General features: G+C 57.1%; 4 protein-coding genes across 4 annotated transcripts; all 4 read right to left on the bottom strand.

Moving 5' to 3' along the window:
* Nucleotides 1–8,233: 8,233 nt before the first annotated feature.
* On the bottom strand, nt 8,234–11,193 carry LOC308611277 (forkhead box protein J1-like; the record flags this gene model as incomplete). The annotated part of the gene is made up of 2 exons (XM_081260122.1): nt 8,234–9,001; nt 10,696–11,193. 2 exons carry the CDS (start codon nt 11,191–11,193, stop codon nt 8,234–8,236), a joined length of 1,266 nt encoding a protein of 421 aa, XP_081116248.1.
* Nucleotides 11,194–23,455: 12,262 nt separating this feature from the next.
* LOC308611279 (forkhead box protein J1-like) lies at nt 23,456–26,415 on the bottom strand (the record flags this gene model as incomplete). Its single annotated transcript, XM_081260124.1, has 2 exons — nt 23,456–24,223; nt 25,918–26,415. The coding sequence occupies 2 exons, from the start codon at nt 26,413–26,415 to the stop codon at nt 23,456–23,458; spliced, it is 1,266 nt and encodes a 421-aa protein (XP_081116250.1).
* A 12,263-nt stretch (nt 26,416–38,678) lies between these two features.
* LOC308611278 (forkhead box protein J1-like) lies at nt 38,679–41,638 on the bottom strand (the record flags this gene model as incomplete). The annotated part of the gene is made up of 2 exons (XM_081260123.1): nt 38,679–39,446; nt 41,141–41,638. 2 exons carry the CDS (start codon nt 41,636–41,638, stop codon nt 38,679–38,681), a joined length of 1,266 nt encoding a protein of 421 aa, XP_081116249.1.
* Nucleotides 41,639–53,901: 12,263 nt separating this feature from the next.
* Nucleotides 53,902–56,861, bottom strand: LOC308611276 (forkhead box protein J1-like; the record flags this gene model as incomplete). The annotated part of the gene is made up of 2 exons (XM_081260121.1): nt 53,902–54,669; nt 56,364–56,861. The coding sequence occupies 2 exons, from the start codon at nt 56,859–56,861 to the stop codon at nt 53,902–53,904; spliced, it is 1,266 nt and encodes a 421-aa protein (XP_081116247.1).
* Nucleotides 56,862–69,125: the final 12,264 nt, after the last annotated feature.

The raw sequence follows: 69,125 nt of genomic DNA, 5'->3' as shown, positions 1-69,125 counted from the left end.
AGAAACAAATGGACAGACAGAAGCCAGGTAAAGAGTAGGAAGGCAGGAAGTGAAGTGTACCCTGGACCTCAGCCGCTCTGGTCCAGGCCTGGCTGGGTCAACACTAAGTGGATAGGCTGGCAAGCCCCTGGGAAGGCCGTGGGAGGTGTCTCTGGGGATTACGGCTTCCTCCACCACAAGCCTGCATGGGACCAGAGGGGTGAGGACCTGGGTCTTTTGCAATCTGATGGAGAGTGGCAACCACAGGAGTTTGTGTCCCTCCAGCACCTGTAGCCACGTTGCCAAGGGAGTAAAGCACTGGACCCACGATGGGACGTGGCTGTCCTGAAGCTTAAACATGTCCAGGGCATGTTTAAGAGATTACAAACCATGCAACATGAAGGCAGTCTCTGCCGTGAACCCAGAAGGGGCAATTTCGACCTAGTCCACCGGGCAAGATGTGGCTTTAGAGCCATGGTTGGTGAAGCCCTTGGTGAGCATGGAGCAGGGGAACATCAGTGCCCAGAGTGTGACTGACAGGTGGGCTCCTCCTGAGAACTCATCCCGGATTCAGTTTAGTGTCATGAGAAGGAATAAGGGGCACGTTGATGGCCCTGATTGAATTTACAGAGTTAGGGCTCCAGGGAGAAGAGTCACCCTCGACCCCTGATCGTTCCTTTGGGATCCAAATCTAGGGAGCACAAGGCAACTGGTGGTCGCCCAGGGCTCACTGGGTCACAGAGCTAGTCTATAAAATGCAGGCTTTGAAATTCCTCTCTGATCCTAACTAACCACTCTCCTCTGAGGGGCTACAGGTTCCCTTTTCAAGGGCTCAGGCTCGCTTTGCAAGACCTTATCACAGAAGCTGTGTCTGCCTTAAACTGCCTGTTGATGGAAACAAGACCAGGCCCCCTGCCATGGGATCTGCAAGATCATGATGGAGGGGGCACGGTCAGGCCAAATTGGAAGGCTTTGGAGGTATTTTTGCGCCTTTCTCCATGCCCAAATAGTTTCGCTTAGAGCAGATTCACTCTTTGCCCAAGGACTCTCCCGAGGCCGCCTCACTTCCTTTCAGCAACTGGCTCCCAGCACCTTAGCAAAGCCCATGCCTTCTTGCAGGAACTGCAGGGCAGGAGATGGGTGTCCCAGGATGAGAGCAGGGGAGCGTCTCCCACCAAGTTCATGTTCAGCAGACTGCCACTCACCGGGTAAGCAGACCGCACAGCACAGCTTATTGTCCAGTGCTTTCATGCTGGCGATGTCAAAGTTATTATTATTGTCACACTCCGTACCTAGAAATGCGAATGTCCTCTGGCCTGTAATGGAGTTAAGGCAGTTAGAGAGGACCAGGCTGTGTTTTCCTCTGCTTTGCTGTCCTTAAAATAAAAATCTTAAGGATGGAGACAAAAAACATCAAATCATATGTTAAAAAGAAGACAATAATTAAGTGGGTAGAGTGGACAATAAAGGAAACTGTGTGGGTACGTTTGTGTTCTCGCTCTGTTCTGCTCTGTTTCCTTAACTGGCCCCTTTCCAGCCTTCGTTCCTGGGAAATCAGACCCTGGGGAGGTCTGTGGGATTCGGACACGCAGACCCGGGCCCACAGCAGAGCTAAGCCAGGCTGGAAGAGCTAGGAGAGCCTCGGGGGAAGTGACCCCGGACTCCGGCCTGTGTCTGTCGGTGCACGTGGGGTGTGTTTATGACCACAAGGCTCTGCGAAATGACTAATACATAAAATGACAATTAAAGCTCTTTGGTCCCGTAATTTTGCACCTCAAATCAAAGAATCGCATTGTTCTCAAAATTATGATTTATTTTCTTTGAGACTTAATTTGCTATTCTGAGGATGTTTTAAGGGGCTGACCAGAAACCTACAGTCGTGTAAGATGGGAAGGGGACAGTTTTAGATGTTATTTTTTCAAGCTCCCCACTCGGTTTTTTTTCCTTGGTGAAAGGGAGAGGAAGAAACATACATCTACTGCGTACGGCATGTCAGGTGGAAACCACATATGGAATGTCAGGCGGAAACCACGTACTGCCCTGTGCCTTTTAGAAGCAAATATTCTACTGGGGACGACAATCACAATGGAGATCTCGGAGCCTTGTGCCCTGAAGACATCAACCGAGGGGAGGTAGCGCCCAACCCCGGCTTGGTTGGTGTCTGCGTGCGGCAGAGGCACAGCCTGGGCGACCACCCCTCCTCCGGCACTACTTTGCCAGAAGAGAGTGGTCATGTGCGCATGCGCACCCCTGCACACCACACCGCCCCCCAAGCAACTGCCATGGCCAAAGCAGAGGTGACTAGTGTGACATTTGCATCCAGGCTGGGATCCAGGTTTGCTCTAGAGGTTGCCCTTCTGTGGAGGCACCTCAGAGGAGCAGATGGAAGAGATACCGGTTCCTGGGACGCCTGGTCCTACACTCCCAGGTGGGATTTCCAGGTCACCTCCGCACCCCCACTTCCTTGCTCTATATGTAGGTCGTGCCTTCACTTCTCGGCTTACTAGAAACAAACTTCTTCCGATTGAAGATATGATTGACCTTATTTAAAAAACAGAAATAGAGTCACAGGTGTAGAAAACAAACTTATGGTTATGGCGGGGGGCAAGGGAGGGGAGGGATAAATTGGGAGATTGGGATTGACATATACACACTACTATATATAAAATAGATAACTAATAAGGACCTGCTGTAGAGCACAGGGGACTCTACTCAGTACCCTGTAATGGCCTATATGGGAAATGAATCTAAAAAAAGAGTGGATATATGTATATGTATAATTGATTCACGTGGCTGTACAGCAGAAACTCACACAACATTGTAAACCAACTCTTGGAATTAAAAAAAAATATCTACTTGAGGCCTGAACGATGGTAAAGAGACTCGTTCCAATAGCCTACAAACACTAGTGCACGCTGAGCTGCTAACGTCTCTTCACCTCACCTTTGCTGTGCCGCCAGGGCTGTGATCCTTCTGCTACTGTAACACCAGCCGTTTTCTTCACTAAAGCAGGAAAACCTACTGCCTAACAGTCGGTTCCCCCAAGGGGAGGAAGCTGTTCTCCTGCTGCAGATGAACTTTGGGGCTGCTACAGCAGTTCTGTGAGACTCAGCTGAGAAGCTGAAGCAGGAAGGAAGGTGATGGCAGTTGCCCAAGAAGCTTCAGGATCTACTCAACGTAGATGGAGAACTCCATGTATCTTCTGCAGCCTTGGCTCAGAGGCCCAGAAAGAGCCAGGAAGGCTGCTGAGGTCCTTAGATACCCTGCTTGGTTTGATATTCCATCAAGAAGACGACCTTTCCCCAAAGCCACACCCTTGAGCAGTGCCACCAAGTCACACCAGTGCCCCTTTCTCTACCCTTCAGAGAATACCCGGGAAAGAAATATAATAAAAGGGAGCAAAAGACCAGGTCTTTTACCATCTTCTTGTGTGGGTGATCCGTCCTCTTCTTCTAGAACATCATTTCCCTAGGACAGAAGGAAGGCACTGTGAGTCCATAAAGCAGTGAAATGAGTCTACTGATTGTCAGAAGACAGAACTAATCACCCTCATGGTATCCAGACATTTCCTGTCCGTGTGAGATGGCTGGGAGGCCCAGCAGAGGCAGATTTTGCTTGGCGAGGCAGGATCGGCCCATAGGGACCAGGTCTGAGGCACGTTCCAGAGGGACCAGGTCTGAGGCACCTAACAGAGGGACCCTGGGACTGTCAGGAATAGCCTTGGTAATAGTTCAGCTCACACTGTTTCTCTCAGGTGGAAATAAAAGTTGTCAAATGAAAAAGCAAACCGTGAGATCATAAAACTTTCAGGAACCCTTTAGGATCCCCAGTCCCATCCAGATACTCCTTTGAGAACATCTGGCTCAAGAGAAAGTTGTAGAGTCCCCACTGGGAGCTGGGCATTCCATATACTTCAGGCACACCTCCGTCAGAGCACTTCTCACGCTGAGTTATAACTCTGATTCCTCCATCAGATGGAGCTGCGGAATGGGTGGGATGGGTGGATTGGGGGTGTGGGCAGGCAAAAGCCATGTCACTCGGTCTTTGTGTCCCCCAGTGCCAGGAAGATGTGAGATGCCTGTGCCAGGTAAATACTAAGTGAATTGGAGGACAAACACCTCTCAAGGGTCTCGCCTGGAAGACTTCCCTCTGGAACTCACCCCACGCCTATTACGCTGAGACCAGCACCCTCTGCTAACCGGAGAGTCCCTCTGCTCTGCACCCTGCCTCTAACAGATCCAAGAGCACCACCTTGGAAGGCTTCTTCCAGAACAGCCCCCATCCTATTTGCATCCTGTGCCAGCGCCGGCAGTCCCTCTGACTGTGGAGGGGCACCAGCGTCCACCTTGCTCTTACCTCTGCATCCTGCTCTTCAGCGGTGGCGACGAGGCCCGCAAAGTTGCAGTCTGGAGACGCCGCTGGCGTCACCTGCCAAGGAGCAACAAAAGTCAAGGTGCAGATGCCACCGGCTCTCCTACCCAGGTCGCCTGGCAGCAAACCCAAACCAAGTCCTCAGGACAGAAGTGGTGCCACATGGAAGATCACATCTGAGGGAGTCTGATTCAACAACCCGGTACCGTGTTTTCCAGGGCTCCCCTCCCGAGCACTGGGGGGCTTTGCCGATCTCCCTGGCAGGCCCTGGACTGAGCTCCTTGGGACTCAAGTACACAGCAGAGCAGAGCGGGGAGGGCGATCCCATGCTCCTCTCTTATGTCTCCTTCTTCTGAGGGGGTCCTGCTGGCGGCCCGGGGGCAGGGGACAGCCTCCCCGTCCTCTTCCGTGCCAGGGGCGATGTAGGAGCCGGACATGGAGGAGACGGTGTCGGTGCTGATCTGAGAGGACACCATGGACATGACCTTCCTTCTTCAAGTCTGGGTCCCCAGTATGTTGAGGGGGGCAGAGGCGGGGAGAAGACTGTTTCCTGCCCTCAGCTCAGCTCTTCAGGAGGCCTGGCGCATTTGCTTCAGGCCAGCATGGAATCCCATCGCGGGGGCCTTCCCGTCACTGGAGCTGGGGGTGGCCTGTCCCGTGGGCAGATGGCGAGGGTCCCCAAAGACTGAGTTCCTGAACATTGCCCCTCATCCCTTTCCTGGCTGGTGATACATGGGGGAGGGAGGATAGGGAAGAGGTGGAAAGTGAGGAGACAGAAAGCTGGCTTCGTGCTTTGGGAAGGGACTGTACCACACCTGAGGGTGAAGTGGCTGAAGGGCTTCTCACCTCCAAAGTGGAGATCAAAGGAAATGCGAAACCTGCGCAGAGAGCTTGAGTCATGGGCTCAAAGCCACACAGGGCAAAAGAGAAAGGACAGCTCAGTGCAACATGGGGTCCTGGATTGGGAGGCTGGAATGGAGAGGAGCATTACTGGGGTGATCTGCAAGACGTGAAGGGGGGCTGCGGTTACATGGGATTACCAGGTCAGTGTTCATTTCCTGATTGTGATGGTGGTACTGGGATTAAGGAGGCGTGTCCTTGTTCTAAGGAAACACACACTAAAGTATCTAGTGCTAATGGGGCAGCCTGTCTGCAACTTACTGTTAAGGGCGCAAAGTATATATTGACTGGGATTACATTGAATCTCTAAATAAATACGGAGTCACTGAACGTTTTTTGAAAAAGCCACCCAGCCAAGGGCCGGGGCAGGGATGAATAGGAGGGACAGGATCCACTCACGCTTCCCGCCCCCTCCACCGCCAACCCCCAAACGCTGCCTGCTGAAAGGGTGTGTGAAGCCCTGTGTTCTGGCCGCTTCGGAGCCCCCTCTTAGCTTTGGCTGCGCGTTGGCAGCATCCATGGACCCTTAAAAGTGCCAGTGTTTGGGTCCCAGCCCCAGAGACGCTAGTCCCAAGCATAGGGATTTTCAGGAGCTCCTGGGGATTCTTCCTGGCAGCCAGAAGCTTCTTCAGCCTCTCCTTACCTGGCAGGCAGTTCTGCCAGCCCCTGACCTTGCCCCTCTTCCCCCAGCATGGGCCCAGGCAACGGGTGAGGAGGGGGGACAGTGACCGGCCCCACCTGTCAATCCAGGGTGTACCCCTTTGGGCGGGGGCTGGAGGCTGAGCCTGGGGACCAGTGGAGGGGCTGGAGCCCCCATGTTCCCCCAGTGCTGGGGAGCGTGGGCAGGAAGGCCGGAGGGTGGTGGGGAGAGGGAGGGAGTCGTTGCTTAGGGGGTGAAGGGAGTCTCAGAGGGAGGTTGGGGCAGCCTCCTCAGCAAGTGGTGGGAAAGGGATGGGCTGCCTCCTGAGCTCTGTAAGGCCCCAACCCGGCTGGCCCTGCAGTGTGTGCACCCTTCTGAAATATTTGGAATAATTAGCAAGGGAAAGCAGCAAGTTGGCGGGGGAATGCCAGGTTGTCCTGGAGCCAGCCTCGAGTGCAAGGAAAGAAAGGGGCTTCAGGAGAAAGGGGCCCGTGGAGGCTGGGCAGGATTGTGTAGGACAGTGCCCATTTGTGTGTGTGTGTGGTTGTGTGTGTGTGTGTCTGTGCGCACGTGCACGTGAGTGCTGGGGGAAGGGGCTGTGCACCACAAGGGTGTGCTGGCGGGGCCAGGTGCGGGCTCGGGGGAGAGATGGGGTTCCAGGCAAAGCTGGGGTGAGGGGGTTGAAAGGTGCCTGCTGAGTGTCACATATTTGCTGTGCCTCAGTTTCCCCATCAGAACTCTAGTACGTTGATTCCTCACAGGCTGGAGCTGTAGGGTCTAGGCACCCCGTCTTCCGTCTGCCCTGATGGCCTCCCTCAGCCCCAACCTGCATTGGAGGGAAGGCCCTGGGTGTGGTGAATGAACCCCAGGGTGGCAAGTGGGGCCCCAGGGGCTGGGGCCCTCTGACGTCACACCCTGTCCCTTCAGGAAGGGACCAAGGGAGGGAGGAGCTGGAGACAGGCCCAGGCGAGGACCGCAGGTGAGTCTGGGCAGGCCCTCAACTTGGGCGAGGTGGGGAACGTGAGCCGAGCCCTGGGCAAGAACGGCCTTTGTGAGTGAGTCCCCAGGGCCAGGGAGGGGGCTGTGCCTCCTTTGCCGCCTGCTCCTCGGGGCTGTGGGTACAGTCTCCCCATTGCACATATAGAGGTGCCGAGGCCCTGGCTGCAGGGGAACCCCGAGGGCCGCTTCTCAGCCCCTTTATCTCTGGGCACCCAGAGATCATGAGGAGTGCATCAGGGGACACTCTGCAGGCCTTTGGTGCCCGCCATCTTGCTCCCAGCCATTCCCCCTTGGGCCGTGGCCTCCCCAAAACTGGCCCATGCTTTTCCCCAGAGAAAGTTGCAAGCAGGTCCATTTTGAGACTTTTTAAAACTTTATTTTTCAAAATGTTTTTATTGTAAATAACTTTCTATGAAAAAGGTTAGAATGCCCGATGGGTTAGGAGAGTGGATGTGGGATGCAGCCCAGGGCGTTTATGGTGGAGCAAGACACTCCCCTGCAGGAGTGCAAGCAAGGGCCGGGGCCATCCCCCCATTCCTGGTCCCAGTGGTTCTAGCAAGCACTGCGTCCCTCCCAGTTAAGCCTCAGCTATAGCTACACTCACTACATTAGTCTGTCTGTCCCCTTTCCCTCTGCAGCTTGGCTGCCCCAGCCCCTAACCCCCAGATCCCCATCTCCCCGCTGCTCTCAGCCTCAAGTTGGGCTCAAAGATTAGGGACACATGCCCTCTGCCCCACCTCTTAGGGATGAAGCCAGAAGATCCCAGAGGCCTTAGAAAATCTCCTGGCTCCACCCAGCACCCCGGCCTCCTTTCTGTCTCCTCTCTCTTCCCCCCTCCGCCTTGCTCCTCCTCACAGACTGCCGGGAGAGGCCTCTTGGGTGTTAATTTGCAGTCACCTAATCAGCATTTGTTGTACCTGGGAACTTGCTCTGGATAGAGACCTGGGGAGGAGAGCAGGAGAGAGAGAAGCTTTGAAGCTAAGGTGTTCTGGGGCGGGCCCTGTACTGATGTTTCCAGCTTGGCCAGGGCCCCTCCAAGCTGCAGCTCTCATAGTGCAGGGCCCTTAGCGTGTCTCTGGGGCAGGGAAGAAGTGGATCAATGAAACACTGTGTGTATGGGGGGCTGGGGAGCGGAGGCAGCAATTTTGGTCCTGGGCCCCAATTCTCAGCCTGCTGGACTAGAATCTGAGGATGGCCTGGGCTGGGGGCCGTGTGGCCTGGTGGGTTGACCTGGCCCAGCCCCTGCCTGGGTGGTAGGGTGTCCATGGGCCTGCACTGGCGTGGAGGGGGGCAGTCTGGGCCCAGACTTCGGTGCTGTCTGGAGGTGGGGCAGGCCCTGGATTCTTACAAGAAGGCGGCCAGGCTGTCCCAGTCATGCAGGTCAGAGGCCAGTGTGGCATCCCCGGCCTCAAAGAGGGGCTCGGGGGGCAGGGAGCTACGGGTGCTCTCGTCCCAGGGGTGCTCCAGGAAGGATGTGGCCAGGAAGGTCTCATCAAAGTCCAGGCTTTCGGTAGCCTGCTCCACTGGAGGCCCCCAGGTAACAGGGCAGTCGATGTGGTGGCCATGGATGGTGAGGTCCACGTCCCCGTGTGAGGCAGGGCTCAGCGGCGGGATCAGCTCCGAGGTCTCCAGCGTGCCCAGCTCCCCGTCCAGCGTGCCAGAGTCCAAGAGGGCCTCCCAGTCAAAGTTGCCCTTGAGGGGTTCCAGCTCAGCCTGCTCCTCCTGGGTCAGCAGCAGGGGGCTGGAGGGCCGCGGGACCTTGGCCTCCTGCTTGGGCAGCGGCTGTTGACGCTTACGCCCCAGCCTGCCCTCGCCTGCACCCCAGCCCGCCTCCCCAGTGGCCTCCTCGAACTCCCGCAGCAGCTGCTGGGCCACGGCGCTCACGGTCAGTGGCCCGACCCATGGGGCGGCGCTGGGCTCTGGCGCGGCCTGGCGGGCTGAGGCCGGGTGGATGTGGACTGGGGGCAGCCGCCGCTTCTTCAAGGCCCCACTCAGCAGCCGCTCGGCGTACTGGGGGTCGATGCGCCAGAAGCCCCCCTTGCCTGGCTCGTCCTTCTCCCGAGGCACCTTGATGAAGCCCTTCTTCAGGGACAGGTTGTGGCGGATGGAGTTCTGGACACAGGGAGATAGGAGAGAAGGAAGACAGCTGGGAGAGTGGGTGGGGTCAGTGATGGGGGGCTCCTAGCACCACTGCCAGTCCCACCACCACCTTCTCTCCGATGGGGGCAGGGGAGACAGAAGCGCTGCTCTGAGCGGGAGGCTCTGGGACACCCGCCACGGGGCACCAGGAGCTGGGAGTGCTGTCGGGGGCTTTTGTTCCCATTTGCCAGGACATCTGCCTGCTCAGTCATCCGAGCCCTGAGCCGCAGGGTGGCTCTCAGTGCCAGCCTGTCCTGCCCTCCCTCCCTTACCCCGCTGCTTGCAGCCTCTGGTCAAAGGCCTTGGCTCCCCCAGGTCCTGGACGGCCATCTCCCTCTGCCTGGGCCTGGCTGGCCTTCTCTGTTTGTGAAATGAGTGAGTGGGTGTGAGGGTGTGTGTGTGTGGTGGGGGATGAAGTGTGGGAGGATCTGATGACTTTCCTTGTTTGTAGAGCCGCCTGCTGGCCTGGGCCCTCACCCACCATGTCCCCCTCCTCCCACCCCAGGCTCTGAGGCCTCAGTTGATTATTACCCAGCCAAGAGCATAGCGCTCATTCCTGGGGGCTCTCAGGCTTGGGGTAGGGTGGGGGGTGGTGGAGGGTGTCTGCTTTCTCACCAAGGTTACAAATGGTACCTGCCCCAGGGTCAGGGCCCAAGCAAACGTGGAATAGCTGTGATCACAGGAACTCTGATCCTGTGACCTGTGCCACAGGGAAGGATCTGTGCATCCTCAGGGTCTCTGTCCCCAAGTAGCCCCTGATCCTGATGGTCGAAGAGGCTCAGGGCAGTGTGTGCCCAGCCTGAATCACCATCCTGCCTTGTTCACGCCTGGGTGCACAGTCCAAACCACGCTGGGGCACAGGGGTCTGGGGCCTGGTGGGTGGGGCCGGCATGTGAGTAGTGCCCCCTGGCAAGACTGGGAGGTTTACATGGTGGTCTGGGCCCCTTGGCTGCTCTGTGCCAGGTTCCGGAGATTTGAACATGAAGCCAGTGTGGGAGGAAAGGAGGAAAGAGCCCCTGTGGAAAGCACGTGGCTGAGATAATTGTCCCCCCAGGGAGGTTGATGAGAAGAGGGGGAGGAGTGTAGGCAGGAATCTAGGGAGGGCTTGGGGTGGGGGCTGGCACAGAAGCTTTCGGAAGGCCCCGTAGCCCTTCCACTGGGACACAGATGGCCTTCACACTCTGCAGCACACCCCTCTCCCCTCCCAGAGCCCCTCCAGCCAACTGAAAGCAGGCGGGATGCAGAGCCGGGCAGCAACCATGCTCTGCCTCCAGTCAGACCCTGACAAACTGACCTTGAGGAGGGTAGTGTGTAGGAATTCCAGGACTTGGGACACAAATGTGTCCCTCAGTCCATCAACCTACCCTGGGGGGCTGTGTCCATGCATAGTTCAGCCCTGGTCTTTGGGCTGAGCCTGCCGGATGAGGGACAAGTTCTTTCCACTTGAACCACTATGTCGGCACCCCTGCAGCCCTCTGAACATCCTCCCTCCTCCGTCTCTGAAGTCAAAGGGGCAGCAGTCCAAGCACTGGGCTCCCTTGAGGTCCTTCCTGGACGGCCTTCCTCTCTCGGGGCCCTGGCCGTACCGCGCCTACTTGGCCTGCGGATCTGGGATGTGAGTCCAGTCCGCGCGGGCATGGGCAGGGAGGGAGGGAGTGCCTCCCTACCTGCCAGGTGGGATCAGCGTGGCGGAAGTAACAGAAGTTGTCCGTGATCCACTTGTAGATGGCCGACAGGGTGATCTTGGTGGCCTTGCTGGCCTGCATGGCCATGCAGATGAGCGTGGCATACGAGTAGGGCGGCTTCACGTGCGGGTTGGTGGCGTAGTCCACGTCGTCGGGAGGCGAGGCCTGCAGCCCCGAGGGGGCGCTCCGCGGCGTGCACAAGGACGTGGGCTTGCCGGGTGTGTGCGGCTGCCCCAGGCAGGCGGGGTCCGCCGCCAGGGGAGACCCCGGCTCGGCCGAGCCTGACAGCTCGTGGTAGCCGTGAGGGTCGGTGTACCCCGAAGGCAGGGCGGGGACCTTGGCGTTGACAATGGAGAATTCCTGCAGCCACTGCAGGCTGGTCAGGCTGTCATTCAGGGCGTTGGACTCCTCCAGGCCGCCTTCCGGTCCGGCCTCCTCCGCTGCCCCTGCTCCCGAGACGCGTAGCCAGCTCTCCGCCATATCTGCGGGGACTCTCCGAGGGGGCTGTCAACATCCACGAGCCGAGCCGAGGGTGGCCGCCGAGCTCTCCGGCCCGCTGACTCCCGCGGCTTCAGTTACGCAGCCTCCCGGAAGCGGGCTTCCATCCCGCGATCCGAGGGTAGCCTCCTCCAAACGGAATGTGGTGCCTGCGGGGACCAGAGCGGGAACTGAGCCCTCTTTCCACACCCCCGAAGGGAGAGTGTGTGCGAGGGGGGAGGCTCTTACTAAAATCCTTCCTGCAGCTGGGGAGGATCTTTTACTGCCGAGGTCTGGGAAACAGAAGGTGTGCCCGGGGGTCCGACCCACACGGGGTTCGCCTCGCTCTTTTCCTCTTGGATCTTTTAGAGGAGACTTAATTAGCCAAACGAGGGAATAGTGTAGGGGCATGCGAGGCCACCCCTTTCTCCCTCAAAGCGGGGAATTAACCCCCCTCTCTCCGTCCACAACCAATGGAAATGGGGCGAGAGAGTCCAGGAGGGCAGTACGACGGGTCGGGGGGCGGGGGAGGTCGTCTGATCTTTGAAAAGGGATATTAGGATGGGGATCAAGGGGAAGGAAGGAAACAATACAGAGAGTTATAAGGGGGCGGGAAGTGAGTGTCCCCCAAACGCCTCTGATGTCAGTCCCCGGGCCCACCACTTCCGTCGGGGACGGATGGGAGAGCGGGCTGCTACTGACGCCCTCCCTTCCCACGGCCTGCAGCCCTCCCCGTCCCTTACCTGGCTCAGAGCGCAGCCCGGGCCAAAGGAAGGTTCTCAAAGAAATTCCTCCCACCGCCCACCCTCACCGCGGCTCTCTGCTCCCAGCTCGAGGGCCCAGCCAGCAATCCTCGTCGCCACTCACGCCCGCCGGCGCCTCTCTGAAAGCCAGCGGCCAGGGACCGGCACTCAGTCGCCGCTCACAAGGCGTCTCCTGCTGCCGTGGCGACGCCCCGCCCATATAAACAGCTTCCGCTTCTGCCATTGGCCAGGGCATCTCCAAAGAGACCGCGGGCTCTTAACCGCTCTCTCACGCGGTAACTCTCTTCCAGCTCCCTCCTGCCGCCCTCTCCCGCGCGCGACCCCGTCCCCTACCCGCCATCGCGTCCCGGCTCCGCGCATTCCCGCCCGAGGGCCCCGCGCAGGGCTCGGAGAGGCGCGCGGCTCGGCGCTCCCGCAGAGGCCCCGGGGCCCTCGGCGAGCAGTTCGCCGCGGGAACCGTACTCCGCCCCACCCCCTTCCCATCTGGGCTGCTCAGAGGTGGCGACGGCTCCTGGGACGCAGCCCGTGGCGCGGGAGCCAGGGCTGGGTGCATGCTTGGGGCTTTCCTTTCCTCTCCTCTGGGCTGCGAGTGGCACTTCCTCACGTTTCTGCGGCCTGTCCCTGTCTCCCGACCGAGTGTCGTCTTGGTGCCCGCAAGCAGGTCTGACTCTCCGATGCCACCTGCCGCTCAGGTCCGCAGAAACCGCAGCCCCGGTCGCAGACACCCCAAGGCGGCTAGGGTAATCCAGTGTTTCCCGGTAAGCGCTCCCTCCCCGCCCCGTCCTCAGCAAGATTCCCAGAAGCTGACATTCCAGAGGCTTCTTCGCAAGTGCTCTCCCTCCTTTCCAGATAGCCGAGGAAACAGAGCCGGTGGGTGAAACCCAGGAAAGCCGTGGACTTGCCAGATTCTTTGACTGGGGTCATTTGCCCCATTAATTTCACCAGCCTTTAAGTGACGGACTAACGGTGGACTGTGGTCCTTCCTCCTCCCCTCCCCCAGCCTCCCTCTAGTCACCAGCTTTCCTGCTCTTCAATGATTGAGGAGCAGCAGTTGGAAGTTCTCTGGTTGAAGGGGGTGGGTGGAGGTGAGGGCTCCTTATCAGGCCTCTGCGCAGGAGCTGTGCCCAGGGGATGGTACACCAGCTCCCACCCAGAAACATGTCTTTCCCTCTACCCCTTGCCCACTCTCACTCCTCCATGTCCAGCTTGTCTTGAGTCAAAGTTTTTTTTTTCTTCCCAAGTATTTATTGTTTTTATTTTTATTTTATTTTTATTTTTTATTAGTTTCTGCTTTATAACAAAGTGAATCAGTCATACATATACATCTGCTCCCACATCCCTTCCCTCATGCATCTCCCTCCCTCCCACCCTCCCCATCCCACCCCTCCAGGCGGTCACAAAGCACCGAGCTGATCTCCCTGTGCTCTGCGGCTGCTTCCCACTATCTATCTACCTTACGTTTGGTAGTGTATATATGTCCATGCCTCTCTTTCGCTTTGTCACAGCTTACCCTTGGTTGAGAGTCCGCCTGCCGATGCAGAGGACACGGGTTCGTGCCCCGGTCCGGGAAGATCCCACATGCCACGGAGCGGCTTGGCCCGTGAGCCATGGTGCTGAGCCGGTGCGTCCGGAGCCTGTGCTCTGCAACGGGAGAGGCCACAACAGTGAGAGGCCCACGTACCACAAAAAACAAAACAAAACAAAACAAAAACATTTGTATTTCCACTAATAAACTCAAATTATCTTTGCTTTTTCCCATCACACTCCCCAGAGCCTTTTCACAGAATTGTCACTGTTCCCCTGGCCACTATCCTGCCGCCTGTGTGATACTCCATCAGATTCCTTGGAGGCCCGTCTACCTAGCACGGCCTCGTGATTCTAATCAGCTCACCACCTACAATGGTCAACTCAGATTTCCTCCCTTTGAGAACCTTGCAGAACAATCTCAGAACATACCATCGCCCCCCCCCCACCTTGGTCTCAGGGCCAAAGAAGACCCAGAGGCTTCTTAGCGGAAGAGGTGCTGGAATGACACAGGTGCTTTCTCAGCATCACTCCCACAAGGCTGATGAGAGCAGCGAGGATGGGGACCTGAGCCATCCTTGCCGCCAGCTGGGGCTCCTGGCAGAGCACCTGTGGGCCTGGGGAGGGTGGACCAGGGGATGCTCCCCTGGCTCCCTCCTTGTGGGTGCTCCGTGAGGGGAGTGGCATCCGTGTGGGGAGGGAAACAGCGTGGAGAGGGAGACCAAGTGCCTGAGAAGCTGTCCTGACGGCCAAGCCAGCCTGAGGCACCTCAGTCATAGGATGGAACTTTGAACTTACAGCTGAGCGTGGTGAGGTCTGTTGATTCCACGGGAACTACCACAGTGGATGCTCCTGTCATTAACCTGACATTAACCCGACAGATGCTTCCAGAGAGTTCCCCAGCTCTTTATTACCAGTGTGACGCTAATAGCAGAACCCGAGAAACATTTTACCAAGAGAGCAGATGCACTTTCCTTCTCCCGTAAGAGCCCTTGAGACCTCGAGGTGAGGCTACGATGCGACCCTCAACTCCCTCTCCCGGCAGCCGCCACTGTCATTCGGTTTCATGTCTGGCCTGAACGGTGAAGCCAGGTTAATCTCAGAATGGCTGGCTCTCGAGATCACCGTAAGGAAGCCCAGGCATTGTTTTCCTTCCAGGTCTCGCTCCCCTGCCGCAATCCCAGAGTGGAATAAACATCCACCAGCAGGTTGGCCCGAAGGAGTTAGGGAGAGGAGGAAGCACAAGGCCTGTGGTCAGTTTCCACCAGCATGGGTGGCTGAAACAATTCCCAGGAGCTCTCTCTGCCAAACTCGGGGGTTGGTGGGCGGCCACTGCGGGGAGGCAGGAGCCTAGATTCCTCTCTTGAGGCCCAGTGAGCGGCTGGCCGGCACAGCTGCCACAGACTCAGGGCGGAGTGAGGGCAGAGATGGCATCTTCCCCAACTAGTGACCAAAACAAATCCTGCCTGTAACCTTTGCCACAGAAGCATCCCCGCTTTTGTGGATCAGGGATTAATCTAGTCTCACAAATATGTTTTTTCCTGGAAAATTTCAGCATATTAAATACAGGCTCTTCCCAGTTAGGAATGGAAGCCTCAGCGAGGGCCCCTCGGATGTGCACGTGCCCAGCAAGCTTGGGGTTGGGTGTCGGTGAACATGAACTTTCACATGAATTCTGGATAGCCTAAATGAGTTTCAAAATAAACAAACTGGACAGACAGACGTACATTTGGCAAAAAGACATGAGAAACAAATGGACAGACAGAAGCCAGGTAAAGAGTAGGAAGGCAGGAAGTGAAGTGTACCCTGGACCTCAGCCGCTCTGGTCCAGGCCTGGCTGGGTCAACACTAAGTGGATAGGCTGGCAAGCCCCTGGGAAGGCCGTGGGAGGTGTCTCTGGGGATTACGGCTTCCTCCACCACAAGCCTGCATGGGACCAGAGGGGTGAGGACCTGGGTCTTTTGCAATCTGATGGAGAGTGGCAACCACAGGAGTTTGTGTCCCTCCAGCACCTGTAGCCACGTTGCCAAGGGAGTAAAGCACTGGAACCACGATGGGACGTGGCTGTCCTGAAGCTTAAACATGTCCAGGGCATGTTTAAGAGATTACAAACCATGCAACATGAAGGCAGTCTCTGCCGTGAACCCAGAAGGGGCAATTTCGACCTAGTCCACCGGGCAAGATGTGGCTTTAGAGCCATGGTTGGTGAAGCCCTTGGTGAGCATGGAGCAGGGGAACATCAGTGCCCAGAGTGTGACTGACAGGTGGGCTCCTCCTGAGAACTCATCCCGGATTCAGTTTAGTGTCATGAGAAGGAATAAGGGGCACGTTGATGGCCCTGATTGAATTTACAGAGTTAGGGCTCCAGGGAGAAGAGTCACCCTCGACCCCTGATCATTCCTTTGGGATCCAAATCTAGGGAGCACAAGGCAACTGGTGGTCGCCCAGGGCTCACTGGGTCACAGAGCTAGTCTATAAAATGCAGGCTTTGAAATTCCTCTCTGATCCTAACTAACCACTCTCCTCTGAGGGGCTACAGGTTCCCTTTTCAAGGGCTCAGGCTCGCTTTGCAAGACCTTATCACAGAAGCTGTGTCTGCCTTAAACTGCCTGTTGATGGAAACAAGACCAGGCCCCCTGCCATGGGATCTGCAAGATCATGATGGAGGGGGCACGGTCAGGCCAAATTGGAAGGCTTTGGAGGTATTTTTGCGCCTTTCTCCATGCCCAAATAGTTTCGCTTAGAGCAGATTCACTCTTTGCCCAAGGACTCTCCCGAGGCCGCCTCACTTCCTTTCAGCAACTGGCTCCCAGCACCTTAGCAAAGCCCATGCCTTCTTGCAGGAACTGCAGGGCAGGAGATGGGTGTCCCAGGATGAGAGCAGGGGAGCGTCTCCCACCAAGTTCATGTTCAGCAGACTGCCACTCACCGGGTAAGCAGACCGCACAGCACAGCTTATTGTCCAGTGCTTTCATGCTGGCGATGTCAAAGTTATTATTATTGTCACACTCCGTACCTAGAAATGCGAATGTCCTCTGGCCTGTAATGGAGTTAAGGCAGTTAGAGAGGACCAGGCTGTGTTTTCCTCTGCTTTGCTGTCCTTAAAATAAAAATCTTAAGGATGGAGACAAAAAACATCAAATCATATGTTAAAAAGAAGACAATAATTAAGTGGGTAGAGTGGACAATAAAGGAAACTGTGTGGGTACGTTTGTGTTCTCGCTCTGTTCTGCTCTGTTTCCTTAACTGGCCCCTTTCCAGCCTTCGTTCCTGGGAAATCAGACCCTGGGGAGGTCTGTGGGATTCGGACACGCAGACCCGGGCCCACAGCAGAGCTAAGCCAGGCTGGAAGAGCTAGGAGAGCCTCGGGGGAAGTGACCCCGGACTCCGGCCTGTGTCTGTCGGTGCACGTGGGGTGTGTTTATGACCACAAGGCTCTGCGAAATGACTAATACATAAAATGACAATTAAAGCTCTTTGGTCCCGTAATTTTGCACCTCAAATCAAAGAATCGCATTGTTCTCAAAATTATGATTTATTTTCTTTGAGACTTAATTTGCTATTCTGAGGATGTTTTAAGGGGCTGACCAGAAACCTACAGTCGTGTAAGATGGGAAGGGGACAGTTTTAGATGTTATTTTTTCAAGCTCCCCACTCGGTTTTTTTTCCTTGGTGAAAGGGAGAGGAAGAAACATACATCTACTGCGTACGGCATGTCAGGTGGAAACCACATATGGAATGTCAGGCGGAAACCACGTACTGCCCTGTGCCTTTAAGAAGCAAATATTCTACTGGGGACGACAATCACAATGGAGATCTCGGAGCCTTGTGCCCTGAAGACATCAACCGAGGGGAGGTAGCGCCCAACCCCGGCTTGGTTGGTGTCTGCGTGCGGCAGAGGCACAGCCTGGGCGACCACCCCTCCTCCGGCACTACTTTGCCAGAAGAGAGTGGTCATGTGCGCATGCGCACCCCTGCACACCACACCGCCCCCCAAGCAACTGCCATGGCCAAAGCAGAGGTGACTAGTGTGACATTTGCATCCAGGCTGGGATCCAGGTTTGCTCTAGAGGTTGCCCTTCTGTGGAGGCACCTCAGAGGAGCAGATGGAAGAGATACCGGTTCCTGGGACGCCTGGTCCTACACTCCCAGGTGGGATTTCCAGGTCACCTCCGCACCCCCACTTCCTTGCTCTATATGTAGGTCGTGCCTTCACTTCTCGGCTTACTAGAAACAAACTTCTTCCGATTGAAGATATGATTGACCTTATTTAAAAAACAGAAATAGAGTCACAGGTGTAGAAAACAAACTTATGGTTATGGCGGGGGGCAAGGGAGGGGAGGGATAAATTGGGAGATTGGGATTGACATATACACACTACTATATATAAAATAGATAACTAATAAGGACCTGCTGTAGAGCACAGGGCACTCTACTCAGTACCCTGTAATGGCCTATATGGGAAAAGAATTTTAAAAAGAGTGGATATATGTATATGTATAATTGATTCACGTGGCGGTACAGCAGAAACTCACACAACATTGTAAACCAACTCTTGGAATTAAAAAAAAATATCTACTTGAGGCCTGAACGATGGTAAAGAGACTCGTTCCAATAGCCTACAAACACTAGTGCACGCTGAGCTGCTAACGTCTCTTCACCTCACCTTTGCTGTGCCGCCAGGGCTGTGATCCTTCTGCTACTGTAACACCAGCCGTTTTCTTCACTAAAGCAGGAAAACCTACTGCCTAACAGTCGGTTCCCCCAAGGGGAGGAAGCTGTTCTCCTGCTGCAGATGAACTTTGGGGCTGCTACAGCAGTTCTGTGAGACTCAGCTGAGAAGCTGAAGCAGGAAGGAAGGTGATGGCAGTTGCCCAAGAAGCTTCAGGATCTACTCAACGTAGATGGAGAACTCCATGTATCTTCTGCAGCCTTGGCTCAGAGGCCCAGAAAGAGCCAGGAAGGCTGCTGAGGTCCTTAGATACCCTGCTTGGTTTGATATTCCATCAAGAAGACGACCTTTCCCCAAAGCCACACCCTTGAGCAGTGCCACCAAGTCACACCAGTGCCCCTTTCTCTACCCTTCAGAGAATACCCGGGAAAGAAATATAATAAAAGGGAGCAAAAGACCAGGTCTTTTACCATCTTCTTGTGTGGGTGATCCGTCCTCTTCTTCTAGAACATCATTTCCCTAGGACAGAAGGAAGGCACTGTGAGTCCATAAAGCAGTGAAATGAGTCTACTGATTGTCAGAAGACAGAACTAATCACCCTCATGGTATCCAGACATTTCCTGTCCGTGTGAGATGGCTGGGAGGCCCAGCAGAGGCAGATTTTGCTTGGCGAGGCAGGATCGGCCCATAGGGACCAGGTCTGAGGCACGTTCCAGAGGGACCAGGTCTGAGGCACCTTACAGAGGGACCCTGGGACTGTCAGGAATAGCCTTGGTAATAGTTCAGCTCACACTGTTTCTCTCAGGTGGAAATAAAAGTTGTCAAATGAAAAAGCAAACCGTGAGATCATAAAACTTTCAGGAACCCTTTAGGATCCCCAGTCCCATCCAGATACTCCTTTGAGAACATCTGGCTCAAGAGAAAGTTGTAGAGTCCCCACTGGGAGCTGGGCATTCCATATACTTCAGGCACACCTCCGTCAGAGCACTTCTCACGCTGAGTTATAACTCTGATTCCTCCATCAGATGGAGCTCCGGAAAGGGTGGGATGGGTGGATTGGGGGTGTGGGCAGGCAAAAGCCATGTCACTCGGTCTTTGTGTCCCCCAGTGCCAGGAAGATGTGAGATGCCTGTGCCAGGTAAATACTAAGTGAATTGGAGGACAAACACCTCTCAAGGGTCTCGCCTGGAAGACTTCCCTCTGGAACTCACCCCACGCCTATTACGCTGAGACCAGCACCCTCTGCTAACCGGAGAGTCCCTCTGCTCTGCACCCTGCCTCTAACAGATCCAAGAGCACCACCTTGGAAGGCTTCTTCCAGAACAGCCCCCATCCTATTTGCATCCTGTGCCAGCGCCGGCAGTCCCTCTGACTGTGGAGGGGCACCAGCGTCCACCTTGCTCTTACCTCTGCATCCTGCTCTTCAGCGGTGGCGACGAGGCCCGCAAAGTTGCAGTCTGGAGACGCCGCTGGCGTCACCTGCCAAGGAGCAACAAAAGTCAAGGTGCAGATGCCACCGGCTCTCCTACCCAGGTCGCCTGGCAGCAAACCCAAACCAAGTCCTCAGGACAGAAGTGGTGCCACATGGAAGATCACATCTGAGGGAGTCTGATTCAACAACCCGGTACCGTGTTTTCCAGGGCTCCCCTCCCGAGCACTGGGGGGCTTTGCCGATCTCCCTGGCAGGCCCTGGACTGAGCTCCTTGGGACTCAAGTACACAGCAGAGCAGAGCGGGGAGGGCGATCCCATGCTCCTCTCTTACGTCTCCTTCTTCTGAAGGGGTCCTGCTGGCGGCCCGGGGGCAGGGGACAGCCTCCCCGTCCTCTTCCGTGCCAGGGGCGATGTAGGAGCCGGACATGGAGGAGACGGTGTCGGTGCTGATCTGAGAGGACACCATGGACATGACCTTCCTTCTTCAAGTCTGGGTCCCCAGTATGTTGAGGGGGGCAGAGGCGGGGAGAAGACTGTTTCCTGCCCTCAGCTCAGCTCTTCAGGAGGCCTGGCGCATTTGCTTCAGGCCAGCATGGAATCCCATCGCGGGGGCCTTCCCGTCACTGGAGCTGGGGGTGGCCTGTCCCGTGGGCAGATGGCGAGGGTCCCCAAAGACTGAGTTCCTGAACATTGCCCCTCATCCCTTTCCTGGCTGGCGATACATGGGGGAGGGAGGATAGGGAAGAGGTGGAAAGTGAGGAGACAGAAAGCTGGCTTCGTGATTTGGGAAGGGACTGTACCACACCTGAGGGTGAAGTGGCTGAAGGGCTTCTCACCTCCAAAGTGGAGATCAAAGGAAATGCGAAACCTGCGCAGAGAGCTTGAGTCATGGGCTCAAAGCCACACAGGGCAAAAGAGAAAGGACAGCTCAGTGCAACATGGGGTCCTGGATTGGGAGGCTGGAATGGAGAGGAGCATTACTGGGGTGCTCTGCAAGACGTGAAGGGGGTCTGCGGTTACATGGGATTACCAGGTCAGTGTTCATTTCCTGATTGTGATGGTGGTACTGGGATTAAGGAGGCGTGTCCTTGTTCTAAGGAAACACACACTAAAGTATCTAGTGCTAATGGGGCAGCCTGTCTGCAACTTACTGTTAAGGGCGCAAAGTATATATTGACTGGGATTACATTGAATCTCTAAATAAATACGGAGTCACTGAACGTTTTTTGAAAAAGCCACCCAGCCAAGGGCCGGGGCAGGGATGAATAGGAGGGACAGGATCCACTCACGCTTCCCGCCCCCTCCACCGCCAACCCCCAAACGCTGCCTGCTGAAAGGGTGTGTGAAGCCCTGTGTTCTGGCTGCTTCGGAGCCCCCTCTTAGCTTTGGCTGCGCGTTGGCAGCATCCATGGACCCTTAAAAGTGCCAGTGTTTGGGTCCCAGCCCCAGAGACGCTAGTCCCAAGCATAGGGATTTTCAGGAGCTCCTGGGGATTCTTCCTGGCAGCCAGAAGCTTCTTCAGCCTCTCCTTACCTGGCAGGCAGTTCTGCCAGCCCCTGACCTTGCCCCTCTTCCCCCAGCATGGGCCCAGGCAACGGGTGAGGAGGGGGGACAGTGACCGGCCCCACCTGTCAATCCAGGGTGTACCCCTTTGGGCGGGGGCTGGAGGCTGAGCCTGGGGACCAGTGGAGGGGCTGGAGCCCCCATGTTCCCCCAGTGCTGGGGAGCGTGGGCAGGAAGGCCGGAGGGTGGTGGGGAGAGGGAGGGAGTCGTTGCTTAGGGGGTGAAGGGAGTCTCAGAGGGAGGTTGGGGCAGCCTCCTCAGCAAGTGGTGGGAAAGGGATGGGCTGCCTCCTGAGCTCTGTAAGGCCCCAACCCGGCTGGCCCTGCAGTGTGTGCACCCTTCTGAAATATTTGGAATAATTAGCAAGGGAAAGCAGCAAGTTGGCGGGGGAATGCCAGGTTGTCCTGGAGCCAGCCTCGAGTGCAAGGAAAGAAAGGGGCTTCAGGAGAAAGGGGCCCGTGGAGGCTGGGCAGGATTGTGTAGGACAGTGCCCATTTGTGTGTGTGTGTGGTTGTGTGTGTGTGTGTCTGTGCGCACGTGCACGTGAGTGCTGGGGGAAGGGGCTGTGCACCACAAGGGTGTGCTGGCGGGGCCAGGTGCGGGCTCGGGGGAGAGATGGGGTTCCAGGCAAAGCTGGGGTGAGGGGGTTGAAAGGTGCCTGCTGAGTGTCACATATTTGCTGTGCCTCAGTTTCCCCATCAGAACTCTAGTACGTTGATTCCTCACAGGCTGGAGCTGTAGGGTCTAGGCACCCCGTCTTCCGTCTGCCCTGATGGCCTCCCTCAGCCCCAACCTGCATTGGAGGGAAGGCCCTGGGTGTGGTGAATGAACCCCAGGGTGGCAAGTGGGGCCCCAGGGGCTGGGGCCCTCTGACGTCACACCCTGTCCCTTCAGGAAGGGACCAAGGGAGGGAGGAGCTGGAGACAGGCCCAGGCGAGGACCGCAGGTGAGTCTGGGCAGGCCCTCAACTTGGGCGAGGTGGGGAACGTGAGCCGAGCCCTGGGCCAGAACGGCCTTTGTGAGTGAGTCCCCAGGGCCAGGGAGGGGGCTGTGCCTCCTTTGCCGCCTGCTCCTCGGGGCTGTGGGTACAGTCTCCCCATTGCACATATAGAGGTGCCGAGGCCCTGGCTGCAGGGGACCCCCGAGGGCCGCCTCTCAGCCCCTTTCTCTCTGGGCACCCAGAGATCATGAGGAGTGCATCAGGGGACACTCTGCAGGCCTTTGGTGCCCGCCATCTTGCTCCCAGCCATTCCCCCTTGGGCCGTGGCCTCCCCAAAACTGGCCCATGCTTTTCCCCAGAGAAAGTTGCAAGCAGGTCCATTTTGAGACTTTTTAAAACTTTATTTTTCAAAATGTTTTTATTGTAAATAACTTTCTATGAAAAAGGTTAGAATGCCCGATGGGTTAGGAGAGTGGATGTGGGATGCAGCCCAGGGCGTTTATGGTGGAGCAAGACACTCCCCTGCAGGAGTGCAAGCAAGGGCCGGGGCCATCCCCCCATTCCTGGTCCCAGTGGTTCTAGCAAGCACTGCGTCCCTCCCAGTTAAGCCTCAGCTATAGCTACACTCACTACATTAGTCTGTCTGTCCCCTTTCCCTCTGCAGCTTGGCTGCCCCAGCCCCTAACCCCCAGATCCCCATCTCCCCGCTGCTCTCAGCCTCAAGTTGGGCTCAAAGATTAGGGACACATGCCCTCTGCCCCACCTCTTAGGGATGAAGCCAGAAGATCCCAGAGGCCTTAGAAAATCTCCTGGCTCCACCCAGCACCCCGGCCTCCTTTCTGTCTCCTCTCTCTTCCCCCCTCCGCCTTGCTCCTCCTCACAGACTGCCGGGAGAGGCCTCTTGGGTGTTAATTTGCAGTCACCTAATCAGCATTTGTTGTACCTGGGAACTTGCTCTGGATAGAGACCTGGGGAGGAGAGCAGGAGAGAGAGAAGCTTTGAAGCTAAGGTGTTCTGGGGCGGGCCCTGTACTGATGTTTCCAGCTTGGCCAGGGCCCCTCCAAGCTGCAGCTCTCATAGTGCAGGGCCCTTAGCGTGTCTCTGGGGCAGGGAAGAAGTGGATCAATGAAACACTGTGTGTATGGGGGGCTGGGGAGCGGAGGCAGCAATTTTGGTCCTGGGCCCCAATTCTCAGCCTGCTGGACTAGAATCTGAGGATGGCCTGGGCTGGGGGCCGTGTGGCCTGGTGGGTTGACCTGGCCCAGCCCCTGCCTGGGTGGTAGGGTGTCCATGGGCCTGCACTGGCGGGGAGGGGGGCAGCCTCGGCCCAGACTTCGGTGCTGTCTGGAGGTGGGGCAGGCCCTGGATTCTTACAAGAAGGCGGCCAGGCTGTCCCAGTCATGCAGGTCAGAGGCCAGTGTGGCATCCCCGGCCTCAAAGAGGGGCTCGGGGGGCAGGGAGCTACGGGTGCTCTCGTCCCAGGGGTGCTCCAGGAAGGATGTGGCCAGGAAGGTCTCATCAAAGTCCAGGCTTTCGGTAGCCTGCTCCACTGGAGGCCCCCAGGTAACAGGGCAGTCGATGTGGTGGCCATGGATGGTGAGGTCCACGTCCCCGTGTGAGGCAGGGCTCAGCGGCGGGATCAGCTCCGCGGTCTCCAGCGTGCCCAGCTCCCCGTCCAGCGTGCCAGAGTCCAAGAGGGCCTCCCAGTCAAAGTTGCCCTTGAGGGGTTCCAGCTCAGCCTGCTCCTCCTGGGTCAGCAGCAGGGGGCTGGAGGGCCGCGGGACCTTGGCCTCCTGCTTGGGCAGCGGCTGTTGACGCTTACGCCCCAGCCTGCCCTCGCCTGCACCCCAGCCCGCCTCCCCAGTGGCCTCCTCGAACTCCCGCAGCAGCTGCTGGGCCACGGCGCTCACGGTCAGTGGCCCGACCCATGGGGCGGCGCTGGGCTCTGGCGCGGCCTGGCGGGCTGAGGCCGGGTGGATGTGGACTGGGGGCAGCCGCCGCTTCTTCAAGGCCCCACTCAGCAGCCGCTCGGCGTACTGGGGGTCGATGCGCCAGAAGCCCCCCTTGCCTGGCTCGTCCTTCTCCCGAGGCACCTTGATGAAGCCCTTCTTCAGGGACAGGTTGTGGCGGATGGAGTTCTGGACACAGGGAGATAGGAGAGAAGGAAGACAGCTGGGAGAGTGGGTGGGGTCAGTGATGGGGGGCTCCTAGCACCACTGCCAGTCCCACCACCACCTTCTCTCCGATGGGGGCAGGGGAGACAGAAGCGCTGCTCTGAGCGGGAGGCTCTGGGACACCCGCCACGGGGCACCAGGAGCTGGGAGTGCTGTCGGGGGCTTTTGTTCCCATTTGCCAGGACATCTGCCTGCTCAGTCATCCGAGCCCTGAGCCGCAGGGTGGCTCTCAGTGCCAGCCTGTCCTGCCCTCCCTCCCTTACCCCGCTGCTTGCAGCCTCTGGTCAAAGGCCTTGGCTCCCCCAGGTCCTGGACGGCCATCTCCCTCTGCCTGGGCCTGGCTGGCCTTCTCTGTTTGTGAAATGAGTGAGTGGGTGTGAGGGTGTGTGTGTGTGGTGGGGGATGAAGTGTGGGAGGATCTGATGACTTTCCTTGTTTGTAGAGCCGCCTGCTGGCCTGGGCCCTCACCCACCATGTCCCCCTCCTCCCACCCCAGGCTCTGAGGCCTCAGTTGATTATTACCCAGCCAAGAGCATAGCGCTCATTCCTGGGGGCTCTCAGGCTTGGGGTAGGGTGGGGGGTGGTGGAGGGTGTCTGCTTTCTCACCAAGGTTACAAATGGTACCTGCCCCAGGGTCAGGGCCCAAGCAAACGTGGAATAGCTGTGATCACAGGAACTCTGATCCTGTGACCTGTGCCACAGGGAAGGATCTGTGCATCCTCAGGGTCTCTGTCCCCAAGTAGCCCCTGATCCTGATGGTCGAAGAGGCTCAGGGCAGTGTGTGCCCAGCCTGAATCACCATCCTGCCTTGTTCACGCCTGGGTGCACAGTCCAAACCACGCTGGGGCACAGGGGTCTGGGGCCTGGTGGGTGGGGCCGGCATGTGAGTAGTGCCCCCTGGCAAGACTGGGAGGTTTACATGGTGGTCTGGGCCCCTTGGCTGCTCTGTGCCAGGTTCCGGAGATTTGAACATGAAGCCAGTGTGGGAGGAAAGGAGGAAAGAGCCCCTGTGGAAAGCACGTGGCTGAGATAATTGTCCCCCCAGGGAGGTTGATGAGAAGAGGGGGAGGAGTGTAGGCAGGAATCTAGGGAGGGCTTGGGGTGGGGGCTGGCACAGAAGCTTTCGGAAGGCCCCGTAGCCCTTCCACTGGGACACAGATGGCCTTCACACTCTGCAGCACACCCCTCTCCCCTCCCAGAGCCCCTCCAGCCAACTGAAAGCAGGCGGGATGCAGAGCCGGGCAGCAACCATGCTCTGCCTCCAGTCAGACCCTGACAAACTGACCTTGAGGAGGGTAGTGTGTAGGAATTCCAGGACTTGGGACACAAATGTGTCCCTCAGTCCATCAACCTACCCTGGGGGGCTGTGTCCATGCATAGTTCAGCCCTGGTCTTTGGGCTGAGCCTGCCGGATGAGGGACAAGTTCTTTCCACTTGAACCACTATGTCGGCACCCCTGCAGCCCTCTGAACATCCTCCCTCCTCCGTCTCTGAAGTCAAAGGGGCAGCAGTCCAAGCACTGGGCTCCCTTGAGGTCCTTCCTGGACGGCCTTCCTCTCTCGGGGCCCTGGCCGTACCGCGCCTACTTGGCCTGCGGATCTGGGATGTGAGTCCAGTCCGCGCGGGCATGGGCAGGGAGGGAGGGAGTGCCTCCCTACCTGCCAGGTGGGATCAGCGTGGCGGAAGTAACAGAAGTTGTCCGTGATCCACTTGTAGATGGCCGACAGGGTGATCTTGGTGGCCTTGCTGGCCTGCATGGCCATGCAGATGAGCGTGGCATACGAGTAGGGCGGCTTCACGTGCGGGTTGGTGGCGTAGTCCACGTCGTCGGGAGGCGAGGCCTGCAGCCCCGAGGGGGCGCTCCGCGGTGTGCACAAGGACGTGGGCTTGCCGGGTGTGTGCGGCTGCCCCAGGCAGGCGGGGTCCGCCGCCAGGGGAGACCCCGGCTCGGCCGAGCCTGACAGCTCGTGGTAGCCGTGAGGGTCGGTGTACCCCGAAGGCAGGGCGGGGACCTTGGCGTTGACAATGGAGAATTCCTGCAGCCACTGCAGGCTGGTCAGGCTGTCATTCAGGGCGTTGGACTCCTCCAGGCCGCCTTCCGGTCCGGCCTCCTCCGCTGCCCCTGCTCCCGAGACACGTAGCCAGCTCTCCGCCATATCTGCGGGGACTCTCCGAGGGGGCTGTCAACATCCACGAGCCGAGCCGAGGGTGGCCGCCGAGCTCTCCGGCCCGCTGACTCCCGCGGCTTCAGTTACGCAGCCTCCCGGAAGCGGGCTTCCATCCCGCGATCCGAGGGTAGCCTCCTCCAAACGGAATGTGGTGCCTGCGGGGACCAGAGCGGGAACTGAGCCCTCTTTCCACACCCCCGAAGGGAGAGTGTGTGCGAGGGGGGAGGCTCTTACTAAAATCCTTCCTGCAGCTGGGGAGGATCTTTTACTGCCGAGGTCTGGGAAACAGAAGGTGTGCCCGGGGGTCCGACCCACACGGGGTTCGCCTCGCTCTTTTCCTCTTGGATCTTTTAGAGGAGACTTAATTAGCCAAACGAGGGAATAGTGTAGGGGCATGCGAGGCCACCCCTTTCTCCCTCAAAGCGGGGAATTAACCCCCCTCTCTCCGTCCACAACCAATGGAAATGGGGCGAGAGAGTCCAGGAGGGCAGTACGACGGGTCGGGGGGCGGGGGAGGTCGTCTGATCTTTGAAAAGGGATATTAGGATGGGGATCAAGGGGAAGGAAGGAAACAATACAGAGAGTTATAAGGGGGCGGGAAGTGAGTGTCCCCCAAACGCCTCTGATGTCAGTCCCCGGGCCCACCACTTCCGTCGGGGACGGATGGGAGAGCGGGCTGCTACTGACGCCCTCCCTTCCCACGGCCTGCAGCCCTCCCCGTCCCTTACCTGGCTCAGAGCGCAGCCCGGGCCAAAGGAAGGTTCTCAAAGAAATTCCTCCCACCGCCCACCCTCACCGCGGCTCTCTGCTCCCAGCTCGAGGGCCCAGCCAGCAATCCTCGTCGCCACTCACGCCCGCCGGCGCCTCTCTGAAAGCCAGCGGCCAGGGACCGGCACTCAGTCGCCGCTCACAAGGCGTCTCCTGCTGCCGTGGCGACGCCCCGCCCATATAAACAGCTTCCGCTTCTGCCATTGGCCAGGGCATCTCCAAAGAGACCGCGGGCTCTTAACCGCTCTCTCACGCGGTAACTCTCTTCCAGCTCCCTCCTGCCGCCCTCTCCCGCGCGCGACCCCGTCCCCTACCCGCCATCGCGTCCCGGCTCCGCGCATTCCCGCCCGAGGGCCCCGCGCAGGGCTCGGAGAGGCGCGCGGCTCGGCGCTCCCGCAGAGGCCCCGGGGCCCTTGGCGAGCAGTTCGCCGCGGGAACCGTACTCCGCCCCACCCCCTTCCCATCTGGGCTGCTCAGAGGTGGCGACGGCTCCTGGGACGCAGCCCGTGGCGCGGGAGCCAGGGCTGGGTGCATGCTTGGGGCTTTCCTTTCCTCTCCTCTGGGCTGCGAGTGGCACTTCCTCACGTTTCTGCGGCCTGTCCCTGTCTCCCGACCGAGTGTCGTCTTGGTGCCCGCAAGCAGGTCTGACTCTCCGATGCCACCTGCCGCTCAGGTCCGCAGAAACCGCAGCCCCGGTCGCAGACACCCCAAGGCGGCTAGGGTAATCCAGTGTTTCCCGGTAAGCGCTCCCTCCCCGCCCCGTCCTCAGCAAGATTCCCAGAAGCTGACATTCCAGAGGCTTCTTCGCAAGTGCTCTCCCTCCTTTCCAGATAGCCGAGGAAACAGAGCCGGTGGGTGAAACCCAGGAAAGCCGTGGACTTGCCAGATTCTTTGACTGGGGTCATTTGCCCCATTAATTTCACCAGCCTTTAAGTGACGGACTAACGGTGGACTGTGGTCCTTCCTCCTCCCCTCCCCCAGCCTCCCTCTAGTCACCAGCTTTCCTGCTCTTCAATGATTGAGGAGCAGCAGTTGGAAGTTCTCTGGTTGAAGGGGGTGGGTGGAGGTGAGGGCTCCTTATCAGGCCTCTGCGCAGGAGCTGTGCCCAGGGGATGGTACACCAGCTCCCACCCAGAAACATGTCTTTCCCTCTACCCCTTGCCCACTCTCACTCCTCCATGTCCAGCTTGTCTTGAGTCAAAGTTTTTTTTTTCTTCCCAAGTATTTATTGTTTTTATTTTTATTTTATTTTTATTTTTTATTAGTTTCTGCTTTATAACAAAGTGAATCAGTCATACATATACATCTGCTCCCACATCCCTTCCCTCATGCATCTCCCTCCCTCCCACCCTCCCCATCCCACCCCTCCAGGCGGTCACAAAGCACCGAGCTGATCTCCCTGTGCTCTGCGGCTGCTTCCCACTATCTATCTACCTTACGTTTGGTAGTGTATATATGTCCATGCCTCTCTTTCGCTTTGTCACAGCTTACCCTTGGTTGAGAGTCCGCCTGCCGATGCAGAGGACACGGGTTCGTGCCCCGGTCCGGGAAGATCCCACATGCCACGGAGCGGCTTGGCCCGTGAGCCATGGTGCTGAGCCGGTGCGTCCGGAGCCTGTGCTCTGCAACGGGAGAGGCCACAACAGTGAGAGGCCCACGTACCACAAAAAACAAAACAAAACAAAACAAAAACATTTGTATTTCCACTAATAAACTCAAATTATCTTTGCTTTTTCCCATCACACTCCCCAGAGCCTTTTCACAGAATTGTCACTGTTCCCCTGGCCACTATCCTGCCGCCTGTGTGATACTCCATCAGATTCCTTGGAGGCCCGTCTACCTAGCACGGCCTCGTGATTCTAATCAGCTCACCACCTACAATGGTCAACTCAGATTTCCTCCCTTTGAGAACCTTGCAGAACAATCTCAGAACATACCATCGCCCCCCCCCCACCTTGGTCTCAGGGCCAAAGAAGACCCAGAGGCTTCTTAGCGGAAGAGGTGCTGGAATGACACAGGTGCTTTCTCAGCATCACTCCCACAAGGCTGATGAGAGCAGCGAGGATGGGGACCTGAGCCATCCTTGCCGCCAGCTGGGGCTCCTGGCAGAGCACCTGTGGGCCTGGGGAGGGTGGACCAGGGGATGCTCCCCTGGCTCCCTCCTTGTGGGCGCTCCGTGAGGGGAGTGGCATCCGTGTGGGGAGGGAAACAGCGTGGAGAGGGAGACCAAGTGCCTGAGAAGCTGTCCTGACGGCCAAGCCAGCCTGAGGCACCTCAGTCATAGGATGGAACTTTGAACTTACAGCTGAGCGTGGTGAGGTCTGTTGATTCCACGGGAACTACCACAGTGGATGCTCCTGTCATTAACCTGACATTAACCCGACAGATGCTTCCAGAGAGTTCCCCAGCTCTTTATTACCAGTGTGACGCTAATAGCAGAACCCGAGAAACATTTTACCAAGAGAGCAGATGCACTTTCCTTCTCCCGTAAGAGCCCTTGAGACCTCGAGGTGAGGCTACGATGCGACCCTCAACTCCCTCTCCCGGCAGCCGCCACTGTCATTCGGTTTCATGTCTGGCCTGAACGGTGAAGCCAGGTTAATCTCAGAATGGCTGGCTCTCGAGATCACCGTAAGGAAGCCCAGGCATTGTTTTCCTTCCAGGTCTCGCTCCCCTGCCGCAATCCCAGAGTGGAATAAACATCCACCAGCAGGTTGGCCCGAAGGAGTTAGGGAGAGGAGGAAGCACAAGGCCTGTGGTCAGTTTCCACCAGCATGGGTGGCTGAAACAATTCCCAGGAGCTCTCTCTGCCAAACTCGGGGGTTGGTGGGCGGCCACTGCGGGGAGGCAGGAGCCTAGATTCCTCTCTTGAGGCCCAGTGAGCGGCTGGCCGGCACAGCTGCCACAGACTCAGGGCGGAGTGAGGGCAGAGATGGCATCTTCCCCAACTAGTGACCAAAACAAATCCTGCCTGTAACCTTTGCCACAGAAGCATCCCCGCTTTTGTGGATCAGGGATTAATCTAGTCTCACAAATATGTTTTTTCCTGGAAAATTTCAGCATATTAAATACAGGCTCTTCCCAGTTAGGAATGGAAGCCTCAGCGAGGGCCCCTCGGATGTGCACGTGCCCAGCAAGCTTGGGGTTGGGTGTCGGTGAACATGAACTTTCACATGAATTCTGGATAGCCTAAATGAGTTTCAAAATAAACAAACTGGACAGACAGACGTACATTTGGCAAAAAGACATGAGAAACAAATGGACAGACAGAAGCCAGGTAAAGAGTAGGAAGGCAGGAAGTGAAGTGTACCCTGGACCTCAGCCGCTCTGGTCCAGGCCTGGCTGGGTCAACACTAAGTGGATAGGCTGGCAAGCCCCTGGGAAGGCCGTGGGAGGTGTCTCTGGGGATTACGGCTTCCTCCACCACAAGCCTGCATGGGACCAGAGGGGTGAGGACCTGGGTCTTTTGCAATCTGATGGAGAGTGGCAACCACAGGAGTTTGTGTCCCTCCAGCACCTGTAGCCACGTTGCCAAGGGAGTAAAGCACTGGAACCACGATGGGACGTGGCTGTCCTGAAGCTTAAACATGTCCAGGGCATGTTTAAGAGGTTACAAACCATGCAACATGAAGGCAGTCTCTGCCGTGAACCCAGAAGGGGCAATTTCGACCTAGTCCACCGGGCAAGATGTGGCTTTAGAGCCATGGTTGGTGAAGCCCTTGGTGAGCATGGAGCAGGGGAACATCAGTGCCCAGAGTGTGACTGACAGGTGGGCTCCTCCTGAGAACTCATCCCGGATTCAGTTTAGTGTCATGAGAAGGAATAAGGGGCACGTTGATGGCCCTGATTGAATTTACAGAGTTAGGGCTCCAGGGAGAAGAGTCACCCTCGACCCCTGATCGTTCCTTTGGGATCCAAATCTAGGGAGCACAAGGCAACTGGTGGTCGCCCAGGGCTCACTGGGTCACAGAGCTAGTCTATAAAATGCAGGCTTTGAAATTCCTCTCTGATCCTAACTAACCACTCTCCTCTGAGGGGCTACAGGTTCCCTTTTCAAGGGCTCAGGCTCGCTTTGCAAGACCTTATCACAGAAGCTGTGTCTGCCTTAAACTGCCTGTTGATGGAAACAAGACCAGGCCCCCTGCCATGGGATCTGCAAGATCATGATGGAGGGGGCACGGTCAGGCCAAATTGGAAGGCTTTGGAGGTATTTTTGCGCCTTTCTCCATGCCCAAATAGTTTCGCTTAGAGCAGATTCACTCTTTGCCCAAGGACTCTCCCGAGGCCGCCTCACTTCCTTTCAGCAACTGGCTCCCAGCACCTTAGCAAAGCCCATGCCTTCTTGCAGGAACTGCAGGGCAGGAGATGGGTGTCCCAGGATGAGAGCAGGGGAGCGTCTCCCACCAAGTTCATGTTCAGCAGACTGCCACTCACCGGGTAAGCAGACCGCACAGCACAGCTTATTGTCCAGTGCTTTCATGCTGGCGATGTCAAAGTTATTATTATTGTCACACTCCGTACCTAGAAATGCGAATGTCCTCTGGCCTGTAATGGAGTTAAGGCAGTTAGAGAGGACCAGGCTGTGTTTTCCTCTGCTTTGCTGTCCTTAAAATAAAAATCTTAAGGATGGAGACAAAAAACATCAAATCATATGTTAAAAAGAAGACAATAATTAAGTGGGTAGAGTGGACAATAAAGGAAACTGTGTGGGTACGTTTGTGTTCTCGCTCTGTTCTGCTCTGTTTCCTTAACTGGCCCCTTTCCAGCCTTCGTTCCTGGGAAATCAGACCCTGGGGAGGTCTGTGGGATTCGGACACGCAGACCCGGGCCCACAGCAGAGCTAAGCCAGGCTGGAAGAGCTAGGAGAGCCTCGGGGGAAGTGACCCCGGACTCCGGCCTGTGTCTGTCGGTGCACGTGGGGTGTGTTTATGACCACAAGGCTCTGCGAAATGACTAATACATAAAATGACAATTAAAGCTCTTTGGTCCCGTAATTTTGCACCTCAAATCAAAGAATCGCATTGTTCTCAAAATTATGATTTATTTTCTTTGAGACTTAATTTGCTATTCTGAGGATGTTTTAAGGGGCTGACCAGAAACCTACAGTCGTGTAAGATGGGAAGGGGACAGTTTTAGATGTTATTTTTTCAAGCTCCCCACTCGGTTTTTTTTCCTTGGTGAAAGGGAGAGGAAGAAACATACATCTACTGCGTACGGCATGTCAGGTGGAAACCACATATGGAATGTCAGGCGGAAACCACGTACTGCCCTGTGCCTTTTAGAAGCAAATATTCTACTGGGGACGACAATCACAATGGAGATCTCGGAGCCTTGTGCCCTGAAGACATCAACCGAGGGGAGGTAGCGCCCAACCCCGGCTTGGTTGGTGTCTGCGTGCGGCAGAGGCACAGCCTGGGCGACCACCCCTCCTCCGGCACTACTTTGCCAGAAGAGAGTGGTCATGTGCGCATGCGCACCCCTGCACACCACACCGCCCCCCAAGCAACTGCCATGGCCAAAGCAGAGGTGACTAGTGTGACATTTGCATCCAGGCTGGGATCCAGGTTTGCTCTAGAGGTTGCCCTTCTGTGGAGGCACCTCAGAGGAGCAGATGGAAGAGATACCGGTTCCTGGGACGCCTGGTCCTACACTCCCAGGTGGGATTTCCAGGTCACCTCCGCACCCCCACTTCCTTGCTCTATATGTAGGTCGTGCCTTCACTTCTCGGCTTACTAGAAACAAACTTCTTCCGATTGAAGATATGATTGACCTTATTTAAAAAACAGAAATAGAGTCACAGGTGTAGAAAACAAACTTATGGTTATGGCGGGGGGCAAGGGAGGGGAGGGATAAATTGGGAGATTGGGATTGACATATACACACTACTATATATAAAATAGATAACTAATAAGGACCTGCTGTAGAGCACAGGGGACTCTACTCAGTACCCTGTAATGGCCTATATGGGAAAAGAATCTAAAAAAAGAGTGGATATATGTATATGTATAATTGATTCACGTGGCTGTACAGCAGAAACTCACACAACATTGTAAACCAACTCTTGGAATTAAAAAAAAATATCTACTTGAGGCCTGAACGATGGTAAAGAGACTCGTTCCAATAGCCTACAAACACTAGTGCACGCTGAGCTGCTAACGTCTCTTCACCTCACCTTTGCTGTGCCGCCAGGGCTGTGATCCTTCTGCTACTGTAACACCAGCCGTTTTCTTCACTAAAGCAGGAAAACCTACTGCCTAACAGTCGGTTCCCCCAAGGGGAGGAAGCTGTTCTCCTGCTGCAGATGAACTTTGGGGCTGCTACAGCAGTTCTGTGAGACTCAGCTGAGAAGCTGAAGCAGGAAGGAAGGTGATGGCAGTTGCCCAAGAAGCTTCAGGATCTACTCAACGTAGATGGAGAACTCCATGTATCTTCTGCAGCCTTGGCTCAGAGGCCCAGAAAGAGCCAGGAAGGCTGCTGAGGTCCTTAGATACCCTGCTTGGTTTGATATTCCATCAAGAAGACGACCTTTCCCCAAAGCCACACCCTTGAGCAGTGCCACCAAGTCACACCAGTGCCCCTTTCTCTACCCTTCAGAGAATACCCGGGAAAGAAATATAATAAAAGGGAGCAAAAGACCAGGTCTTTTACCATCTTCTTGTGTGGGTGATCCGTCCTCTTCTTCTAGAACATCATTTCCCTAGGACAGAAGGAAGGCACTGTGAGTCCATAAAGCAGTGAAATGAGTCTACTGATTGTCAGAAGACAGAACTAATCACCCTCATGGTATCCAGACATTTCCTGTCCGTGTGAGATGGCTGGGAGGCCCAGCAGAGGCAGATTTTGCTTGGCGAGGCAGGATCGGCCCATAGGGACCAGGTCTGAGGCACGTTCCAGAGGGACCAGGTCTGAGGCACCTTACAGAGGGACCCTGGGACTGTCAGGAATAGCCTTGGTAATAGTTCAGCTCACACTGTTTCTCTCAGGTGGAAATAAAAGTTGTCAAATGAAAAAGCAAACCGTGAGATCATAAAACTTTCAGGAACCCTTTAGGATCCCCAGTCCCATCCAGATACTCCTTTGAGAACATCTGGCTCAAGAGAAAGTTGTAGAGTCCCCACTGGGAGCTGGGCATTCCATATACTTCAGGCACACCTCCGTCAGAGCACTTCTCACGCTGAGTTATAACTCTGATTCCTCCATCAGATGGAGCTCCGGAAAGGGTGGGATGGGTGGATTGGGGGTGTGGGCAGGCAAAAGCCATGTCACTCGGTCTTTGTGTCCCCCAGTGCCAGGAAGATGTGAGATGCCTGTGCCAGGTAAATACTAAGTGAATTGGAGGACAAACACCTCTCAAGGGTCTCGCCTGGAAGACTTCCCTCTGGAACTCACCCCACGCCTATTACGCTGAGACCAGCACCCTCTGCTAACCGGAGAGTCCCTCTGCTCTGCACCCTGCCTCGAACAGATCCAAGAGCACCACCTTGGAAGGCTTCTTCCAGAACAGCCCCCATCCTATTTGCATCCTGTGCCAGCGCCGGCAGTCCCTCTGACTGTGGAGGGGCACCAGCGTCCACCTTGCTCTTACCTCTGCATCCTGCTCTTCAGCGGTGGCGACGAGGCCCGCAAAGTTGCAGTCTGGAGACGCCGCTGGCGTCACCTGCCAAGGAGCAACAAAAGTCAAGGTGCAGATGCCACCGGCTCTCCTACCCAGGTCGCCTGGCAGCAAACCCAAACCAAGTCCTCAGGACAGAAGTGGTGCCACATGGAAGATCACATCTGAGGGAGTCTGATTCAACAACCCGGTACCGTGTTTTCCAGGGCTCCCCTGCCGAGCACTGGGGGGCTTTGCCGATCTCCCTGGCAGGCCCTGGACTGAGCTCCTTGGGACTCAAGTACACAGCAGAGCAGAGCGGGGAGGGCGATCCCATGCTCCTCTCTTACGTCTCCTTCTTCTGAAGGGGTCCTGCTGGCGGCCCGGGGGCAGGGGACAGCCTCCCCATCCTCTTCCGTGCCAGGGGCGATGTAGGAGCCGGACATGGAGGAGACGGTGTCGGTGCTGATCTGAGAGGACACCATGGACATGACCTTCCTTCTTCAAGTCTGGGTCCCCAGTATGTTGAGGGGGGCAGAGGCGGGGAGAAGACTGTTTCCTGCCCTCAGCTCAGCTCTTCAGGAGGCCTGGCGCATTTGCTTCAGGCCAGCATGGAATCCCATCGCGGGGGCCTTCCCGTCACTGGAGCTGGGGGTGGCCTGTCCCGTGGGCAGATGGCGAGGGTCCCCAAAGACTGAGTTCCTGAACATTGCCCCTCATCCCTTTCCTGGCTGGCGATACATGGGGGAGGGAGGATAGGGAAGAGGTGGAAAGTGAGGAGACAGAAAGCTGGCTTCGTGCTTTGGGAAGGGACTGTACCACACCTGAGGGTGAAGTGGCTGAAGGGCTTCTCACCTCCAAAGTGGAGATCAAAGGAAATGCGAAACCTGCGCAGAGAGCTTGAGTCATGGGCTCAAAGCCACACAGGGCAAAAGAGAAAGGACAGCTCAGTGCAACATGGGGTCCTGGATTGGGAGGCTGGAATGGAGAGGAGCATTACTGGGGTGCTCTGCAAGACGTGAAGGGGGTCTGCGGTTACATGGGATTACCAGGTCAGTGTTCATTTCCTGATTGTGATGGTGGTACTGGGATTAAGGAGGCGTGTCCTTGTTCTAAGGAAACACACACTAAAGTATCTAGTGCTAATGGGGCAGCCTGTCTGCAACTTACTGTTAAGGGCGCAAAGTATATATTGACTGGGATTACATTGAATCTCTAAATAAATACGGAGTCACTGAACGTTTTTTGAAAAAGCCACCCAGCCAAGGGCCGGGGCAGGGATGAATAGGAGGGACAGGATCCACTCACGCTTCCCGCCCCCTCCACCGCCAACCCCCAAACGCTGCCTGCTGAAAGGGTGTGTGAAGCCCTGTGTTCTGGCTGCTTCGGAGCCCCCTCTTAGCTTTGGCTGCGCGTTGGCAGCATCCATGGACCCTTAAAAGTGCCAGTGTTTGGGTCCCAGCCCCAGAGACGCTAGTCCCAAGCATAGGGATTTTCAGGAGCTCCTGGGGATTCTTCCTGGCAGCCAGAAGCTTCTTCAGCCTCTCCTTACCTGGCAGGCAGTTCTGCCAGCCCCTGACCTTGCCCCTCTTCCCCCAGCATGGGCCCAGGCAGAGGGTGAGGAGGGGGGACAGTGACCGGCCCCACCTGTCAATCCAGGGTGTACCCCTTTGGGCGGGGGCTGGAGGCTGAGCCTGGGGACCAGTGGAGGGGCTGGAGCCCCCATGTTCCCCCAGTGCTGGGGAGCGTGGGCAGGAAGGCCGGAGGGTGGTGGGGAGAGGGAGGGAGTCGTTGCTTAGGGGGTGAAGGGAGTCTCAGAGGGAGGTTGGGGCAGCCTCCTCAGCAAGTGGTGGGAAAGGGATGGGCTGCCTCCTGAGCTCTGTAAGGCCCCAACCCGGCTGGCCCTGCAGTGTGTGCACCCTTCTGAAATATTTGGAATAATTAGCAAGGGAAAGCAGCAAGTTGGCGGGGGAATGCCAGGTTGTCCTGGAGCCAGCCTCGAGTGCAAGGAAAGAAAGGGGCTTCAGGAGAAAGGGGCCCGTGGAGGCTGGGCAGGATTGTGTAGGACAGTGCCCATTTGTGTGTGTGTGTGGTTGTGTGTGTGTGTGTCTGTGCGCACGTGCACGTGAGTGCTGGGGGAAGGGGCTGTGCACCACAAGGGTGTGCTGGCGGGGCCAGGTGCGGGCTCGGGGGAGAGATGGGGTTCCAGGCAAAGCTGGGGTGAGGGGGTTGAAAGGTGCCTGCTGAGTGTCACATATTTGCTGTGCCTCAGTTTCCCCATCAGAACTCTAGTACGTTGATTCCTCACAGGCTGGAGCTGTAGGGTCTAGGCACCCCGTCTTCCGTCTGCCCTGATGGCCTCCCTCAGCCCCAACCTGCATTGGAGGGAAGGCCCTGGGTGTGGTGAATGAACCCCAGGGTGGCAAGTGGGGCCCCAGGGGCTGGGGCCCTCTGACGTCACACCCTGTCCCTTCAGGAAGGGACCAAGGGAGGGAGGAGCTGGAGACAGGCCCAGGCGAGGACCGCAGGTGAGTCTGGGCAGGCCCTCAACTTGGGCGAGGTGGGGAACGTGAGCCGAGCCCTGGGCCAGAACGGCCTTTGTGAGTGAGTCCCCAGGGCCAGGGAGGGGGCTGTGCCTCCTTTGCCGCCTGCTCCTCGGGGCTGTGGGTACAGTCTCCCCATTGCACATATAGAGGTGCCGAGGCCCTGGCTGCAGGGGACCCCCGAGGGCCGCCTCTCAGCCCCTTTCTCTCTGGGCACCCAGAGATCATGAGGAGTGCATCAGGGGACACTCTGCAGGCCTTTGGTGCCCGCCATCTTGCTCCCAGCCATTCCCCCTTGGGCCGTGGCCTCCCCAAAACTGGCCCATGCTTTTCCCCAGAGAAAGTTGCAAGCAGGTCCATTTTGAGACTTTTTAAAACTTTATTTTTCAAAATGTTTTTATTGTAAATAACTTTCTATGAAAAAGGTTAGAATGCCCGATGGGTTAGGAGAGTGGATGTGGGATGCAGCCCAGGGCGTTTATGGTGGAGCAAGACACTCCCCTGCAGGAGTGCAAGCAAGGGCCGGGGCCATCCCCCCATTCCTGGTCCCAGTGGTTCTAGCAAGCACTGCGTCCCTCCCAGTTAAGCCTCAGCTATAGCTACACTCACTACATTAGTCTGTCTGTCCCCTTTCCCTCTGCAGCTTGGCTGCCCCAGCCCCTAACCCCCAGATCCCCATCTCCCCGCTGCTCTCAGCCTCAAGTTGGGCTCAAAGATTAGGGACACATGCCCTCTGCCCCACCTCTTAGGGATGAAGCCAGAAGATCCCAGAGGCCTTAGAAAATCTCCTGGCTCCACCCAGCACCCCGGCCTCCTTTCTGTCTCCTCTCTCTTCCCCCCTCCGCCTTGCTCCTCCTCACAGACTGCCGGGAGAGGCCTCTTGGGTGTTAATTTGCAGTCACCTAATCAGCATTTGTTGTACCTGGGAACTTGCTCTGGATAGAGACCTGGGGAGGAGAGCAGGAGAGAGAGAAGCTTTGAAGCTAAGGTGTTCTGGGGCGGGCCCTGTACTGATGTTTCCAGCTTGGCCAGGGCCCCTCCAAGCTGCAGCTCTCATAGTGCAGGGCCCTTAGCGTGTCTCTGGGGCAGGGAAGAAGTGGATCAATGAAACACTGTGTGTATGGGGGGCTGGGGAGCGGAGGCAGCAATTTTGGTCCTGGGCCCCAATTCTCAGCCTGCTGGACTAGAATCTGAGGATGGCCTGGGCTGGGGGCCGTGTGGCCTGGTGGGTTGACCTGGCCCAGCCCCTGCCTGGGTGGTAGGGTGTCCATGGGCCTGCACTGGCGGGGAGGGGGGCAGCCTCGGCCCAGACTTCGGTGCTGTCTGGAGGTGGGGCAGGCCCTGGATTCTTACAAGAAGGCGGCCAGGCTGTCCCAGTCATGCAGGTCAGAGGCCAGTGTGGCATCCCCGGCCTCAAAGAGGGGCTCGGGGGGCAGGGAGCTACGGGTGCTCTCGTCCCAGGGGTGCTCCAGGAAGGATGTGGCCAGGAAGGTCTCATCAAAGTCCAGGCTTTCGGTAGCCTGCTCCACTGGAGGCCCCCAGGTAACAGGGCAGTCGATGTGGTGGCCATGGATGGTGAGGTCCACGTCCCCGTGTGAGGCAGGGCTCAGCGGCGGGATCAGCTCCGAGGTCTCCAGCGTGCCCAGCTCCCCGTCCAGCGTGCCAGAGTCCAAGAGGGCCTCCCAGTCAAAGTTGCCCTTGAGGGGTTCCAGCTCAGCCTGCTCCTCCTGGGTCAGCAGCAGGGGGCTGGAGGGCCGCGGGACCTTGGCCTCCTGCTTGGGCAGCGGCTGTTGACGCTTACGCCCCAGCCTGCCCTCGCCTGCACCCCAGCCCGCCTCCCCAGTGGCCTCCTCGAACTCCCGCAGCAGCTGCTGGGCCACGGCGCTCACGGTCAGTGGCCCGACCCATGGGGCGGCGCTGGGCTCTGGCGCGGCCTGGCGGGCTGAGGCCGGGTGGATGTGGACTGGGGGCAGCCGCCGCTTCATCAAGGCCCCACTCAGCAGCCGCTCGGCGTACTGGGGGTCGATGCGCCAGAAGCCCCCCTTGCCTGGCTCGTCCTTCTCCCGAGGCACCTTGATGAAGCCCTTCTTCAGGGACAGGTTGTGGCGGATGGAGTTCTGGACACAGGGAGATAGGAGAGAAGGAAGACAGCTGGGAGAGTGGGTGGTGTCAGTGATGGGGGGCTCCTAGCGCCACTGCCAGTCCCACCACCACCTTCTCTCCGATGGGGGCAGGGGAGACAGAAGCGCTGCTCCGAGCGAGAGGCTCTGGGACACCCGCCACGGGGCACCAGGAGCTGGGAGTGCTGTCGGGGGCTTTTGTTCCCTTTTGCCAGGACATCTGCCTGCTCAGTCATCCGAGCCCTGTGCCGCAGTGTGGCTCTCAGTGCCAGTCTGTCCTGCCCTCCGTCCCTTACCCCGCTGCTTGCGGCCTCTGGTCAAAGGCCTTGGCTCCCCCAGGTCCTGGACGGCCATCTCCCTCTGCCTGGGCCTGGCTGGCCTTCTCTGTTTGTGAAATGAGTGAGTGGGTGTGAGGGTGTGTGTGTGTGGTGGGGGATGAAGTGTGGGAGGATCTGATGACTTTCCTTGTTTCTAGAGCCGGCTGCTGGCCTGGGCCCTCACCCACCATGTCCCCCTCCTCCCACCCCAGGCTCTGAGGCCTCAGTTGATTATTACCCAGCCAAGAGCATAGCGCTCATTCCTGGGGGCTCTCAGGCTTGGGGTAGGGTGGGGGGTGGTGGAGGGTGTCTGCTTTCTCACCAAGGTTACAAATGGTACCTGCCCCAGGGTCAGGGCCCAAGCAAACGTGGAATAGCTGTGATCACAGGAACTCTGATCCTGTGACCTGTGCCACAGGGAAGGATCTGTGCATCCTCAGGGTCTCTGTCCCCAAGTAGCCCCTGATCCTGATGGTCGAAGAGGCTCAGGGCAGTGTGTGCCCAGCCTGAATCACCATCCTGCCTTGTTCACGCCTGGGTGCACAGTCCAAACCACGCTGGGGCACAGGGGTCTGGGGCCTGGTGGGTGGGGCCGGCATGTGAGTAGTGCCCCCTGGCAAGACTGGGAGGTTTACATGGTGGTCTGGGCCCCTTGGCTGCTCTGTGCCAGGTTCCGGAGATTTGAACATGAAGCCAGTGTGGGAGGAAAGGAGGAAAGAGCCCCTGTGGAAAGCACGTGGCTGAGATAATTGTCCCCCCAGGGAGGTTGATGAGAAGAGGGGGAGGAGTGTAGGCAGGAATCTAGGGAGGGCTTGGGGTGGGGGCTGGCACTGCAGCTTTCGGAAGGCCCCGTAGCCCTTCCACTGGGACACAGATGGCCTTCACACTCTGCAGCACACCCCTCTCCCCTCCCAGAGCCCCTCCAGCCAACTGAAAGCAGGCGGGATGCAGAGCCGGGCAGCAACCATGCTCTGCCTCCAGTCAGACCCTGACAAACTGACCTTGAGGAGGGTAGTGTGTAGGAATTCCAGGACTTGGGACACAAATGTGTCCCTCAGTCCATCAACCTACCCTGGGGGGCTGTGTCCATGCATAGTTCAGCCCTGGTCTTTGGGCTGAGCCTGCCGGATGAGGGACAAGTTCTTTCCACTTGAACCACTATGTCGGCACCCCTGCAGCCCTCTGAACATCCTCCCTCCTCCGTCTCTGAAGTCAAAGGGGCAGCAGTCCAAGCACTGGGCTCCCTTGAGGTCCTTCCTGGACGGCCTTCCTCTCTCGGGGCCCTGGCCGTACCGCGCCTACTTGGCCTGCGGATCTGGGATGTGAGTCCAGTCCGCGCGGGCATGGGCAGGGAGGGAGGGAGTGCCTCCCTACCTGCCAGGTGGGATCAGCGTGGCGGAAGTAACAGAAGTTGTCCGTGATCCACTTGTAGATGGCCGACAGGGTGATCTTGGTGGCCTTGCTGGCCTGCATGGCCATGCAGATGAGCGTGGCATACGAGTAGGGCGGCTTCACGTGCGGGTTGGTGGCGTAGTCCACGTCGTCGGGAGGCGAGGCCTGCAGCCCCGAGGGGGCGCTCCGCGGCGTGCACAAGGACGTGGGCTTGCCGGGTGTGTGCGGCTGCCCCAGGCAGGCGGGGTCCGCCGCCAGGGGAGACCCCGGCTCGGCCGAGCCTGACAGCTCGTGGTAGCCGTGAGGGTCGGTGTACCCCGAAGGCAGGGCGGGGACCTTGGCGTTGACAATGGAGAATTCCTGCAGCCACTGCAGGCTGGTCAGGCTGTCATTCAGGGCGTTGGACTCCTCCAGGCCGCCTTCCGGTCCGGCCTCCTCCGCTGCCCCTGCTCCCGAGACACGTAGCCAGCTCTCCGCCATATCTGCGGGGACTCTCCGAGGGGGCTGTCAACATCCACGAGCCGAGCCGAGGGTGGCCGCCGAGCTCTCCGGCCCGCTGACTCCCGCGGCTTCAGTTACGCAGCCTCCCGGAAGCGGGCTTCCATCCCGCGATCCGAGGGTAGCCTCCTCCAAACGGAATGTGGTGCCTGCGGGGACCAGAGCGGGAACTGAGCCCTCTTTCCACACCCCCGAAGGGAGAGTGTGTGCGAGGGGGGAGGCTCTTACTAAAATCCTTCCTGCAGCTGGGGAGGATCTTTTACTGCCGAGGTCTGGGAAACAGAAGGTGTGCCCGGGGGTCCGACCCACACGGGGTTCGCCTCGCTCTTTTCCTCTTGGATCTTTTAGAGGAGACTTAATTAGCCAAACGAGGGAATAGTGTAGGGGCATGCGAGGCCACCCCTTTCTCCCTCAAAGCGGGGAATTAACCCCCCTCTCTCCGTCCACAACCAATGGAAATGGGGCGAGAGAGTCCAGGAGGGCAGTACGACGGGTCGGGGGGCGGGGGAGGTCGTCTGATCTTTGAAAAGGGATATTAGGATGGGGATCAAGGGGAAGGAAGGAAACAATACAGAGAGTTATAAGGGGGCGGGAAGTGAGTGTCCCCCAAACGCCTCTGATGTCAGTCCCCGGGCCCACCACTTCCGTCGGGGACGGATGGGAGAGCGGGCTGCTACTGACGCCCTCCCTTCCCACGGCCTGCAGCCCTCCCCGTCCCTTACCTGGCTCAGAGCGCAGCCCGGGCCAAAGGAAGGTTCTCAAAGAAATTCCTCCCACCGCCCACCCTCACCGCGGCTCTCTGCTCCCAGCTCGAGGGCCCAGCCAGCAATCCTCGTCGCCACTCACGCCCGCCGGCGCCTCTCTGAAAGCCAGCGGCCAGGGACCGGCACTCAGTCGCCGCTCACAAGGCGTCTCCTGCTGCCGTGGCGACGCCCCGCCCATATAAACAGCTTCCGCTTCTGCCATTGGCCAGGGCATCTCCAAAGAGACCGCGGGCTCTTAACCGCTCTCTCACGCGGTAACTCTCTTCCAGCTCCCTCCTGCCGCCCTCTCCCGCGCGCGACCCCGTCCCCTACCCGCCATCGCGTCCCGGCTCCGCGCATTCCCGCCCGAGGGCCCCGCGCAGGGCTCGGAGAGGCGCGCGGCTCGGCGCTCCCGCAGAGGCCCCGGGGCCCTCGGCGAGCAGTTCGCCGCGGGAACCGTACTCCGCCCCACCCCCTTCCCATCTGGGCTGCTCAGAGGTGGCGACGGCTCCTGGGACGCAGCCCGTGGCGCGGGAGCCAGGGCTGGGTGCATGCTTGGGGCTTTCCTTTCCTCTCCTCTGGGCTGCGAGTGGCACTTCCTCACGTTTCTGCGGCCTGTCCCTGTCTCCCGACCGAGTGTCGTCTTGGTGCCCGCAAGCAGGTCTGACTCTCCGATGCCACCTGCCGCTCAGGTCCGCAGAAACCGCAGCCCCGGTCGCAGACACCCCAAGGCGGCTAGGGTAATCCAGTGTTTCCCGGTAAGCGCTCCCTCCCCGCCCCGTCCTCAGCAAGATTCCCAGAAGCTGACATTCCAGAGGCTTCTTCGCAAGTGCTCTCCCTCCTTTCCAGATAGCCGAGGAAACAGAGCCGGTGGGTGAAACCCAGGAAAGCCGTGGACTTGCCAGATTCTTTGACTGGGGTCATTTGCCCCATTAATTTCACCAGCCTTTAAGTGACGGACTAACGGTGGACTGTGGTCCTTCCTCCTCCCCTCCCCCAGCCTCCCTCTAGTCACCAGCTTTCCTGCTCTTCAATGATTGAGGAGCAGCAGTTGGAAGTTCTCTGGTTGAAGGGGGTGGGTGGAGGTGAGGGCTCCTTATCAGGCCTCTGCGCAGGAGCTGTGCCCAGGGGATGGTACACCAGCTCCCACCCAGAAACATGTCTTTCCCTCTACCCCTTGCCCACTCTCACTCCTCCATGTCCAGCTTGTCTTGAGTCAAAGTTTTTTTTTTCTTCCCAAGTATTTATTGTTTTTATTTTTATTTTATTTTTATTTTTTATTAGTTTCTGCTTTATAACAAAGTGAATCAGTCATACATATACATCTGCTCCCACATCCCTTCCCTCATGCATCTCCCTCCCTCCCACCCTCCCCATCCCACCCCTCCAGGCGGTCACAAAGCACCGAGCTGATCTCCCTGTGCTCTGCGGCTGCTTCCCACTATCTATCTACCTTACGTTTGGTAGTGTATATATGTCCATGCCTCTCTTTCGCTTTGTCACAGCTTACCCTTGGTTGAGAGTCCGCCTGCCGATGCAGAGGACACGGGTTCGTGCCCCGGTCCGGGAAGATCCCACATGCCACGGAGCGGCTTGGCCCGTGAGCCATGGTGCTGAGCCGGTGCGTCCGGAGCCTGTGCTCTGCAACGGGAGAGGCCACAACAGTGAGAGGCCCACGTACCACAAAAAACAAAACAAAACAAAACAAAAACATTTGTATTTCCACTAATAAACTCAAATTATCTTTGCTTTTTCCCATCACACTCCCCAGAGCCTTTTCACAGAATTGTCACTGTTCCCCTGGCCACTATCCTGCCGCCTGTGTGATACTCCATCAGATTCCTTGGAGGCCCGTCTACCTAGCACGGCCTCGTGATTCTAATCAGCTCACCACCTACAATGGTCAACTCAGATTTCCTCCCTTTGAGAACCTTGCAGAACAATCTCAGAACATACCATCGCCCCCCCCCCACCTTGGTCTCAGGGCCAAAGAAGACCCAGAGGCTTCTTAGCGGAAGAGGTGCTGGAATGACACAGGTGCTTTCTCAGCATCACTCCCACAAGGCTGATGAGAGCAGCGAGGATGGGGACCTGAGCCATCCTTGCCGCCAGCTGGGGCTCCTGGCAGAGCACCTGTGGGCCTGGGGAGGGTGGACCAGGGGATGCTCCCCTGGCTCCCTCCTTGTGGGTGCTCCGTGAGGGGAGTGGCATCCGTGTGGGGAGGGAAACAGCGTGGAGAGGGAGACCAAGTGCCTGAGAAGCTGTCCTGACGGCCAAGCCAGCCTGAGGCACCTCAGTCATAGGATGGAACTTTGAACTTACAGCTGAGCGTGGTGAGGTCTGTTGATTCCACGGGAACTACCACAGTGGATGCTCCTGTCATTAACCTGACATTAACCCGACAGATGCTTCCAGAGAGTTCCCCAGCTCTTTATTACCAGTGTGACGCTAATAGCAGAACCCGAGAAACATTTTACCAAGAGAGCAGATGCACTTTCCTTCTCCCGTAAGAGCCCTTGAGACCTCGAGGTGAGGCTACGATGCGACCCTCAACTCCCTCTCCCGGCAGCCGCCACTGTCATTCGGTTTCATGTCTGGCCTGAACGGTGAAGCCAGGTTAATCTCAGAATGGCTGGCTCTCGAGATCACCGTAAGGAAGCCCAGGCATTGTTTTCCTTCCAGGTCTCGCTCCCCTGCCGCAATCCCAGAGTGGAATAAACATCCACCAGCAGGTTGGCCCGAAGGAGTTAGGGAGAGGAGGAAGCACAAGGCCTGTGGTCAGTTTCCACCAGCATGGGTGGCTGAAACAATTCCCAGGAGCTCTCTCTGCCAAACTCGGGGGTTGGTGGGCGGCCACTGCGGGGAGGCAGGAGCCTAGATTCCTCTCTTGAGGCCCAGTGAGCGGCTGGCCGGCACAGCTGCCACAGACTCAGGGCGGAGTGAGGGCAGAGATGGCATCTTCCCCAACTAGTGACCAAAACAAATCCTGCCTGTAACCTTTGCCACAGAAGCATCCCCGCTTTTGTGGATCAGGGATTAATCTAGTCTCACAAATATGTTTTTTCCTGGAAAATTTCAGCATATTAAATACAGGCTCTTCCCAGTTAGGAATGGAAGCCTCAGCGAGGGCCCCTCGGATGTGCACGTGCCCAGCAAGCTTGGGGTTGGGTGTCGGTGAACATGAACTTTCACATGAATTCTGGATAGCCTAAATGAGTTTCAAAATAAACAAACTGGACAGACAGACGTACATTTGGCAAAAAGACATGAGAAACAAATGGACAGACAGAAGCCAGGTAAAGAGTAGGAAGGCAGGAAGTGAAGTGTACCCTGGACCTCAGCCGCTCTGGTCCAGGCCTGGCTGGGTCAACACTAAGTGGATAGGCTGGCAAGCCCCTGGGAAGGCCGTGGGAGGTGTCTCTGGGGATTACGGCTTCCTCCACCACAAGCCTGCATGGGACCAGAGGGGTGAGGACCTGGGTCTTTTGCAATCTGATGGAGAGTGGCAACCACAGGAGTTTGTGTCCCTCCAGCACCTGTAGCCACGTTGCCAAGGGAGTAAAGCACTGGAACCACGATGGGACGTGGCTGTCCTGAAGCTTAAACATGTCCAGGGCATGTTTAAGAGATTACAAACCATGCAACATGAAGGCAGTCTCTGCCGTGAACCCAGAAGGGGCAATTTCGACCTAGTCCACCGGGCAAGATGTGGCTTTAGAGCCATGGTTGGTGAAGCCCTTGGTGAGCATGGAGCAGGGGAACATCAGTGCCCAGAGTGTGACTGACAGGTGGACTCCTCCTGAGAACTCATCCCGGATTCAGTTTAGTGTCATGAGAAGGAATAAGGGGCACGTTGATGGCCCTGATTGAATTTACAGAGTTAGGGCTCCAGGGAGAAGAGTCACCCTCGACCCCTGATCGTTCCTTTGGGATCCAAATCTAGGGAGCACAAGGCAACTGGTGGTCGCCCAGGGCTCACTGGGTCACAGAGCTAGTCTATAAAATGCAGGCTTTGAAATTCCTCTCTGATCCTAACTAACCACTCTCCTCTGAGGGGCTACAGGTTCCCTTTTCAAGGGCTCAGGCTCGCTTTGCAAGACCTTATCACAGAAGCTGTGTCTGCCTTAAACTGCCTGTTGATGGAAACAAGACCAGGCCCCCTGCCATGGGATCTGCAAGATCATGATGGAGGGGGCACGGTCAGGCCAAATTGGAAGGCTTTGGAGGTATTTTTGCGCCTTTCTCCATGCCCAAATAGTTTCGCTTAGAGCAGATTCACTCTTTGCCCAAGGACTCTCCCGAGGCCGCCTCACTTCCTTTCAGCAACTGGCTCCCAGCACCTTAGCAAAGCCCATGCCTTCTTGCAGGAACTGCAGGGCAGGAGATGGGTGTCCCAGGATGAGAGCAGGGGAGCGTCTCCCACCAAGTTCATGTTCAGCAGACTGCCACTCACCGGGTAAGCAGACCGCAGAGCACAGCTTATTGTCCAGTGCTTTCATGCTGGCGATGTCAAAGTTATTATTATTGTCACACTCCGTACCTAGAAATGCGAATGTCCTCTGGCCTGTAATGGAGTTAAGGCAGTTAGAGAGGACCAGGCTGTGTTTTCCTCTGCTTTGCTGTCCTTAAAATAAAAATCTTAAGGATGGAGACAAAAAACATCAAATCATATGTTAAAAAGAAGACAATAATTAAGTGGGTAGAGTGGACAATAAAGGAAACTGTGTGGGTACGTTTGTGTTCTCGCTCTGTTCTGCTCTGTTTCCTTAACTGGCCCCTTTCCAGCCTTCGTTCCTGGGAAATCAGACCCTGGGGAGGTCTGTGGGATTCGGACACGCAGACCCGGGCCCACAGCAGAGCTAAGCCAGGCTGGAAGAGCTAGGAGAGCCTCGGGGGAAGTGACCCCGGACTCCGGCCTGTGTCTGTCGGTGCACGTGGGGTGTGTTTATGACCACAAGGCTCTGCGAAATGACTAATACATAAAATGACAATTAAAGCTCTTTGGTCCCGTAATTTTGCACCTCAAATCAAAGAATCGCATTGTTCTCAAAATTATGATTTATTTTCTTTGAGACTTAATTTGCTATTCTGAGGATGTTTTAAGGGGCTGACCAGAAACCTACAGTCGTGTAAGATGGGAAGGGGACAGTTTTAGATGTTATTTTTTCAAGCTCCCCACTCGGTTTTTTTTCCTTGGTGAAAGGGAGAGGAAGAAACATACATCTACTGCGTACGGCATGTCAGGTGGAAACCACATATGGAATGTCAGGCGGAAACCACGTACTGCCCTGTGCCTTTTAGAAGCAAATATTCTACTGGGGACGACAATCACAATGGAGATCTCGGAGCCTTGTGCCCTGAAGACATCAACCGAGGGGAGGTAGCGCCCAACCCCGGCTTGGTTGGTGTCTGCGTGCGGCAGAGGCACAGCCTGGGCGACCACCCCTCCTCCGGCACTACTTTGCCAGAAGAGAGTGGTCATGTGCGCATGCGCACCCCTGCACACCACACCGCCCCCCAAGCAACTGCCATGGCCAAAGCAGAGGTGACTAGTGTGACATTTGCATCCAGGCTGGGATCCAGGTTTGCTCTAGAGGTTGCCCTTCTGTGGAGGCACCTCAGAGGAGCAGATGGAAGAGATACCGGTTCCTGGGACGCCTGGTCCTACACTCCCAGGTGGGATTTCCAGGTCACCTCCGCACCCCCACTTCCTTGCTCTATATGTAGGTCGTGCCTTCACTTCTCGGCTTACTAGAAACAAACTTCTTCCGATTGAAGATATGATTGACCTTATTTAAAAAACAGAAATAGAGTCACAGGTGTAGAAAACAAACTTATGGTTATGGCGGGGGGCAAGGGAGGGGAGGGATAAATTGGGAGATTGGGATTGACATATACACACTACTATATATAAAATAGATAACTAATAAGGACCTGCTGTAGAGCACAGGGGACTCTACTCAGTACCCTGTAATGGCCTATATGGGAAAAGAATCTAAAAAAAGAGTGGATATATGTATATGTATAATTGATTCACGTGGCTGTACAGCAGAAACTCACACAACATTGTAAACCAACTCTTGGAATTAAAAAAAAATATCTACTTGAGGCCTGAACGATGGTAAAGAGACTCGTTCCAATAGCCTACAAACACTAGTGCACGCTGAGCTGCTAACGTCTCTTCACCTCACCTTTGCTGTGCCGCCAGGGCTGTGATCCTTCTGCTACTGTAACACCAGCCGTTTTCTTCACTAAAGCAGGAAAACCTACTGCCTAACAGTCGGTTCCCCCAAGGGGAGGAAGCTGTTCTCCTGCTGCAGATGAACTTTGGGGCTGCTACAGCAGTTCTGTGAGACTCAGCTGAGAAGCTGAAGCAGGAAGGAAGGTGATGGCAGTTGCCCAAGAAGCTTCAGGATCTACTCAACGTAGATGGAGAACTCCATGTATCTTCTGCAGCCTTGGCTCAGAGGCCCAGAAAGAGCCAGGAAGGCTGCTGAGGTCCTTAGATACCCTGCTTGGTTTGATATTCCATCAAGAAGACGACCTTTCCCCAAAGCCACACCCTTGAGCAGTGCCACCAAGTCACACCAGTGCCCCTTTCTCTACCCTTCAGAGAATACCCGGGAAAGAAATATAATAAAAGGGAGCAAAAGACCAGGTCTTTTACCATCTTCTTGTGTGGGTGATCCGTCCTCTTCTTCTAGAACATCATTTCCCTAGGACAGAAGGAAGGCACTGTGAGTCCATAAAGCAGTGAAATGAGTCTACTGATTGTCAGAAGACAGAACTAATCACCCTCATGGTATCCAGACATTTCCTGTCCGTGTGAGATGGCTGGGAGGCCCAGCAGAGGCAGATTTTGCTTGGCGAGGCAGGATCGGCCCATAGGGACCAGGTCTGAGGCACGTTCCAGAGGGACCAGGTCTGAGGCACCTTACAGAGGGACCCTGGGACTGTCAGGAATAGCCTTGGTAATAGTTCAGCTCACACTGTTTCTCTCAGGTGGAAATAAAAGTTGTCAAATGAAAAAGCAAACCGTGAGATCATAAAACTTTCAGGAACCCTTTAGGATCCCCAGTCCCATCCAGATACTCCTTTGAGAACATCTGGCTCAAGAGAAAGTTGTAGAGTCCCCACTGGGAGCTGGGCATTCCATATACTTCAGGCACACCTCCGTCAGAGCACTTCTCACGCTGAGTTATAACTCTGATTCCTCCATCAGATGGAGCTCCGGAAAGGGTGGGATGGGTGGATTGGGGGTGTGGGCAGGCAAAAGCCATGTCACTCGGTCTTTGTGTCCCCCAGTGCCAGGAAGATGTGAGATGCCTGTGCCAGGTAAATACTAAGTGAATTGGAGGACAAACACCTCTCAAGGGTCTCGCCTGGAAGACTTCCCTCTGGAACTCACCCCACGCCTATTACGCTGAGACCAGCACCCTCTGCTAACCGGAGAGTCCCTCTGCTCTGCACCCTGCCTCTAACAGATCCAAGAGCACCACCTTGGAAGGCTTCTTCCAGAACAGCCCCCATCCTATTTGCATCCTGTGCCAGCGCCGGCAGTCCCTCTGACTGTGGAGGGGCACCAGCGTCCACCTTGCTCTTACCTCTGCATCCTGCTCTTCAGCGGTGGCGACGAGGCCCGCAAAGTTGCAGTCTGGAGACGCCGCTGGCGTCACCTGCCAAGGAGCAACAAAAGTCAAGGTGCAGATGCCACCGGCTCTCCTACCCAGGTCGCCTGGCAGCAAACCCAAACCAAGTCCTCAGGACAGAAGTGGTGCCACATGGAAGATCACATCTGAGGGAGTCTGATTCAACAACCCGGTACCGTGTTTTCCAGGGCTCCCCTCCCGAGCACTGGGGGGCTTTGCCGATCTCCCTGGCAGGCCCTGGACTGAGCTCCTTGGGACTCAAGTACACAGCAGAGCAGAGCGGGGAGGGCGATCCCATGCTCCTCTCTTACGTCTCCTTCTTCTGAAGGGGTCCTGCTGGCGGCCCGGGGGCAGGGGACAGCCTCCCCGTCCTCTTCCGTGCCAGGGGCGATGTAGGAGCCGGACATGGAGGAGACGGTGTCGGTGCTGATCTGAGAGGACACCATGGACATGACCTTCCTTCTTCAAGTCTGGGTCCCCAGTATGTTGAGGGGGGCAGAGGCGGGGAGAAGACTGTTTCCTGCCCTCAGCTCAGCTCTTCAGGAGGCCTGGCGCATTTGCTTCAGGCCAGCATGGAATCCCATCGCGGGGGCCTTCCCGTCACTGGAGCTGGGGGTGGCCTGTCCCGTGGGCAGATGGCGAGGGTCCCCAAAGACTGAGTTCCTGAACATTGCCCCTCATCCCTTTCCTGGCTGGCGATACATGGGGGAGGGAGGATAGGGAAGAGGTGGAAAGTGAGGAGACAGAAAGCTGGCTTCGTGATTTGGGAAGGGACTGTACCACACCTGAGGGTGAAGTGGCTGAAGGGCTTCTCACCTCCAAAGTGGAGATCAAAGGAAATGCGAAACCTGCGCAGAGAGCTTGAGTCATGGGCTCAAAGCCACACAGGGCAAAAGAGAAAGGACAGCTCAGTGCAACATGGGGTCCTGGATTGGGAGGCTGGAATGGAGAGGAGCATTACTGGGGTGCTCTGCAAGACGTGAAGGGGGTCTGCGGTTACATGGGATTACCAGGTCAGTGTTCATTTCCTGATTGTGATGGTGGTACTGGGATTAAGGAGGCGTGTCCTTGTTCTAAGGAAACACACACTAAAGTATCTAGTGCTAATGGGGCAGCCTGTCTGCAACTTACTGTTAAGGGCGCAAAGTATATATTGACTGGGATTACATTGAATCTCTAAATAAATACGGAGTCACTGAACGTTTTTTGAAAAAGCCACCCAGCCAAGGGCCGGGGCAGGGATGAATAGGAGGGACAGGATCCACTCACGCTTCCCGCCCCCTCCACCGCCAACCCCCAAACGCTGCCTGCTGAAAGGGTGTGTGAAGCCCTGTGTTCTGGCTGCTTCGGAGCCCCCTCTTAGCTTTGGCTGCGCGTTGGCAGCATCCATGGACCCTTAAAAGTGCCAGTGTTTGGGTCCCAGCCCCAGAGACGCTAGTCCCAAGCATAGGGATTTTCAGGAGCTCCTGGGGATTCTTCCTGGCAGCCAGAAGCTTCTTCAGCCTCTCCTTACCTGGCAGGCAGTTCTGCCAGCCCCTGACCTTGCCCCTCTTCCCCCAGCATGGGCCCAGGCAACGGGTGAGGAGGGGGGACAGTGACCGGCCCCACCTGTCAATCCAGGGTGTACCCCTTTGGGCGGGGGCTGGAGGCTGAGCCTGGGGACCAGTGGAGGGGCTGGAGCCCCCATGTTCCCCCAGTGCTGGGGAGCGTGGGCAGGAAGGCCGGAGGGTGGTGGGGAGAGGGAGGGAGTCGTTGCTTAGGGGGTGAAGGGAGTCTCAGAGGGAGGTTGGGGCAGCCTCCTCAGCAAGTGGTGGGAAAGGGATGGGCTGCCTCCTGAGCTCTGTAAGGCCCCAACCCGGCTGGCCCTGCAGTGTGTGCACCCTTCTGAAATATTTGGAATAATTAGCAAGGGAAAGCAGCAAGTTGGCGGGGGAATGCCAGGTTGTCCTGGAGCCAGCCTCGAGTGCAAGGAAAGAAAGGGGCTTCAGGAGAAAGGGGCCCGTGGAGGCTGGGCAGGATTGTGTAGGACAGTGCCCATTTGTGTGTGTGTGTGGTTGTGTGTGTGTGTGTCTGTGCGCACGTGCACGTGAGTGCTGGGGGAAGGGGCTGTGCACCACAAGGGTGTGCTGGCGGGGCCAGGTGCGGGCTCGGGGGAGAGATGGGGTTCCAGGCAAAGCTGGGGTGAGGGGGTTGAAAGGTGCCTGCTGAGTGTCACATATTTGCTGTGCCTCAGTTTCCCCATCAGAACTCTAGTACGTTGATTCCTCACAGGCTGGAGCTGTAGGGTCTAGGCACCCCGTCTTCCGTCTGCCCTGATGGCCTCCCTCAGCCCCAACCTGCATTGGAGGGAAGGCCCTGGGTGTGGTGAATGAACCCCAGGGTGGCAAGTGGGGCCCCAGGGGCTGGGGCCCTCTGACGTCACACCCTGTCCCTTCAGGAAGGGACCAAGGGAGGGAGGAGCTGGAGACAGGCCCAGGCGAGGACCGCAGGTGAGTCTGGGCAGGCCCTCAACTTGGGCGAGGTGGGGAACGTGAGCCGAGCCCTGGGCAAGAACGGCCTTTGTGAGTGAGTCCCCAGGGCCAGGGAGGGGGCTGTGCCTCCTTTGCCGCCTGCTCCTCGGGGCTGTGGGTACAGTCTCCCCATTGCACATATAGAGGTGCCGAGGCCCTGGCTGCAGGGGAACCCCGAGGGCCGCTTCTCAGCCCCTTTATCTCTGGGCACCCAGAGATCATGAGGAGTGCATCAGGGGACACTCTGCAGGCCTTTGGTGCCCGCCATCTTGCTCCCAGCCATTCCCCCTTGGGCCGTGGCCTCCCCAAAACTGGCCCATGCTTTTCCCCAGAGAAAGTTGCAAGCAGGTCCATTTTGAGACTTTTTAAAACTTTATTTTTCAAAATGTTTTTATTGTAAATAACTTTCTATGAAAAAGGTTAGAATGCCCGATGGGTTAGGAGAGTGGATGTGGGATGCAGCCCAGGGCGTTTATGGTGGAGCAAGACACTCCCCTGCAGGAGTGCAAGCAAGGGCCGGGGCCATCCCCCCATTCCTGGTCCCAGTGGTTCTAGCAAGCACTGCGTCCCTCCCAGTTAAGCCTCAGCTATAGCTACACTCACTACATTAGTCTGTCTGTCCCCTTTCCCTCTGCAGCTTGGCTGCCCCAGCCCCTAACCCCCAGATCCCCATCTCCCCGCTGCTCTCAGCCTCAAGTTGGGCTCAAAGATTAGGGACACATGCCCTCTGCCCCACCTCTTAGGGATGAAGCCAGAAGATCCCAGAGGCCTTAGAAAATCTCCTGGCTCCACCCAGCACCCCGGCCTCCTTTCTGTCTCCTCTCTCTTCCCCCCTCCGCCTTGCTCCTCCTCACAGACTGCCGGGAGAGGCCTCTTGGGTGTTAATTTGCAGTCACCTAATCAGCATTTGTTGTACCTGGGAACTTGCTCTGGATAGAGACCTGGGGAGGAGAGCAGGAGAGAGAGAAGCTTTGAAGCTAAGGTGTTCTGGGGCGGGCCCTGTACTGATGTTTCCAGCTTGGCCAGGGCCCCTCCAAGCTGCAGCTCTCATAGTGCAGGGCCCTTAGCGTGTCTCTGGGGCAGGGAAGAAGTGGATCAATGAAACACTGTGTGTATGGGGGGCTGGGGAGCGGAGGCAGCAATTTTGGTCCTGGGCCCCAATTCTCAGCCTGCTGGACTAGAATCTGAGGATGGCCTGGGCTGGGGGCCGTGTGGCCTGGTGGGTTGACCTGGCCCAGCCCCTGCCTGGGTGGTAGGGTGTCCATGGGCCTGCACTGGCGGGGAGGGGGGCAGCCTCGGCCCAGACTTCGGTGCTGTCTGGAGGTGGGGCAGGCCCTGGATTCTTACAAGAAGGCGGCCAGGCTGTCCCAGTCATGCAGGTCAGAGGCCAGTGTGGCATCCCCGGCCTCAAAGAGGGGCTCGGGGGGCAGGGAGCTACGGGTGCTCTCGTCCCAGGGGTGCTCCAGGAAGGATGTGGCCAGGAAGGTCTCATCAAAGTCCAGGCTTTCGGTAGCCTGCTCCACTGGAGGCCCCCAGGTAACAGGGCAGTCGATGTGGTGGCCATGGATGGTGAGGTCCACGTCCCCGTGTGAGGCAGGGCTCAGCGGCGGGATCAGCTCCGAGGTCTCCAGCGTGCCCAGCTCCCCGTCCAGCGTGCCAGAGTCCAAGAGGGCCTCCCAGTCAAAGTTGCCCTTGAGGGGTTCCAGCTCAGCCTGCTCCTCCTGGGTCAGCAGCAGGGGGCTGGAGGGCCGCGGGACCTTGGCCTCCTGCTTGGGCAGCGGCTGTTGACGCTTACGCCCCAGCCTGCCCTCGCCTGCACCCCAGCCCGCCTCCCCAGTGGCCTCCTCGAACTCCCGCAGCAGCTGCTGGGCCACGGCGCTCACGGTCAGTGGCCCGACCCATGGGGCGGCGCTGGGCTCTGGCGCGGCCTGGCGGGCTGAGGCCGGGTGGATGTGGACTGGGGGCAGCCGCCGCTTCATCAAGGCCCCACTCAGCAGCCGCTCGGCGTACTGGGGGTCGATGCGCCAGAAGCCCCCCTTGCCTGGCTCGTCCTTCTCCCGAGGCACCTTGATGAAGCCCTTCTTCAGGGACAGGTTGTGGCGGATGGAGTTCTGGACACAGGGAGATAGGAGAGAAGGAAGACAGCTGGGAGAGTGGGTGGTGTCAGTGATGGGGGGCTCCTAGCGCCACTGCCAGTCCCACCACCACCTTCTCTCCGATGGGGGCAGGGGAGACAGAAGCGCTGCTCCGAGCGAGAGGCTCTGGGACACCCGCCACGGGGCACCAGGAGCTGGGAGTGCTGTCGGGGGCTTTTGTTCCCTTTTGCCAGGACATCTGCCTGCTCAGTCATCCGAGCCCTGTGCCGCAGTGTGGCTCTCAGTGCCAGTCTGTCCTGCCCTCCGTCCCTTACCCCGCTGCTTGCGGCCTCTGGTCAAAGGCCTTGGCTCCCCCAGGTCCTGGACGGCCATCTCCCTCTGCCTGGGCCTGGCTGGCCTTCTCTGTTTGTGAAATGAGTGAGTGGGTGTGAGGGTGTGTGTGTGTGGTGGGGGATGAAGTGTGGGAGGATCTGATGACTTTCCTTGTTTCTAGAGCCGGCTGCTGGCCTGGGCCCTCACCCACCATGTCCCCCTCCTCCCACCCCAGGCTCTGAGGCCTCAGTTGATTATTACCCAGCCAAGAGCATAGCGCTCATTCCTGGGGGCTCTCAGGCTTGGGGTAGGGTGGGGGGTGGTGGAGGGTGTCTGCTTTCTCACCAAGGTTACAAATGGTACCTGCCCCAGGGTCAGGGCCCAAGCAAACGTGGAATAGCTGTGATCACAGGAACTCTGATCCTGTGACCTGTGCCACAGGGAAGGATCTGTGCATCCTCAGGGTCTCTGTCCCCAAGTAGCCCCTGATCCTGATGGTCGAAGAGGCTCAGGGCAGTGTGTGCCCAGCCTGAATCACCATCCTGCCTTGTTCACGCCTGGGTGCACAGTCCAAACCACGCTGGGGCACAGGGGTCTGGGGCCTGGTGGGTGGGGCCGGCATGTGAGTAGTGCCCCCTGGCAAGACTGGGAGGTTTACATGGTGGTCTGGGCCCCTTGGCTGCTCTGTGCCAGGTTCCGGAGATTTGAACATGAAGCCAGTGTGGGAGGAAAGGAGGAAAGAGCCCCTGTGGAAAGCACGTGGCTGAGATAATTGTCCCCCCAGGGAGGTTGATGAGAAGAGGGGGAGGAGTGTAGGCAGGAATCTAGGGAGGGCTTGGGGTGGGGGCTGGCACTGCAGCTTTCGGAAGGCCCCGTAGCCCTTCCACTGGGACACAGATGGCCTTCACACTCTGCAGCACACCCCTCTCCCCTCCCAGAGCCCCTCCAGCCAACTGAAAGCAGGCGGGATGCAGAGCCGGGCAGCAACCATGCTCTGCCTCCAGTCAGACCCTGACAAACTGACCTTGAGGAGGGTAGTGTGTAGGAATTCCAGGACTTGGGACACAAATGTGTCCCTCAGTCCATCAACCTACCCTGGGGGGCTGTGTCCATGCATAGTTCAGCCCTGGTCTTTGGGCTGAGCCTGCCGGATGAGGGACAAGTTCTTTCCACTTGAACCACTATGTCGGCACCCCTGCAGCCCTCTGAACATCCTCCCTCCTCCGTCTCTGAAGTCAAAGGGGCAGCAGTCCAAGCACTGGGCTCCCTTGAGGTCCTTCCTGGACGGCCTTCCTCTCTCGGGGCCCTGGCCGTACCGCGCCTACTTGGCCTGCGGATCTGGGATGTGAGTCCAGTCCGCGCGGGCATGGGCAGGGAGGGAGGGAGTGCCTCCCTACCTGCCAGGTGGGATCAGCGTGGCGGAAGTAACAGAAGTTGTCCGTGATCCACTTGTAGATGGCCGACAGGGTGATCTTGGTGGCCTTGCTGGCCTGCATGGCCATGCAGATGAGCGTGGCATACGAGTAGGGCGGCTTCACGTGCGGGTTGGTGGCGTAGTCCACGTCGTCGGGAGGCGAGGCCTGCAGCCCCGAGGGGGCGCTCCGCGGCGTGCACAAGGACGTGGGCTTGCCGGGTGTGTGCGGCTGCCCCAGGCAGGCGGGGTCCGCCGCCAGGGGAGACCCCGGCTCGGCCGAGCCTGACAGCTCGTGGTAGCCGTGAGGGTCGGTGTACCCCGAAGGCAGGGCGGGGACCTTGGCGTTGACAATGGAGAATTCCTGCAGCCACTGCAGGCTGGTCAGGCTGTCATTCAGGGCGTTGGACTCCTCCAGGCCGCCTTCCGGTCCGGCCTCCTCCGCTGCCCCTGCTCCCGAGACACGTAGCCAGCTCTCCGCCATATCTGCGGGGACTCTCCGAGGGGGCTGTCAACATCCACGAGCCGAGCCGAGGGTGGCCGCCGAGCTCTCCGGCCCGCTGACTCCCGCGGCTTCAGTTACGCAGCCTCCCGGAAGCGGGCTTCCATCCCGCGATCCGAGGGTAGCCTCCTCCAAACGGAATGTGGTGCCTGCGGGGACCAGAGCGGGAACTGAGCCCTCTTTCCACACCCCCGAAGGGAGAGTGTGTGCGAGGGGGGAGGCTCTTACTAAAATCCTTCCTGCAGCTGGGGAGGATCTTTTACTGCCGAGGTCTGGGAAACAGAAGGTGTGCCCGGGGGTCCGACCCACACGGGGTTCGCCTCGCTCTTTTCCTCTTGGATCTTTTAGAGGAGACTTAATTAGCCAAACGAGGGAATAGTGTAGGGGCATGCGAGGCCACCCCTTTCTCCCTCAAAGCGGGGAATTAACCCCCCTCTCTCCGTCCACAACCAATGGAAATGGGGCGAGAGAGTCCAGGAGGGCAGTACGACGGGTCGGGGGGCGGGGGAGGTCGTCTGATCTTTGAAAAGGGATATTAGGATGGGGATCAAGGGGAAGGAAGGAAACAATACAGAGAGTTATAAGGGGGCGGGAAGTGAGTGTCCCCCAAACGCCTCTGATGTCAGTCCCCGGGCCCACCACTTCCGTCGGGGACGGATGGGAGAGCGGGCTGCTACTGACGCCCTCCCTTCCCACGGCCTGCAGCCCTCCCCGTCCCTTACCTGGCTCAGAGCGCAGCCCGGGCCAAAGGAAGGTTCTCAAAGAAATTCCTCCCACCGCCCACCCTCACCGCGGCTCTCTGCTCCCAGCTCGAGGGCCCAGCCAGCAATCCTCGTCGCCACTCACGCCCGCCGGCGCCTCTCTGAAAGCCAGCGGCCAGGGACCGGCACTCAGTCGCCGCTCACAAGGCGTCTCCTGCTGCCGTGGCGACGCCCCGCCCATATAAACAGCTTCCGCTTCTGCCATTGGCCAGGGCATCTCCAAAGAGACCGCGGGCTCTTAACCGCTCTCTCACGCGGTAACTCTCTTCCAGCTCCCTCCTGCCGCCCTCTCCCGCGCGCGACCCCGTCCCCTACCCGCCATCGCGTCCCGGCTCCGCGCATTCCCGCCCGAGGGCCCCGCGCAGGGCTCGGAGAGGCGCGCGGCTCGGCGCTCCCGCAGAGGCCCCGGGGCCCTCGGCGAGCAGTTCGCCGCGGGAACCGTACTCCGCCCCACCCCCTTCCCATCTGGGCTGCTCAGAGGTGGCGACGGCTCCTGGGACGCAGCCCGTGGCGCGGGAGCCAGGGCTGGGTGCATGCTTGGGGCTTTCCTTTCCTCTCCTCTGGGCTGCGAGTGGCACTTCCTCACGTTTCTGCGGCCTGTCCCTGTCTCCCGACCGAGTGTCGTCTTGGTGCCCGCAAGCAGGTCTGACTCTCCGATGCCACCTGCCGCTCAGGTCCGCAGAAACCGCAGCCCCGGTCGCAGACACCCCAAGGCGGCTAGGGTAATCCAGTGTTTCCCGGTAAGCGCTCCCTCCCCGCCCCGTCCTCAGCAAGATTCCCAGAAGCTGACATTCCAGAGGCTTCTTCGCAAGTGCTCTCCCTCCTTTCCAGATAGCCGAGGAAACAGAGCCGGTGGGTGAAACCCAGGAAAGCCGTGGACTTGCCAGATTCTTTGACTGGGGTCATTTGCCCCATTAATTTCACCAGCCTTTAAGTGACGGACTAACGGTGGACTGTGGTCCTTCCTCCTCCCCTCCCCCAGCCTCCCTCTAGTCACCAGCTTTCCTGCTCTTCAATGATTGAGGAGCAGCAGTTGGAAGTTCTCTGGTTGAAGGGGGTGGGTGGAGGTGAGGGCTCCTTATCAGGCCTCTGCGCAGGAGCTGTGCCCAGGGGATGGTACACCAGCTCCCACCCAGAAACATGTCTTTCCCTCTACCCCTTGCCCACTCTCACTCCTCCATGTCCAGCTTGTCTTGAGTCAAAGTTTTTTTTTTCTTCCCAAGTATTTATTGTTTTTATTTTTATTTTATTTTTATTTTTTATTAGTTTCTGCTTTATAACAAAGTGAATCAGTCATACATATACATCTGCTCCCACATCCCTTCCCTCATGCATCTCCCTCCCTCCCACCCTCCCCATCCCACCCCTCCAGGCGGTCACAAAGCACCGAGCTGATCTCCCTGTGCTCTGCGGCTGCTTCCCACTATCTATCTACCTTACGTTTGGTAGTGTATATATGTCCATGCCTCTCTTTCGCTTTGTCACAGCTTACCCTTGGTTGAGAGTCCGCCTGCCGATGCAGAGGACACGGGTTCGTGCCCCGGTCCGGGAAGATCCCACATGCCACGGAGCGGCTTGGCCCGTGAGCCATGGTGCTGAGCCGGTGCGTCCGGAGCCTGTGCTCTGCAACGGGAGAGGCCACAACAGTGAGAGGCCCACGTACCACAAAAAACAAAACAAAACAAAACAAAAACATTTGTATTTCCACTAATAAACTCAAATTATCTTTGCTTTTTCCCATCACACTCCCCAGAGCCTTTTCACAGAATTGTCACTGTTCCCCTGGCCACTATCCTGCCGCCTGTGTGATACTCCATCAGATTCCTTGGAGGCCCGTCTACCTAGCACGGCCTCGTGATTCTAATCAGCTCACCACCTACAATGGTCAACTCAGATTTCCTCCCTTTGAGAACCTTGCAGAACAATCTCAGAACATACCATCGCCCCCCCCCCACCTTGGTCTCAGGGCCAAAGAAGACCCAGAGGCTTCTTAGCGGAAGAGGTGCTGGAATGACACAGGTGCTTTCTCAGCATCACTCCCACAAGGCTGATGAGAGCAGCGAGGATGGGGACCTGAGCCATCCTTGCCGCCAGCTGGGGCTCCTGGCAGAGCACCTGTGGGCCTGGGGAGGGTGGACCAGGGGATGCTCCCCTGGCTCCCTCCTTGTGGGTGCTCCGTGAGGGGAGTGGCATCCGTGTGGGGAGGGAAACAGCGTGGAGAGGGAGACCAAGTGCCTGAGAAGCTGTCCTGACGGCCAAGCCAGCCTGAGGCACCTCAGTCATAGGATGGAACTTTGAACTTACAGCTGAGCGTGGTGAGGTCTGTTGATTCCACGGGAACTACCACAGTGGATGCTCCTGTCATTAACCTGACATTAACCCGACAGATGCTTCCAGAGAGTTCCCCAGCTCTTTATTACCAGTGTGACGCTAATAGCAGAACCCGAGAAACATTTTACCAAGAGAGCAGATGCACTTTCCTTCTCCCGTAAGAGCCCTTGAGACCTCGAGGTGAGGCTACGATGCGACCCTCAACTCCCTCTCCCGGCAGCCGCCACTGTCATTCGGTTTCATGTCTGGCCTGAACGGTGAAGCCAGGTTAATCTCAGAATGGCTGGCTCTCGAGATCACCGTAAGGAAGCCCAGGCATTGTTTTCCTTCCAGGTCTCGCTCCCCTGCCGCAATCCCAGAGTGGAATAAACATCCACCAGCAGGTTGGCCCGAAGGAGTTAGGGAGAGGAGGAAGCACAAGGCCTGTGGTCAGTTTCCACCAGCATGGGTGGCTGAAACAATTCCCAGGAGCTCTCTCTGCCAAACTCGGGGGTTGGTGGGCGGCCACTGCGGGGAGGCAGGAGCCTAGATTCCTCTCTTGAGGCCCAGTGAGCGGCTGGCCGGCACAGCTGCCACAGACTCAGGGCGGAGTGAGGGCAGAGATGGCATCTTCCCCAACTAGTGACCAAAACAAATCCTGCCTGTAACCTTTGCCACAGAAGCATCCCCGCTTTTGTGGATCAGGGATTAATCTAGTCTCACAAATATGTTTTTTCCTGGAAAATTTCAGCATATTAAATACAGGCTCTTCCCAGTTAGGAATGGAAGCCTCAGCGAGGGCCCCTCGGATGTGCACGTGCCCAGCAAGCTTGGGGTTGGGTGTCGGTGAACATGAACTTTCACATGAATTCTGGATAGCCTAAATGAGTTTCAAAATAAACAAACTGGACAGACAGACGTACATTTGGCAAAAAGACATGAGAAACAAATGGACAGACAGAAGCCAGGTAAAGAGTAGGAAGGCAGGAAGTGAAGTGTACCCTGGACCTCAGCCGCTCTGGTCCAGGCCTGGCTGGGTCAACACTAAGTGGATAGGCTGGCAAGCCCCTGGGAAGGCCGTGGGAGGTGTCTCTGGGGATTACGGCTTCCTCCACCACAAGCCTGCATGGGACCAGAGGGGTGAGGACCTGGGTCTTTTGCAATCTGATGGAGAGTGGCAACCACAGGAGTTTGTGTCCCTCCAGCACCTGTAGCCACGTTGCCAAGGGAGTAAAGCACTGGAACCACGATGGGACGTGGCTGTCCTGAAGCTTAAACATGTCCAGGGCATGTTTAAGAGGTTACAAACCATGCAACATGAAGGCAGTCTCTGCCGTGAACCCAGAAGGGGCAATTTCGACCTAGTCCACCGGGCAAGATGTGGCTTTAGAGCCATGGTTGGTGAAGCCCTTGGTGAGCATGGAGCAGGGGAACATCAGTGCCCAGAGTGTGACTGACAGGTGGGCTCCTCCTGAGAACTCATCCCGGATTCAGTTTAGTGTCATGAGAAGGAATAAGGGGCACGTTGATGGCCCTGATTGAATTTACAGAGTTAGGGCTCCAGGGAGAAGAGTCACCCTCGACCCCTGATCGTTCCTTTGGGATCCAAATCTAGGGAGCACAAGGCAACTGGTGGTCGCCCAGGGCTCACTGGGTCACAGAGCTAGTCTATAAAATGCAGGCTTTGAAATTCCTCTCTGATCCTAACTAACCACTCTCCTCTGAGGGGCTACAGGTTCCCTTTTCAAGGGCTCAGGCTCGCTTTGCAAGACCTTATCACAGAAGCTGTGTCTGCCTTAAACTGCCTGTTGATGGAAACAAGACCAGGCCCCCTGCCATGGGATCTGCAAGATCATGATGGAGGGGGCACGGTCAGGCCAAATTGGAAGGCTTTGGAGGTATTTTTGCGCCTTTCTCCATGCCCAAATAGTTTCGCTTAGAGCAGATTCACTCTTTGCCCAAGGACTCTCCCGAGGCCGCCTCACTTCCTTTCAGCAACTGGCTCCCAGCACCTTAGCAAAGCCCATGCCTTCTTGCAGGAACTGCAGGGCAGGAGATGGGTGTCCCAGGATGAGAGCAGGGGAGCGTCTCCCACCAAGTTCATGTTCAGCAGACTGCCACTCACCGGGTAAGCAGACCGCACAGCACAGCTTATTGTCCAGTGCTTTCATGCTGGCGATGTCAAAGTTATTATTATTGTCACACTCCGTACCTAGAAATGCGAATGTCCTCTGGCCTGTAATGGAGTTAAGGCAGTTAGAGAGGACCAGGCTGTGTTTTCCTCTGCTTTGCTGTCCTTAAAATAAAAATCTTAAGGATGGAGACAAAAAACATCAAATCATATGTTAAAAAGAAGACAATAATTAAGTGGGTAGAGTGGACAATAAAGGAAACTGTGTGGGTACGTTTGTGTTCTCGCTCTGTTCTGCTCTGTTTCCTTAACTGGCCCCTTTCCAGCCTTCGTTCCTGGGAAATCAGACCCTGGGGAGGTCTGTGGGATTCGGACACGCAGACCCGGGCCCACAGCAGAGCTAAGCCAGGCTGGAAGAGCTAGGAGAGCCTCGGGGGAAGTGACCCCGGACTCCGGCCTGTGTCTGTCGGTGCACGTGGGGTGTGTTTATGACCACAAGGCTCTGCGAAATGACTAATACATAAAATGACAATTAAAGCTCTTTGGTCCCGTAATTTTGCACCTCAAATCAAAGAATCGCATTGTTCTCAAAATTATGATTTATTTTCTTTGAGACTTAATTTGCTATTCTGAGGATGTTTTAAGGGGCTGACCAGAAACCTACAGTCGTGTAAGATGGGAAGGGGACAGTTTTAGATGTTATTTTTTCAAGCTCCCCACTCGGTTTTTTTTCCTTGGTGAAAGGGAGAGGAAGAAACATACATCTACTGCGTACGGCATGTCAGGTGGAAACCACATATGGAATGTCAGGCGGAAACCACGTACTGCCCTGTGCCTTTTAGAAGCAAATATTCTACTGGGGACGACAATCACAATGGAGATCTCGGAGCCTTGTGCCCTGAAGACATCAACCGAGGGGAGGTAGCGCCCAACCCCGGCTTGGTTGGTGTCTGCGTGCGGCAGAGGCACAGCCTGGGCGACCACCCCTCCTCCGGCACTACTTTGCCAGAAGAGAGTGGTCATGTGCGCATGCGCACCCCTGCACACCACACCGCCCCCCAAGCAACTGCCATGGCCAAAGCAGAGGTGACTAGTGTGACATTTGCATCCAGGCTGGGATCCAGGTTTGCTCTAGAGGTTGCCCTTCTGTGGAGGCACCTCAGAGGAGCAGATGGAAGAGATACCGGTTCCTGGGACGCCTGGTCCTACACTCCCAGGTGGGATTTCCAGGTCACCTCCGCACCCCCACTTCCTTGCTCTATATGTAGGTCGTGCCTTCACTTCTCGGCTTACTAGAAACAAACTTCTTCCGATTGAAGATATGATTGACCTTATTTAAAAAACAGAAATAGAGTCACAGGTGTAGAAAACAAACTTATGGTTATGGCGGGGGGCAAGGGAGGGGAGGGATAAATTGGGAGATTGGGATTGACATATACACACTACTATATATAAAATAGATAACTAATAAGGACCTGCTGTAGAGCACAGGGGACTCTACTCAGTACCCTGTAATGGCCTATATGGGAAAAGAATCTAAAAAAAGAGTGGATATATGTATATGTATAATTGATTCACGTGGCTGTACAGCAGAAACTCACACAACATTGTAAACCAACTCTTGGAATTAAAAAAAAATATCTACTTGAGGCCTGAACGATGGTAAAGAGACTCGTTCCAATAGCCTACAAACACTAGTGCACGCTGAGCTGCTAACGTCTCTTCACCTCACCTTTGCTGTGCCGCCAGGGCTGTGATCCTTCTGCTACTGTAACACCAGCCGTTTTCTTCACTAAAGCAGGAAAACCTACTGCCTAACAGTCGGTTCCCCCAAGGGGAGGAAGCTGTTCTCCTGCTGCAGATGAACTTTGGGGCTGCTACAGCAGTTCTGTGAGACTCAGCTGAGAAGCTGAAGCAGGAAGGAAGGTGATGGCAGTTGCCCAAGAAGCTTCAGGATCTACTCAACGTAGATGGAGAACTCCATGTATCTTCTGCAGCCTTGGCTCAGAGGCCCAGAAAGAGCCAGGAAGGCTGCTGAGGTCCTTAGATACCCTGCTTGGTTTGATATTCCATCAAGAAGACGACCTTTCCCCAAAGCCACACCCTTGAGCAGTGCCACCAAGTCACACCAGTGCCCCTTTCTCTACCCTTCAGAGAATACCCGGGAAAGAAATATAATAAAAGGGAGCAAAAGACCAGGTCTTTTACCATCTTCTTGTGTGGGTGATCCGTCCTCTTCTTCTAGAACATCATTTCCCTAGGACAGAAGGAAGGCACTGTGAGTCCATAAAGCAGTGAAATGAGTCTACTGATTGTCAGAAGACAGAACTAATCACCCTCATGGTATCCAGACATTTCCTGTCCGTGTGAGATGGCTGGGAGGCCCAGCAGAGGCAGATTTTGCTTGGCGAGGCAGGATCGGCCCATAGGGACCAGGTCTGAGGCACGTTCCAGAGGGACCAGGTCTGAGGCACCTTACAGAGGGACCCTGGGACTGTCAGGAATAGCCTTGGTAATAGTTCAGCTCACACTGTTTCTCTCAGGTGGAAATAAAAGTTGTCAAATGAAAAAGCAAACCGTGAGATCATAAAACTTTCAGGAACCCTTTAGGATCCCCAGTCCCATCCAGATACTCCTTTGAGAACATCTGGCTCAAGAGAAAGTTGTAGAGTCCCCACTGGGAGCTGGGCATTCCATATACTTCAGGCACACCTCCGTCAGAGCACTTCTCACGCTGAGTTATAACTCTGATTCCTCCATCAGATGGAGCTCCGGAAAGGGTGGGATGGGTGGATTGGGGGTGTGGGCAGGCAAAAGCCATGTCACTCGGTCTTTGTGTCCCCCAGTGCCAGGAAGATGTGAGATGCCTGTGCCAGGTAAATACTAAGTGAATTGGAGGACAAACACCTCTCAAGGGTCTCGCCTGGAAGACTTCCCTCTGGAACTCACCCCACGCCTATTACGCTGAGACCAGCACCCTCTGCTAACCGGAGAGTCCCTCTGCTCTGCACCCTGCCTCTAACAGATCCAAGAGCACCACCTTGGAAGGCTTCTTCCAGAACAGCCCCCATCCTATTTGCATCCTGTGCCAGCGCCGGCAGTCCCTCTGACTGTGGAGGGGCACCAGCGTCCACCTTGCTCTTACCTCTGCATCCTGCTCTTCAGCGGTGGCGACGAGGCCCGCAAAGTTGCAGTCTGGAGACGCCGCTGGCGTCACCTGCCAAGGAGCAACAAAAGTCAAGGTGCAGATGCCACCGGCTCTCCTACCCAGGTCGCCTGGCAGCAAACCCAAACCAAGTCCTCAGGACAGAAGTGGTGCCACATGGAAGATCACATCTGAGGGAGTCTGATTCAACAACCCGGTACCGTGTTTTCCAGGGCTCCCCTCCCGAGCACTGGGGGGCTTTGCCGATCTCCCTGGCAGGCCCTGGACTGAGCTCCTTGGGACTCAAGTACACAGCAGAGCAGAGCGGGGAGGGCGATCCCATGCTCCTCTCTTACGTCTCCTTCTTCTGAAGGGGTCCTGCTGGCGGCCCGGGGGCAGGGGACAGCCTCCCCGTCCTCTTCCGTGCCAGGGGCGATGTAGGAGCCGGACATGGAGGAGACGGTGTCGGTGCTGATCTGAGAGGACACCATGGACATGACCTTCCTTCTTCAAGTCTGGGTCCCCAGTATGTTGAGGGGGGCAGAGGCGGGGAGAAGACTGTTTCCTGCCCTCAGCTCAGCTCTTCAGGAGGCCTGGCGCATTTGCTTCAGGCCAGCATGGAATCCCATCGCGGGGGCCTTCCCGTCACTGGAGCTGGGGGTGGCCTGTCCCGTGGGCAGATGGCGAGGGTCCCCAAAGACTGAGTTCCTGAACATTGCCCCTCATCCCTTTCCTGGCTGGCGATACATGGGGGAGGGAGGATAGGGAAGAGGTGGAAAGTGAGGAGACAGAAAGCTGGCTTCGTGATTTGGGAAGGGACTGTACCACACCTGAGGGTGAAGTGGCTGAAGGGCTTCTCACCTCCAAAGTGGAGATCAAAGGAAATGCGAAACCTGCGCAGAGAGCTTGAGTCATGGGCTCAAAGCCACACAGGGCAAAAGAGAAAGGACAGCTCAGTGCAACATGGGGTCCTGGATTGGGAGGCTGGAATGGAGAGGAGCATTACTGGGGTGCTCTGCAAGACGTGAAGGGGGTCTGCGGTTACATGGGATTACCAGGTCAGTGTTCATTTCCTGATTGTGATGGTGGTACTGGGATTAAGGAGGCGTGTCCTTGTTCTAAGGAAACACACACTAAAGTATCTAGTGCTAATGGGGCAGCCTGTCTGCAACTTACTGTTAAGGGCGCAAAGTATATATTGACTGGGATTACATTGAATCTCTAAATAAATACGGAGTCACTGAACGTTTTTTGAAAAAGCCACCCAGCCAAGGGCCGGGGCAGGGATGAATAGGAGGGACAGGATCCACTCACGCTTCCCGCCCCCTCCACCGCCAACCCCCAAACGCTGCCTGCTGAAAGGGTGTGTGAAGCCCTGTGTTCTGGCTGCTTCGGAGCCCCCTCTTAGCTTTGGCTGCGCGTTGGCAGCATCCATGGACCCTTAAAAGTGCCAGTGTTTGGGTCCCAGCCCCAGAGACGCTAGTCCCAAGCATAGGGATTTTCAGGAGCTCCTGGGGATTCTTCCTGGCAGCCAGAAGCTTCTTCAGCCTCTCCTTACCTGGCAGGCAGTTCTGCCAGCCCCTGACCTTGCCCCTCTTCCCCCAGCATGGGCCCAGGCAACGGGTGAGGAGGGGGGACAGTGACCGGCCCCACCTGTCAATCCAGGGTGTACCCCTTTGGGCGGGGGCTGGAGGCTGAGCCTGGGGACCAGTGGAGGGGCTGGAGCCCCCATGTTCCCCCAGTGCTGGGGAGCGTGGGCAGGAAGGCCGGAGGGTGGTGGGGAGAGGGAGGGAGTCGTTGCTTAGGGGGTGAAGGGAGTCTCAGAGGGAGGTTGGGGCAGCCTCCTCAGCAAGTGGTGGGAAAGGGATGGGCTGCCTCCTGAGCTCTGTAAGGCCCCAACCCGGCTGGCCCTGCAGTGTGTGCACCCTTCTGAAATATTTGGAATAATTAGCAAGGGAAAGCAGCAAGTTGGCGGGGGAATGCCAGGTTGTCCTGGAGCCAGCCTCGAGTGCAAGGAAAGAAAGGGGCTTCAGGAGAAAGGGGCCCGTGGAGGCTGGGCAGGATTGTGTAGGACAGTGCCCATTTGTGTGTGTGTGTGGTTGTGTGTGTGTGTGTCTGTGCGCACGTGCACGTGAGTGCTGGGGGAAGGGGCTGTGCACCACAAGGGTGTGCTGGCGGGGCCAGGTGCGGGCTCGGGGGAGAGATGGGGTTCCAGGCAAAGCTGGGGTGAGGGGGTTGAAAGGTGCCTGCTGAGTGTCACATATTTGCTGTGCCTCAGTTTCCCCATCAGAACTCTAGTACGTTGATTCCTCACAGGCTGGAGCTGTAGGGTCTAGGCACCCCGTCTTCCGTCTGCCCTGATGGCCTCCCTCAGCCCCAACCTGCATTGGAGGGAAGGCCCTGGGTGTGGTGAATGAACCCCAGGGTGGCAAGTGGGGCCCCAGGGGCTGGGGCCCTCTGACGTCACACCCTGTCCCTTCAGGAAGGGACCAAGGGAGGGAGGAGCTGGAGACAGGCCCAGGCGAGGACCGCAGGTGAGTCTGGGCAGGCCCTCAACTTGGGCGAGGTGGGGAACGTGAGCCGAGCCCTGGGCAAGAACGGCCTTTGTGAGTGAGTCCCCAGGGCCAGGGAGGGGGCTGTGCCTCCTTTGCCGCCTGCTCCTCGGGGCTGTGGGTACAGTCTCCCCATTGCACATATAGAGGTGCCGAGGCCCTGGCTGCAGGGGAACCCCGAGGGCCGCTTCTCAGCCCCTTTATCTCTGGGCACCCAGAGATCATGAGGAGTGCATCAGGGGACACTCTGCAGGCCTTTGGTGCCCGCCATCTTGCTCCCAGCCATTCCCCCTTGGGCCGTGGCCTCCCCAAAACTGGCCCATGCTTTTCCCCAGAGAAAGTTGCAAGCAGGTCCATTTTGAGACTTTTTAAAACTTTATTTTTCAAAATGTTTTTATTGTAAATAACTTTCTATGAAAAAGGTTAGAATGCCCGATGGGTTAGGAGAGTGGATGTGGGATGCAGCCCAGGGCGTTTATGGTGGAGCAAGACACTCCCCTGCAGGAGTGCAAGCAAGGGCCGGGGCCATCCCCCCATTCCTGGTCCCAGTGGTTCTAGCAAGCACTGCGTCCCTCCCAGTTAAGCCTCAGCTATAGCTACACTCACTACATTAGTCTGTCTGTCCCCTTTCCCTCTGCAGCTTGGCTGCCCCAGCCCCTAACCCCCAGATCCCCATCTCCCCGCTGCTCTCAGCCTCAAGTTGGGCTCAAAGATTAGGGACACATGCCCTCTGCCCCACCTCTTAGGGATGAAGCCAGAAGATCCCAGAGGCCTTAGAAAATCTCCTGGCTCCACCCAGCACCCCGGCCTCCTTTCTGTCTCCTCTCTCTTCCCCCCTCCGCCTTGCTCCTCCTCACAGACTGCCGGGAGAGGCCTCTTGGGTGTTAATTTGCAGTCACCTAATCAGCATTTGTTGTACCTGGGAACTTGCTCTGGATAGAGACCTGGGGAGGAGAGCAGGAGAGAGAGAAGCTTTGAAGCTAAGGTGTTCTGGGGCGGGCCCTGTACTGATGTTTCCAGCTTGGCCAGGGCCCCTCCAAGCTGCAGCTCTCATAGTGCAGGGCCCTTAGCGTGTCTCTGGGGCAGGGAAGAAGTGGATCAATGAAACACTGTGTGTATGGGGGGCTGGGGAGCGGAGGCAGCAATTTTGGTCCTGGGCCCCAATTCTCAGCCTGCTGGACTAGAATCTGAGGATGGCCTGGGCTGGGGGCCGTGTGGCCTGGTGGGTTGACCTGGCCCAGCCCCTGCCTGGGTGGTAGGGTGTCCATGGGCCTGCACTGGCGGGGAGGGGGGCAGCCTCGGCCCAGACTTCGGTGCTGTCTGGAGGTGGGGCAGGCCCTGGATTCT

Source organism: Mesoplodon bidens, assembly GCF_964165515.1.
Source record: "Mesoplodon bidens genome assembly, contig: HAP1_SCAFFOLD_520, whole genome shotgun sequence".
NCBI lineage: Eukaryota > Metazoa > Chordata > Mammalia > Artiodactyla > Ziphiidae > Mesoplodon > Mesoplodon bidens.
Note: the sequence above shows the minus strand (reverse complement) of the source record. Positions and strands in the feature narration are given on the sequence as shown.